This window comes from Protopterus annectens, chromosome 7.part1 (assembly GCF_019279795.1).
Source record: "Protopterus annectens isolate FY-2018-M chromosome 7.part1, PAN1.0, whole genome shotgun sequence".
Lineage (NCBI taxonomy): Eukaryota > Metazoa > Chordata > Ceratodontiformes > Protopteridae > Protopterus > Protopterus annectens.
In genome coordinates, this window is record NC_056740.1 from 200,710,905 (window position 1) to 200,782,993 (window position 72,089).

Consider the following 72,089-nt stretch of genomic DNA (forward strand, 5'->3'; position numbering starts at 1 on the left):
GTTCCTGATGCTTGGAGAACAGGCACTGTGACTCCCCTATACAAGGGTGGACCTTCTACATATCAAGACAATTATAGATCTATCAGCCTCATCAGCCTTATATGCAAAGCCATGGAGCATATCACAGCAAAACTCATTTATGCAGACGTAGGCAGCCTAACTGGTCTAGATCCTATTCAGTTTGGCTTTGTGAAGGGAAGTTCTTGTCTCCAGAAACTAGTAAGCTTCTTTGAAAAATGTACATGATCTGTGAACAGTGGCCATTCTGTGTACAATGCTTATTTCAACCTCACCAAAGCTTTTGAAACTACCCCCATGCTGATATTACCGAAAAAGTAGACAAGCTTTGGATTTCAAACTGGCTATTCAGCAGATCCCAAGATGAGAAAGTCGTTGGTTCCCTCTCTGAATGTAAAATTGTAACTAGTGAAGTGCACCAGGGGTCAGTTCTGGTCCCTGTCCTTTTTGGCATTTATTTTGCAGATATCCAACCCAATATCCCAGAAGTGTAGCTGACCAAGTTTGTGGATGACTGCAAATTGGGCACTGGTATCCACTCATCCACCGATATAAAATTGCTCCATCAAGGGCAAGAACATGGATATATATGGTGCATCAAAAACAGTCTCAAATTAAATGAAAAAAAAAATAATGCAGCATAGGAGTATTTCACAGAAAAGTGGCTCCCTCCTCACATGTTATAAATGGTACTCTCTTTTTACAGATATGGCAATAAGAGCCCTAAGTACATGTGTGGATAACTCTCTCTCCTTCAATCATCATGTTTCTGCCATAGGATCATAGGAAGTTACTAGGCTAATGGCCATAGGGCCCTTACAAGCCTAACCAGGTTCTGCCCTTGTTTGCATGATCAGCACCTATTGCCCCTTTCCAAGAGAGACACAGGTGGAACTTCCAGGGTGAATTTACAGTTACTCATCCAGTTATCCAGATTGCCCTTGAAGAGGGACAAATAGGTGCTCTGCTTGACATGAATTGGGAGTCTGTTTGACTGGTGCAGTAACCTGTGGGAGATGAACCTTTTCCTCCAGCAGGTTCTATTAACGTCACATACCAGGTTAAGGTCTTTAGAGCAAGTAACCCATGAGCCAATGGACTTATGAATATGCAGCATTTCCAATAAAGCAGAGTCAGAGATTGCCTTATACACAAGGCAGAGATCTCCTCTAAGTATTTTGTATGAAACTGAGTAAAGTGACAGTGATTTCAGCCCCTCTACACAGGACAGATGCTGAATACCTTGAATTCTCCTTGTGAGGAACTTTTGTGGTCTCTCCAATTGCTGCAGGTGCCTGGAAAGGTACATACCAAAAGAGGCACTGTACTCAATTATTGGCCTGATGAGGGAAGAGTACAGAGAGGTTATAACTTCTTTTTTCTGGAGGCAGTGCCTTTACTTATGAGATGAGCAATATAGAATGCCCTTCTTACCACTGTGGAGACATGGTGATCAAAGGTAAGGTTGCTGTCAACCTGTGTGCCAAGGTCTCTCACCACTAGGTGCATGCTTAGGCTGTTTCTACTGGTGTGGTAGTTAGCAGGAACATCGCTCTTACTGAAAGGGATGATAATACATTTTTTTTGTATTGGGTTTAAGGCCATGACTTTGGCACCAATCATTTGTTTGTGTAAGATCCTCTTGTAGGATTTTGATATGGTTTGGGGATTCTATGACCTCTCCCAGTTTGCAGTCATCAGCAAACTTTGTCAGCCATAGACCTTAAGTTTTTGCTTGTACTTCAGAGAAATAGATTCCAAACAGTAGAGGTCCCAGGACTGATCCCTGTGGTACACCATTGGTTACAGGTCTGCTGTTGTAGGTGGATTCCCCTAATTTGACTGTATGGCGTCTATTGGTGAGCCAGTTAGTGATCCACCTAAAATATAAGGGTTGATACCTAGCTGGGTGAGTTTGTCAATAATGCCTGAGTGAGGAGTAGTGTCAAAAGCCTTGGCCAAGTCCAGGCAGGCTGTCTGCACAGTTTTCCCTCATCCAGGGTTCTGGTGACCATCTCTAAGAAGTCCACCAGGTTTAACAGGCATGATCTCCCTTTGACAAATCCAAACTTAGTAGGGTCACGGAGATTACCTATATCTTGTTGATAAGGTCCATGATGATTCACTCCACGGCCTTGCAGATAGGGCTAGTCAGGCTAAAAGATCTATAGTTCCTGGGGTAAGTGGAAGCACCACCCTTGTGCAAGGAGATAACGGTGTCCATTTTCCATTCAGCTGGGATGAAGCCAGTGCTTAGACTATGATTGAAAAGAGTATCCAATGGTGTTGCTAATTCTTGTTGGAGCCCATGTAGGACACAGCCTGGGATGCTACCAGGTCCATAGATGTTGTGTTTTTGGCCTTAGAGAGGGCATTTACGACCTGGTCTCTAGAGATACAAGATGGGGGACAGGTGGAAGGAATGTCATAGGCTAAGTGTGGTGGGGACAGAGGAGTGAAGTTTTCACAGTGCCTGTCAGCTAACAAATTTGCTATGTCCACAGGCTCAGTGTATGTAGTATCAATAACTACCAGTTCACCACAAATCTGGGTCTCACCTTTTAGGCCAGAGATGAAACTAAAGAATACCTTATGGTCGTCCTTAGCTGAGGACGCTAATTCAGATTCATAGTTTGCTTTGGAGGACTACACAATAAGTCTTATTTGCTTGTTTAAGCTGAAAAGGGCATGTTTCCAGTTTGGGGCATGCTCTCTCTTATGTTTGGACAACAATTTCTTCCTCTTATTGTAAAGCCTGCTAATAGCAGCTGTCCACCAAGCAGATTTGCTCTTCCTTGAAGAGCTTGTTTTGGTCCTATCAGGTATGGCCATGTCAATGCAGTTATACAGGTGTTTGTAAAAAGCATTGGTGTAGGTGTCAGCATAGTTGCCAGTTACATCTGAGGGGGGAGGTGCAGTGAAACTATGTATACCATCCCTTAGAAGGATATAATCTGCTTTGGAGAAGTTTTTTAGTTTAGTTGCTGCTGGGAAAGGGGTTCTGGTGTGATAGTTACTTTGAATAAGACTGATTTGTGGTCAGATCTGACAAGGTTGTACACCAGCTGGTCCAGGGTGTTGGAGATAATGAACTTGAGGAACTTTAGGGTAAGTGAGTTTGAGCTAGAGTAATTTGTCCAGTCAATTGATGGGTAATTAAAATCACCCAGAACCATGGTGTTTGGATGTATCTTGATGGATTCCAGTAGATTCAAGTAGGCAGAGTGGGTGTCTTGATTCATGGAGGGGGTCCTGTAGCTGGCAATGACTTGGATAGGTGTATACCTAGCCCAGTTAATTTCCAAGAGAATATCTTCAAGATCCAAATAAATTATCCTATCAATGTATTTTCCCTTCTTAGACCCATCATTGAATACATTTCCCCTTTTGGAATGTACAAATCTAAGCATATTGCTCAGTTGGAAAGGCCCCAGTGATTTATAACTAAGAAAATTAAAGGTGTAAAATCTTTCAACTACCCACAGAATAGCTTGAGTCTCCTTATACTGAGTGGCCTACAGGTTGCTGTGAGCTGGTCTGTGTCTTGCTTTTTGATCCAGGAAAGACACCACCCTGTATTTCTTTGCAAAACCAGTGATTCTACAAACACCCGCACCAAGGACCTAAATCTACACCAACAAATAAACAAGGTACACTAGAGGGGTATTTCTAGCTTATGGAATGTCTCAACATATTCCTAGCTCATGGAATGTCTCAACATCTTCCTAGCTTATGCAATGTTACTACTGCAGGTTAAACAAAGTGCTACTTTGGCTACCTTTAAAGCTAGTCTTAATGACTGGATGGGCAGAAATAAATTTACACCAGGGTTATCATGTACAGCCCTGTTCGATTTGGGAGGTAATAACTATTAAGTGCATCAAAAAGGGTCTACCAAAGGTGTAAATGGCTAGGCACCTTACGGTCTCTGTGATCGCTTGCCTAGTATCTTCCTATGTGCAATTTCGGCACTAATGTCCATGCACTCAACAATAGATTCCTGAGTTGTCTGGAACCCCAGACAGAAATGTCAGGAACTCCTCTGCATCGGTCTGTGGAGAATCTGTCAGTGAATTCCCAACTGTGCACCTCCATTCCTGTGCCAGGTGGGTTGCCTTACTGTGTGAGTGTGTAATCATGTTAGTCTCCATTTTCTGAAGTAGCTCATAAGTCTGATTTTGGCCATTTACAGCACTGGTGACCTCTATAAATGAAGGCCCAGCTAGATCGCTCATGCTGGAGCATCTGCCATCCATGGTTAGAGAAGGTTTGCAGCAGAATGTCATTCTCAGCCTTGAAAAATTTACTTGTGTGATGCTAATTACCTTTGGGTATGACAACTTGGAATTGTGAAATAATATATGTGTAAGCTGCTGTCAGGTCATTCACAACATACTCACTTGTTGCAACACATGAAACTGCTCATTGTTGACAAGACCGCTGTTATGTTACAAAACTGATGGGGGATTACTCTTGTCTAAGACTGCCACCTGTATGCCCCCCCCCAGCACCACATTACTTATGAGTACTAACCTCACCCCTACCCCAAGCCTAACCCCATCCATTACATTATTAAAAACCCTTTCCCTAACAACACAACTACACACCACAAAAGGACATTACACTACACTTGATCTTAGCCAAAAGGCCAAGAAGCGACACAAAACACACAACACCAAACATCCAGCACAGTAAACCTATCCCTTTACCTAACCCTTACCCTAATCCTAAAACACATGAACACACACATACACACCAACCACTTTAACTTTTTCAGTAATTCATTTTCCTGAACAGTCCTGCTTACATACAGTATACAAAAGTGAGTATTCAGTTATTTGTGCATTCAGTCAAATGTGCCTAAGATATTTTGTGCTTTTGTGGTTTTTCACCTCTAAAAACATCTCAATCAAATGAGCATTTTGAGCTGTAACTATATATATATATATATATATATATATATATATATATATATATATGTTTCTCTCTTTCTCTCCCTCTCTCTCTCTCTCCATAAATATATATATATATATATATATATATATATATATATATATATATATATATATATATAAACACAAATATGTACATTACCCAAGCAGTAGCTGTAGTTTACTTTTAATATACAAAACACACCCCATGGAACAAAGAAACACAAACCAGGTTTCTCTTCTCAAAGAGGAGCTTCTTCAGTGTTAAATTCCATTCTAGAACATCATCAATTTATATAACTTTTCTGGTGGGAAATTTGAATTTTTTCAAATAAAATTCAGTTCATATATAGCAAAAAGTATTAGAATCAATGGATGATTGCTAAATATACTACCAACAGATATAAAATAATAAAAAAGAAGATATTTATACACAAATACAAAAAACTGTTCTTAGATACAGTGGCACAAAGTGGCAAGACAGAATATTGCATAGAAATGAAACATGAAAGACAATTCATACATGCATAGCGACATCAAGTGGCAAAAACAAAATTACTTGCCATTTTTTGCTGAAACTTTTTTGTATGAAAAACAATATAATTCCTATATATAACACCACTAATATATTCATTTTAGAACTTAATAATAGGAATTCAGTCATAAAGCCTAAATTTAATACATAAAATCTAAAATTTCAATACAATGTACTGAAATGTCATACTGATTCAGTTAAAGCTATACCCTAAATGGCACCCAAATTTATAATCCACCTTTTTTCTTTAGGATGCAAAATTGCAGCTTGTCATTTTTGTTAGGTGAACTAGAATTAACCTTGTCAATTCCTATAAAAATAAAAGTAGCCTCCCTGTGGAATTTTGTTGTCGCACTAGTACATTCCCTGTGACATGTCAAATCACTCAAATGAATGGATAATGTCATTCAAACATTCCAGTTGCTTCCCCAACATAAAAATCCCCACATTTACATGTAGCTAAATAATTAACCATGTACTAAATTCATGACTATCAAAAACTTTATGTGTATTAGTAGAGGAGAATGACTTGTCTTTTGTAACATATTTACAGAAAACACAATTGTCTCAAGGGTAACAACCAGAAGATTTCACACCCCCAAAAATCTGTCTAGAAATTTCAACATAGGGATTTTTAACAACTGACAGATGACTGGCAATGTTTTCTCCCCCTTTATATGAGCAGCAGCATCTTTGTGGTACTATATTACTATAAAACTTATTTCTTAATATGGGGCAATATCTATCAATAACATCCTTAATTTTAAATTAATTATTAATATAAGCGATAAAAAACCTTAATCATTCAGAACCATCAGTTTTCTTTTGTCCCATATACTGCAACATGCTTTGTCTTGTTTGGGTGGCTGCCTTGCACAGCACAATTATATCCCCTCTTGCAAAATCTGCTGCAGAAATCAGATGCGTGTTCATTCCATTCTTGATCATTACTACAAATATGTCTAACTCTTAACATCTGTGAATAAGGTATATTTTTAGTAATAAAAGGGGAGGGGGTGAGAGCTAGATGCATGCAGTAAAGAATTTTTACTAAAAGACGTTGATATAAAGTGGTGTCAATAGTAGCAGCCAACAATTTTGAATCAATATGAAACAAATTACACTTGGCTGTAAGTTTAAGTAAAATATCATTATCATTAAGATAGTGTTGAAATGACATGAACTTATCCACATAACTGCCCCCCCCCAAAAAAAAAAAAAAAAAAACATAATCCAAAAAATGTCTCCACATAACCGTGAACCAAAAAAAATCACGATCCATATCATAAGTAAACAATACTACAAAAATACCAACATATATAGGTGCAAATGTACTCCACTTCACAGTACTCCTTAACTGTAAAAAGCATTTACTATCAAAATGTATAATGTTGATTTCTAATACAAAAGAAATGATTCAGCAGAAATTCATTAAATTGTGAATGATATAATTCCATTGTGTGCAACCAATAGTTCATAGCCTCAATACCCCTAAAATGGGGTACAGATGTATAAAGGTTTCAATATCTAAAGTGCATAACCATGTCATACTGGATACCTGAATGTCATCCATCAATAACAAAAACTCAGTAGTATCACGTAATCTGGCCCTGACATATATCAAAAAGGTTTTAAATAAAAATAGGGTGAAGAGTAGAACCAAGACTATTATTTATTATTTATTTATTTTTATTTTACATTTGTTTAATGGGAAAGTCCAACTGGACACAAGTGCTTTTTTCAGTGGAGGCCTGGGAAGAAAAGCTTCACAAAAGACATTCACTGTTTTGTAAACGCCCTGAGTACACATTGGCAATATATATTTACATTATATCATACAGAAAAGCATTTGATACCACAGGGAAATGTATACAAAAACAATATAGTAAGATTTTTACAGATGCAAAACAGGGAGAAAAGCTCCACTGAATATATAACATTTCATTTTAGAGTAAGCACACCGAGTTAAACATTCAAATTATACATATGCATTATATATCACAGAAAAATGGATAAAGAGAATATCAGGAGCAAAAAAAAATGTATACATCTAAAGAAAGAGAATATTTAATCAGGAGCAGTGCACAAACATAGCCATGTTTTAGTCAGGTGAGTTTTTAATATCTTTTTAAAGTGAGATAAGCCAGTAACTGATGTTATGTTAGAAGGCAGCGTGTTTCAGATTTTAGCTATATAATTAGAGAAGAGGGGGGACTCCAGCAACATTATTAGCGCTGGTTAGCTCTTTATTAGGGATTTATGGCTAGAGTGCAGAGTCCACGTACTGGAGTATGGCTCAAGTAAATTTTGAGGGCAGGGTTTTTTTCTGTTTCATTGCAGATTTTATGGGCCATAGTTAGTTTGTTGTAAAGTAGGAGTTGAGGAAATTCTAACTAGTTAAGTTGATTGAGTGCAGTACAGTGATGTGATTTAAAGGGGGAGTTTATGCAAATCTGGCAATTTTGTTATAACAGGATCAGATTTTGTTAGGATAGTAAGACATGGTGAGACGTAGAGATGAGTTGAGATAACATGTGTTTGGGCAATAGTTGCTTTTGTATCCTTTGTAAGACAGTGCTTGTTTTTATATAGTGTACCGAGTGTTTTAATGGTCTGGGAAATGTGAATTTCAAATCTTATACTGTCGTCTATCACAGCACCTAGAAGTTTGGTGTGAGCTACAGGTGAGATTATAGTATTGTTAAATGAGAGGAGGGTAATGTAGGTCTAGTGGGATGGAACAGCATGAGCTTGGTTTTGCTGGGATTCAGGATTAGCTGGAAGTTGGTTAGCCATGTTTCAACTGCAGAGAAAGAGTCTTGTGTTAGTGATTGTAGTTCTTGTATAGAAGGGGCAGCACATATTAGCATGGAGTCTTCAGCATACTAAACCATGGAAGCTTATAGGATAACAGTGTGGAAATTATTAGTAAATAGTGAGAGATAATAGTAAATAGGAGTAATAGTTAATAAAGTAAATAGGCCATATTAACATTTTATATAATAAAAGTTAATTAAGTACTTTATTTAAACATTAAAGGATTTCAAGCAATGTTGTTTCATTCATCTTTATGTTTTTTAGATATATTAATTACTAGCATTTTAGGAAGCAGTGCAAATGCATTATTGTTATATAACAAGTTGTTTTGCAATACTGCTTGGGTGCATATAGTACAAGATTTACTGAATGACAAATTTTCTATTAAATCTAAATTGTATTTAAGAAAAGAATAATAAGATGAGACTAAACTATACGGCATATTATTATGTGCTGAAATATTTTATCATCTCAGTGGTGTTTTAGATGCTTTTTTCTTTGAATGATTTTTAAGTTTTAGTCAACTTACATAAAAATGGCATATGTGTACTTGAACATGTAGACCTCTAGCTTCAAATTATAAGCCAGTATTCATTAACCCAGTACTTCTTATTTTGTTTTGAGCACACAGAATAGTTAGATATTTTAATGATTTTACAACAAGCACTCAAGTCCCATGAGCTCAATGACCACTGTCTTGAAACAAGGATATCAAGTGTCTTGTAGCTCGTACAGGCTGCCTCTCAAGCTCGAACTTCAAAATAAGTTCAGGCAAACAACTGCTCATTATTTGAGTTTGAACAAGGTATGTACAGCAGCCTTAGGGAGGAAGTTTGAGTAGGATTTTAGGGCTAGAGAGCAAGGGGTGGTTAGGGTTAGGGAGCAGGAGAAAGATTTTGGGGTAAGGGAGCAAGAAAGAAGTTTTAGGGTTATGGAGGGGAAAATGATTTTAGGATTAGGAAACAGGAAAGGAGTTTTAGGGTTAAGGAGTAGGAGGGAAGTTTTAAGTTTAAGTTTAGGAACTGGGAAGGGAGTTTGGGATTAGCAAACATCGGGAAATGTAGGTTTAGGGAGGGGTTGTTGGCATTTTATGCTTAGGGGCAATCAGGGATTTTATGTTTAGGGAAGGGAATTGGAGTCTTAGGGTTATGGAACAAGGAACTGGATTTGGAACTAGGTGTACATTTTAGGGTTAGAATTGGGGTTCATGTAGGGCTACACAGTTTAATGGGGCCAGGTGTTCAGAGGTAAGATTAAGCTGGTGGATATAGAGCACATGCCTTTTTGAGTAAATGGAAGCAAGTGTGTTATGAGCTAATAGCACACAAGCACTTGTAGTAGACCCTACTTTAATATATGAACAGACCATAACATTATAACATTTAAACATAACATTTCGGGGTTGGGAGGGTGGCCTAATGGTTAAGGTGTTTGTCTTACAAACACAAGGTACAGGGTTTGTCTCACAAGGGATAATTGGCTAGGCTTAAAATGGCTCACAAGGGCAATTAGCCTAGTACTAATCTATGAACCTATGAACCTATAAAGAATATACGCCAATTTATCGAAATGCACAAGCATCGACACTCAAGTGATCAAAGTCAGCATTTCAAAAGTCAAAATAACAACAAAAAAGCACAAATACAAAACAAAATCACAAAAGTAAACAAGCAGCTTCCTTTTGTGGTCTCATCACCAAATATCTACCACACAATCACATTTAATCTAGCTGAATAGTGGTCATTTACAGAAAGGGTTGTTCTAAGGTAAGGTGCAGGTTAGGGCTAGGACAGGGGCAGGTTCATTGTTGGCATGCATTAGTAAGGTGGGCACAGATGCACAATACTAAATCTATCCCACTGCTTAGTCCTTGCAGTAACCCTAACCTGCATACACTTGCACAAATGTTCCCACACCCTAACATTGGAGCCTTCAGTATACCTGAAAGTCTCAACATTAGTATCCTAAGCCCACACTTACTATATATGCATTATTGTGATGTTCCAGCCACCCTACATATCTTCAAGTTCAATGAATGGAACACTCAACAACATTTCAGTACCATTCATTCAGTTGACAAGCAACCAATTCGATAAAGTAAATGATACTCCATTTAAAATATTCTTCCTCCATCCAAGTATTAAGTACTCAACATTATATTAGACTCAGTCACATTATATAACATAAAATTACGTCTAACTAGTAAATAAAGAATATATATTACATAAATAAATAAACATGTAAAGTACAATTATGGCGCTAAACTATTAAAAAAGTTGTTTCAGCTAATAACATTGCACAATACATAGATTACTCATTTTTTAAGTTCTCATTCTTGCTTTGTTTGGTTCAAATCAGTTGTATTCCCTGCCATTCTTAAAATATCTGCTTCAGGGTTTTTTTTCAACATGAGATTGATGACAACTGTTAAGAGTGTAAAATAGCATAGCATTTAATAGGGTAATGAAATATTCCTGATTATAACTTGCTACCAGTTTTATAACTAACTATATTCAAATTTAATTTTTTCCTAATTTATATTCAATTTAAAGCAAAGAGGGGTAACACTTTCTTTTAAAATTCACAAAATGTGCTTTAACTATAATTCCTAAAGTAAAGCGGTCATCTGTAACACATCTATAAAAAAATCAAATGTTCGTATGAATACCAATATTAACTTTTCCTCAAACAGGGGATATTTAGATTCACAGTGTTGAACACAGCAGAACACTCCACTGAAGTACTACTGACCTATTTGTAAAGTTGTCCAGCAAAATAGGATCTACTATGTTCCAAAATGAGGAGAACTGCACTGCGACACAAATCAGACTTCTCTCACTATGATAGTATTCTCTCAGCATAAACAAATAATGAGGACACTTCTCTGTGTGGAAGATCTAAGATTCCCTGGAGTTCCTTAGAGTTCAGGCACCTCACCCATTTTAACTACTAATTCAAGTGAATGCCAGCAAAAATGCATCAGTAAAACAGCAAAAATCAGCAAAAATCATGCATCAGTATCTAATAAAATCAAATATGTACTGTCATCCACTATTGCTGTCAACAGTGATCACAACAGATCCATTTTATCTAATAAAATACTCATTTTTCATTAACAAATGGCAGAAAAAGCAATCCACAAAAATTAGCAGCTGAGTCAATAATGTAATTATCCTCTGAGACAGCAGGGAGCATGGGAGGTTTTGAAATATTGTTATTATTATTAGCACCAGTATCTAAGTACTTCTGCACAATTATAGTTATTCTTGTTTATATATTTCTAGTGCTAGCCTCTAATATACATATTAAAAAACAATTATTTTATTAATGAGTTATTGCATTATATGAGTTGTAACTCTCTCATAAAACAGTTATCTTTAAGCATTTCCTGCATAGTAAGTAAACTCTGCGAATACTGTCAACTGTTCATGGCGTCACTATAGGAGGCAAAAGTGACCAAACAGCATAGGATGGATTAAAATAACATTTTAAATTCATAACAAATACAGAGCTTCCTTCATCTGTCGTATAGATTACAAGCTTGTCATTGCAAAATTACTTAAAACTATATTTTTTGCAGATTAACAAACTACATCTAGGACATTTGTTTACTATTCCTTCTAATATATATATATATAGCCTAAGTCTTAACAAAAAAAAACTGACACTAAGGAAATCAAGCACAACAAATATCAGACAATATTTTGAAAGTTTCATTTTGTTGCTGACATTGAAACATAATACCATATTTTGGCAAATATAAATACATCAAAAATACAATATTAAATATTAACACATGTAGAAAGAATAAAATTCTACCCACTTTTTAAAACATTTTGCTGTGTATCAGTTAATGACATGTTAACAAATTAATGATCATACATTCTTGAACAATTTTTGTCCTGGCTACTTGTAGGTTATCTTGCATTTGGGGTTCTATCACTGTTTACCTTTATTTCATGTGGTTGACTCTGCAATTTCACTCTCCACAACTCCTTGCCTGTCTGATTTAATAAAACTTATTTTACTACCAGCATCATTTGTAGCTGAGGTCCATGCATTTTCAGAGTTAGCTGACCCACTATTATTTCTTAGCTGATTGGATTTCTTATTTTATTACCATCACTTTCATCAACCTCCGAGTCAAAATTATGAATGTATCAATTATTTTATACTTTTTATATGGCTACATATTACTTGATTTGTTCTATTTAAAAATATTGCTTTTTATCTTTCCTTTTATATGGATATATTTTACCTGATTTGCTCTACTTAAATACATTACCTTTGGGATAGGAGCTATAAAACTGGAACAGAATAGCTGGCTTAATTGACAGCTCTAAATAGAGGGAGCTTAAAATTGGGGGTGTTTAGCACAGTATCTTGTGATTTCATTAAAAAGGTGAATTAGTTGTTAGTCTCTTGTGATATGTTTAGCGATGTGAGGGGCAATTTGTAAAGCTCTGTGAAAGGGAAATTGGAACCTATATTAAAGAAGTTGTAAGGTCTGGTTATTGACAAAAAACGATGTGTGAGTGGAAGGTAAGAGCTCTCAACAAATCAGGGACAAACTTAGTAATAATTGGAAACAATCGGGGCACTTCTCAAATATTAGTAGTGTTAACTTCAGATGCTGACTGAAGTAAAGATGTCTATAACTCTAATTATTGCCATTAGTTATTTAATGTAATTCACCACCTTCTTCACAAAGGTCACCAGGTTTGGGAAAGATTAAGAGGGACGGAATTAAAATTTGAGACCAAATCAGTGACATTCATGAAATAGCAGGGACAGTCGAGAGATATGTAAGCTGTACAGACAGAGGTGGTAGTGATGCCCGTAGAAAGAAAGACAAAGAAGATGAATGTCAAAGTGAAATGCATGAAAAGGAGGTTGGTTAAATAAACAATGTCCTGGAAAGTATGCAGGAACGTTTAGATGACTTAGAAATATATTTGAGAAAGGGACATTTTAGAATAAGAGGCTAGAAGGGGGAAAGGATGGCACAGATGATATATTTCATCAAATGTTGGATTGATAAGCTAATTGCTAAGAGCCAGCCTCATTTAAGCTACCAAGTAGGCAAAGCCGAAGGATCCAGGAGGGTGAGAGTGGACATGGACAGACCCATGTCATTTTGTACTCAAAGTTATCTGTTACAGAACAAGAGAATTGCTTGTTTGTCAAGCAGCTATATTAAAAAGCATTTTATTTATTTATTAGTTTGTTTGTTTCTTTATTTATTTATTTTGTTTTTATTAGTCGGGATAGTCCAACTGGACATGAGAGTTGCTTTTTAGCAGAGGCCTGGGAGAAAAGCTCCACAATACGGTTCCAGATGTATAACAGACATTAACGTGGTACAATCATGTAGAAGCAGTGCATGTGTATTAACATTAGATAGTCATTTGTATAACACAAAACACTACTACATTACAGGGTTATATTACAATTTAAGGAGTGCAGGTCATAGTGGATAGGAAAACAATTTTAATGTAAGTAGATACTCTATAAATTAACTTAATGTTCATTTTCTACACACATAAGATAAGATGATGTATATTTATGAGTAAACCCCTGCATGTGGAATAGAGAGAGGTTGATTATATCCATGTGAATATGTTAGTTGGGTTATAATATAGATCTGAAGAGAGATAGGTATAATAACAGATGGCAGTAGCAGCAGATCTGTGAGGAGGAGAATAGTCTGTTAGTAGGAAAAGAGATTAGATTGTACAAAAGTAGTCAGTGAAAAGGAAGAGTGGAACAGTGAGAGGTAAAAAGAATACACATTTAGTGAAAGGGAAATTATTATGAAAGGAAAATAAATTAGTGAGGCTGATAGAGATAGGAAGAGAAATTAGTGGAGTTAGTTGGGGGTTTAGGATAAACAGATCTAACAGGATAATGTTGCCTGGAAAAAAGATCAAATTAGTGGAGGATTTGGCAACTAGGCTTCTCCAGATATGTGGACAGCTATTTCTAGTGGTTGGCGATATGAGAAAGGAAGTGGATCCTGAAAAGTGGAAGTAAGTCTGCCTTGTGGAAGGGCAGTAGTTATATGTGCAGAATCCTTGGGGACTCAAATGTCACCAAAATTTGGTCCTATGGAATATAAAATTCTTTTAAGTGATTAAAATATTACTAGGGGGATAGCAGGTCAAGAAATATGCCCCTAGGACTGAGTGAAAAGAACTGAACCAGTGCTTGATATCATAGGTATAACATGTCACTCAAGCAGTTAATTACTGATGACAAGAATGTTCTAGGGTATGAATGAGATTACCTGTTTTGGACCCCCCCCCCTTTCAAAACCATAACTAGGCTGGGGTGAAAAGAGCAGTTACCCCAGATGGAAGCAGTTAGGGTAAGTGATCTGCAGGTGCCAATGAGGCATATGTGCAGTACTGGTACTCATTCATGAAGCTGCAAGGATATTATAAATTCATAAATGAATGTCATCACTGCATTGGTGATTGGAGCATGACACTTCTCAATGTTAGCAATTGTAGCAAAGTGCCTGTTACACATGTAACAAGCAACTTGCTTGAGTTACAGAAAATCTTTTTTTTGTTTGTTTTTGTCATCAACATTGGAGAGTGTTTTTTCCTTATTTGTGTATTTATTTTATTTATTGACATTTGATTACCATGAAAGTACAATTGGATAGGAGCCCATTTTCAGTGGAGGCCCGGGGAGAAAAGCTTCAAAGTATTACAAAACATTTTAAGAATAATAATTGTACAATCTTTAAAAATAATACAAAAAATAGTACAGTTTAAGTAATTATACCAAATTAGATATAATATGAAAACATTGGTTCAGAATAGATACAAGTTATATGACAGTAATTTAATATTTTGAGAAATGTTAGCCAGTTTTTAGAGGTCAATTAAAGGTAAGTTAGTCTAATACAAAATGGAACTGCAATATGAAGCGAGAGAAAAGCAGGCTTGTGGTATATTTAGAGAGAAAGCCAGGGAAGAAAAAAGGATATAAGTAAGGAAGTGAGTGAAGAAGGGAGAGTAAGGAGATGTAAGGTATGAACAGGTATTTGTCCACATTAGGGATAGAGTTTATCCTGATGTTGAGCAAGAACATATCCAGCTTTTGGCTAGGAAGTTATTCAGAATGGTTTTAAAGGATGGGAGGGGAGATACTGACCTGGTGGATACAGGTAAGGAGTTCCAGGCCTTAGCAACATGGAACTACAGACAATGCCCAGCAGATTTGATAGGTTTGTGGACAGACAGGAGTTTTGGCAACTGAATCATAGTGACTGACTGGGAACAAAGTTGTATAGAATGTTATTTAGTGCTGAACAAGCAGGTGTATTCTGGATAATTTTATAGGTGGTAAGAAGCTGTGTATGTGTTAGTTGATGGGGTAGTTCTAACCAATTTGGGCTTTTTAGTGCAATGCAGTGGTGGGTTCTGAAAGGGGTATTTGCTGCAGATTTAGCAGCTCTGTTATAGCATTGTTCAAGTTCTGATTTTTTGAAGCCTAAATGTTAGTAAGGATAGGAACACCATAAAGAAGTGTGTGGAAGAGAGAAGTAGTGGCAAGTGCAGTTTTAGTTGCTTTGTTGAGAAAGTTTTTGACTCTATAAAGCAACCCTAGTTTTTTATGAGTTTTTCTTATGCAATTTTGTATATACATGTCGAATTTAAGATTATCATCCACTATCATCCCTAATAATTTCCTATGAGAAGTGACTTCAATGGTCATATTATCAAGACAGAGGACTTTAAAATTTGCTTTTACATGCGAGAGGAATTTGGGGGGATAGTAGTTTGATTTTATTAGGGTTGAGCATGAGTTGTGGGTTAAAAAGCCATGTTTCAGTGACTGTTAAAACTTCCACAGTAATATTTTGGAGGTGTGCCATGTTGTCAGATATGCAAATGAGTGTGGAGTCATCTGCATACTGTATTAGGGAGGCCTGTTATGTCAAGGGTATTAGTAAAAAAGTTAAAGGGGAGCCTTATGGTACACAGGTCGTGACTGGGAGGTATGGAGAGAGGGTGGAGTACCATTTTTACTGACTGATACCTACTGGACAGGTAGCATTTGGACCATAGAAGAGTGGGCTGAAAGAGACCTAATGAGGACATTTGAAGTAGAAGTTTGCTGTGCAAAGTTTGTTGAATGCTTTAGATAAACCTAGAAATAAGGAGGAGACTAGTTTTCCTTAATCTCTAATTTTATTGACATATAGGTTAGAAGTGCAGTGCTAGTACTACGGGAAGGATGGAAGCCATGTTGTGTGGGGGATATGAGTTCTCCCTGCAGGAGGTAGTTTAGCAATTGTTTTTGAATACATTTTTCAAGCATTTCAGTGAGGTGAGATAAGGTTGCTATAGGCCTAAAGTTAGTAATGTCTGTTGAATTTCCTTCTTTGTGCAGAGGGATAATGTGTGACTGTTTCCAGAGACAGGGAATCTGGGATCTTTGGACTGATCTATTTATAAGGACTGAGACAGGATAAGCAATGTTATTAGCTGCTATTTTAAGTTACTCACTTGGAAGGTCATTGGCTGAAGTAAAGCATGGTTTGAGTTTGTTTAAGAGTAGTTTTATATAGGATGTGGGCACAGGTTTGAATTGGAAAGTGGACATGGTGATACATGGCTGTTGGGCAGGGTTAAGACTAGATTTTGGGGAGTCCCTGATTAGAGATGCTATATTATCTATGAAATAAAAGTTGAACTGGGTTGTAGTTTCGAGTAGGGAATTATTGGAGGAGGGGTTAGGGCTGGTTTTTTAAACACCTTTATTAAATTATTATTTAAGACATAGGCAAACATACATTAACAGGAAAGAAAACAAACTATTTTAACATTTTTCTACCGAAATACAATATACATCACATATATTTTCTTTGCCACTGTCATCAGTCCAACATTACAAAAAAATTGCTGAATTCCCACCTTTCCTTAAACCTCACTCCTCCTCCTCTTGAGCATTATTGTGCATATATTGTTCCCACAATTTCCATTTACTTATATATAATTTGCTTCTTCCTTTTTCTAAAGATCCCTCTTCCAATTATTTTATATATTTTATAATATTAAATATGTCAAATACAGTTAGTGTAGACTTTGATTTCCATTTTCAGTATTTGTTTTTTGGCAGCAAACAGAATTAAACTTATTAAGGCCTTACTATGTCTAGGCAATTCAGATCCTGTATCCCAGCTCAAAATAATAATTTCCTTTTTCCTTACTTACAGCCATTTGATCACCCAATATTTCCGACACGAGTACTCTGTATGGAATTTTTAAAATCTATCAACTTATTACATTCTCTAAACATATGTTGCCGGTTACCTCTTTCTTCTCCATCACACCTCCAACATTTGCTATCTGCCCGTGAAAATATTCTTTGAAGTCTGCTTGAGGTATAAAAATATTTATCTTAACTGTTAGTTGTTGAGCCTCGACTACCTCTAACCTTGGCATAATTAAGTCTCCCATAAATATTTCCATTTGTACTTTATTGATTTCCACATTACCCTGCTTAATACAAATTTACATAAAATTTCTGGAATATCTCTAAAACCTCCACAGGATCTCTGATTATTTTTTTTTTGTTATATGTTACCTGTGTTTGGTAACAACCCTTTTAATGTTCTGTTCTGTAAGCGTTGTGCTAACGTTTTTATGCTCTGGAGTTGTTATCAAAAAATAGTTACTTAACTGCAATTTTTCTAAACTCATGCATATTATCCAGCTGCTCCCTCGTTTTCTCTTTAGCACACTGCATTTGTTCCTCTGCTTGTTCTGTGATATTCCCCTTTACTTGCAATACTTTAACCTTTGCCAGCCCCTCTAAGTAATATCTCATTATCTTTTATTTCAACCCTGTTTTAAACACCATTTTCATTTTATCCCGGTCACTAGCTATGACTTCTGAAAGTATTTCTATCTTTCCTAATAACTTTTAAATTCCTCTATTTTTAACAGGTAGGTGGGAAAGTGCCAGTGTCTTATTTTTACTTCATTATCCAGTATTTTTATCTTAGTTTTTATTGGTGCATGATCAGAAAAAGATATTGGATGTATGTCAAAGCTTTCAATTAAATGCACACTTTCTTGTGAAATATAATTTTATCCAGTCTAGTTGAGTTATTATACTTTGGGGAATAATATGTAAATTCTATCCAAGTTCCTGCTAGTGAATTCACACCTTCCATACCAAATATTTTCATAAATTTCCTCAGAAATCTACTTTCTTTCTGTTATATTGTCCCTTCTAGGTCCCCTTGATACATCCTCACTATTGCAAGCCAAATTCCAATCCTCACCTGTAAATAATTTTCCCTGCTGATTGTGGTGCTAAGGTTAAATTTTTGGCTAGGATGCAAGCTTTCTTTAATGGTTGTCCAGAATTTTTTAGGGTTTACTATTATTCTGCAAGTTCCACGGTGGTGCAGCGGTAGCGTTGTTTCCTCACAGCAAGAGGTTCTCCCATTCGATTCTCGGCTGGAGTGCAGGGAGCGTCTTCTGTGTGGAGTCTGCATGTCCTCCCCACAGTTGGGTGGGCATTCGAAAGACATGCGTAAATGGGCATGCCTTCGTTGAAGGTTGAACATCGAGCTGGCACATCGGCATTCGTGAAAATCTACTGCCAATCATTAGCGGACCAGAGTTTTGCTGTGGTGATCCCTAACCAGGAAAAGCTGAAAGACAACAACAACAACTATTATTCTGCAAGTTATTACAGTATACTTTTTGTCTTCATTTATTTACTTTTTAGCACTATTGCAAAGCATTCTGAAATTTCAAGATACTGAGGTGTTTTATATTTTTGCCACTCTTTCCATTGTTTTTCGCTATCCTGCATTAGCATTCTACTCTTTTTGGACAGCCAAATTGCATTTCTTCAATGAGCTGCAAGGCTATTTAGGATATTCAGGAAAGTTGTATTGAAGTCATTTACAGCATCATCTGGGGGGGGGGGTTTAAGAAGTTCCATTTAACAGATGAGAGGGCAGTAATGAACATTTCTGAGTTAAACTTGGAATGTTTGCATGTTGTTTTATAAACATTGTTTAAGTGGAAGCATGAGCTGTCTGGTTTCATTTCTCTACATCTTTTGGGTTTCTAATACCATGAGGGAAAATAGACCCCATTCCTAAGTCAAAGTATGATTAAAGTTCATGAAATTAGTATTGTTTCAATCATTGATTTTAGCTAAAATTGCTCTTCACAACACCCACAATGTGCCCTGAACTGATTCCTTCTGCAATTCGTATGGAGTTACATTTATCAGTAACATAACTAAATGTAACTATTAATTATTTTTTTATGAGACCCATTTCTCCTATTTCTGTTGGAACTGTTTGGGTATCTTTCTTCCACATTGTCCTCATTTCTGCCTGCAAATCCTGGTATTGTAGGACTTTGTGTCTACATCTCTGTATGTAAGACACTGTAATCATTGGGTGTTGAAATTTCAATGTCTTTTTTTTATGAACTGCTATATCTGTTTCTCCTGCATCTATTTTTTGGAACTGTTGGTAATGGGTGATCCCATGTTATATAAACTTCATCATTCTCTATAATACTTTAGGGCTCACGTTTCCAGTACTTCTCAGCTAGTTCAATATTGTAATGTTTGCACAATCTTCAATGCAACAGTCTTGCCACATTTTTATGCCTTTCAGTATACAGATCCTCTGCCATTAGTGTATTGCACCCAGCACCAAGATGTGCAACTGTTTCCAGTTCTGTTTTACAGAATCTGCATTTGTCGGTTTCTCCCACATGTTCAATGTACTTTTTAAACCAATGTGTACATAGTCCACTATCCTGGGCTGCCAATATTAACCTTTCATTTTTTTGGTTTAAATTCACCTCTCCTTAACCAGTCCTGTGTTAGATCCTGATCTACATGAGGTTGTTCCAAGAGTTTTCTGTATTTGCAAATATGTTTATGCCCTTTCCACGTTTCTTGCTCTCATTTAATCCTTCTTTCTTTTGTTTTTTGGCACATTCAGTTGCTGCCTGATTTTTGTCTACTTCTGGTTTGATTCATATTCCCGCTTGCACCAATATGCTTCTGCTAAACTAAGCAGGGAAGTCATCTTAGACTGATTCTCGTCATGTTTTAAAACTTTCACTATGTCTGGATCTGGTGAAGTCAACAGATATGTATGCAATCAGTTTTGAGGAGTCCAATACCTCCTTCAGAATGAGGAAAATATAGTCTTGGTATACACTTATTTTTATATATCATTTGATAAGCGTGAAGCATTTTTCTTGTTTTCCTGTCCAACTGATGCAATGCCTTTTGGGGTCAGTCAATTACCCCAAAACTGTAAGTTAGAACAGGAAAAGCAAATTGTTTTATAGCTTGAGCTTTGTTTCTAGAGGCCAGGGCTTTTTCAGTTTTAATTTTAGTCTTCTAAAATATTCCATACTGAGTTGTGTGCACATCTGTTCATGTTTTATTGTCAATCCTTCATCAATTCACAAATATTTATACACTATCTCCTGCTCAAGTTCCTTTATATCACATTCCTGTCCCAGACTGATGTTTTCTTGGTGCTGCAGTTTTCCTGTTTTAAAGGTTGCTTTTGCACATTTATCAAGGCCAAGTGACATTCTTATATCATCTGAGAAAGTTTTGACCACTTGCAGTTGTGCTTTCAGTTCCTCATCTGATGAACTATACAGTTTTAAATCATCCAAAAAAAGAAGATGAGAAGTCTTTGCACTTTATTTGTTTTCTAGGAGCCAAATTAAAAACATGACCTAATCTGTTAAGAAGACAGTTTAATGAGTTAAGGGGAAGACAAAAGAGTATCAGTGATAAAGAGTCACCCTTGAATATCCCCCTTTGAATTTTTATCCTTGGGATAATAATTTGTCCTTTATCATGGTTTAGCTGCAAAGTGTTTGCCATTGTTTCATGGTGACTGAAATGTAATTGATCAATGCATGGTGTATCTTATACATTTGTAATCACTACTTTATCCATGTATGTGGGATGCTGTCATATTTTTTTTGTAATCTATCCATGCCATACTTAGAAGATTCACCTCTTTTTATAATTCTCCATTATGACTTTATTAATAACTAATGATCCTTTGTTCCATATAACTTTCTTTTATTACCATGATCGAGTTTTCTTCTAAATGACTATAAACTCTGTTGGCATCAATTCCTATATATAGTTTATACATTGCCGAAAGTCAAGTTATCGGTCTATAGTTTTTAGAATAGTTTGCAGGTTCACTCTTAAGGAGGATTATCATTTTTCCTGTTGTTAACCAGGTTTGTGTCTGTTTGGGATATACATACAAGTAGTTCTTACTCAGGGCTAAATCTTTTTTGTAAATATGTTAATACTTTTAGCCAAAAGTTATGTACTGTATCTAAGCCTGGGGTTTTCCATTTAGGAACTTTTCTTAATTTTGTTTCAGTTTCTCTGGCCATTACTTCATCCCATTTCATATGCTGTATATTGAACTACTTACTGTTTCTTTTACTTCCTCGTTCCATTTAGCATCTTTGGTATATTCTACAGGGAATTCACAGATATTTCTCCAAAATGTGTCTTCTTTTTTGGTGGTGTTTCTATGGTTTTTGCTTTGTTTCCCAATTCTCTATAAATTTTTTGGGTCATCAATGAATAGCTTATTTTGTACTTTTCATTTACATTTATCTGCATATCTTCTGAGTTTTTCTGCCAGTGCTATCTCTAGTTTATTACTTGCAATAGTGTCTGATGTCATCTGCTCTGTTCTAATACTGCATGCTGCTTTTGCCACATCTATCTTTCTAAGTATTTTTGTTGATCTGTTCCTTCTTCTACAGTCTTCTAACAGTGGCACTTCTTGTCTTAATTACTTGACAGTTTTCCTTATTTGATGTTTCCATGGTGACATTTGATTTCTTCCCTTCTTTTCCCTTATTGCTCTGTGTTTTTGTGGTAAGACATTATCTGTTATTAATTTAGCTGCCAAGTCTTATATCCTATTTATTTCTGTTATATCACATGAATTTCTTTTAATAGTCTTGATTACTGTGATCATTTGTTTTATTGTACTTCTAACATTTTAGGCCTTATTGATTTCTGTAGTCTATTTCTTTCATTGCCCTTAATATGTCTATCCATCTCTATTAAATCAAGCAACTCTTCCCTTAAATCATTTTCTTCTAAACTAAGGGAGCATTCTTTGCTCTCTGTTTACTGTTGGAATTCTACAGAAAGTACCAGAACATCTTCCTGAGACATATTCTCTTTAACTGCATCATACATCATCCATTGCTTTTTCATATGGGAACTCACTGGCATATCACTCCACAACACTGACTGCATCGGAGTTGCCACTGTTTCCTGCTCCTTCCCTTGCTGTGGAACTCCAGATAAACTTTTGTAATGGTTTCCTGTTGAAGGCTCCACAGTATCTTCATATGGCAAATGATCAGATGTTTTTCATTCCACCTGTTTACTCCTTAATCTGTAGACTCATCGTTCCACCATGTTGTGATGTTAGCAGAGTTGGATTTCCTACACTAAATCCTTTACTTTGCAGGTAATCCATAACTTCAGTTTCTATTTCTTTAACTTCGCCATTACTAATCCTCTTTTCTAGTTTCTCTCTTTGATTTATTTTTTTGTATTGTGAAATTTTCCATATCTGAATGCCTTTGCCTTGCCCTTTGCATAAATATTTCACCATATTAAATCTCTTTTTCTTCTTCAGATGTCTCCCACTCCACCTGTTTCTCCTTACTTTGGAGACTGATTGTTCTGTCAGGCTGTGACATACCTGTGTTAGATTTTCTACACTAAATCTTTCATTTTGCAAGCATTCTATAACTTCAGCTTATATTTGTTTAACTTCTGCTTTACTAATTTTCTGTTCTATGCCCCCCCCTTGTGATCTTATTTTTTTTATATTGTGAAATTTTCCACATCTAGGTGCCTTTGTCTGTATTTCTCTTCAAATATATTTGGAGTTGAAGACCAGATGGCTTAGTGGTTAAGGTCTTCACCTCCCATGCATTAGTGGTTAAGGTCTTCGCCTCCCATGCATAAGGTGCATGGTTCAATCCTGACCTCCAACCAATGCCTGTTTAGAGTTTGCGTGTTCTCCCTGTGTCTCTGTGGGGTTTCTCCCATGTCTGAAAAACATGCTGAGTGCTTCCATCTCAAACTCACCAATAAATGGAGCTGTAGGCAGCAGCACAGACTCTACATGGTGCCCTATAGGGGGAAGAGTAGTACAGACCAACCGCTTGGGCATCTACTATGGTAAGCAGTATCCTCAAGATAGGAGAGCATGAATTACAGACTGTGTGCCATGGCAGGGCTAGACACTCGATAGTGTAAAATATGGCTCTAGGTGATTCGGTCATGTTGACTAATGTTGCCAAAAATGGACATGGGTAGTTACTGGTGATAAGTGGGTTGAGGACCCGGCCTACTCTGACCCACGCCAGGGACCTGTATTAATGTGGGAGGGCAGTATATGTGCCCCTATTGGCCAGTGTGCCTGGGTCAATAAGCTACTGGTTCACTGACAGTACACAGATTGGAAGTGGATAACATGATGATATGGAGGCTGGACATCCTATGTATCCAGGAGACAAGATGGAAGGGCAGTGCAACAAAGCCATTGACTTGGAATCTAGAGTCTACTACTCAGGTGGAGGGCAGGCTAGAAATCATCAGAATTAATGACAGACTCATGGAGTCAGACTCCAGTGTAATGATAGTCTCAGCTATGCCCCACAGAAGGGTTGTGATAGTGAGTGCATTCAGGACAACATAAATTGGTAATAGGTGACTTGAATGCACATATTAGACAGAACAGGATATGAGGACTGCCCATGGGTGGGGCAACAGGAATAAAGAAGGAGAATCCATTCTAGACTTCTGTCTGGCAAATGGCTTGATAGTAGCCAACACATGGTTCAGAAAGAGAGACAGTCACAAGATCACATCACATACAAGAGTAAGAGTAGTCAACATGCAACTCAAGTAGACTTCCTCCTAGGCACTGGGGCAGAATTCATGATTGCAAAGTCATCCTCAACCCACAATCAGCTGCAAGCAGTGGTCAGAGCTCTACGGTCAAAAGACCAGCCTGAAGACCTGGAAGTTAACTGGAGAGAAAGTACAACAGTTCAAGGAGGGCTCTAGCACCCCAAGAAGAGGAGGAAATAGGTGGAGTTGAAGAAGAATGGCAATGCCTAAAACAGCATGTGTTAGGACTACAGAAAAGATATGTGGCCGAGCCAGGTATGGAAATAAGGTACATAAGGAAAGCTGGTGATGGAAGGTACATAAGGAAAGCTGGTGGTGGAATGCAGAAGTCCAGGAAGTCCTCCAAAGAAAAAAAGAGTGCAGGAAGTAGTGGGAGACAGAAAAGACTGACCAGGCTAGGAAGGACTACTGGTTGGCTAACAAAGAAGCTAAGAAAGACATTGCAATAACAAAGAAGCATCGGAGGCACTCTACCAACTTCTGGAAAGTGACTCAGTAAGGGCCACAAAGAAACTATGTCAGTTTGCAAGGGAAAGATAAAGAAGATAGTCAGACACCCTTCATAAGGGATGCCAGCAACAACCTGCTCACCAGGTCACAGGGCATCAAAGGCAGATGGAAGGAGTATTTCCAGCAGCTTCTGAATGAAGACAACCCCACAGAAGCTGTACTGCCCCAGAAACAGTCTATGATAAGAGAAGATGAGGAGCCCATCCTAGAAGAAGTAAGAACGGCACTAAAGAAAATGAAGTCAGGGAAAGCAACAGGGTCAGATGAGGTCAGAGCAGATATGATAAATATAGTGGATGAGATAGGGGAGAAATGTACTAATAGCAGTGTGGAGAGAAAGGTGTATCCCAGGTGACTGGAGAATAAGCATACTTGTGCCAGTGTACAAGAACAAAGGGGACATCCACAACTGTCGGCAGTACAGAGGCAGCAAACTCCTATCACATTGCACGATAGTTCTGGAGAGGGTGATTGATAAATGGACATGCAGAGTAGTAGACTGTAAGATGGGAGATGAGCAGTTTGGATTCAGATCAGGATGCAGCACAATTCCCGGTGTTTGCATTTACTTGAGAAGAAGCTAGAGATGAGGAGAGAGTCCAACTGGGCATTCTTAGACTTGGAAAAAGCATATGACAAGGTCCCAAGAAAGCTGATCTGGGCAGTACTGCAGTGGTTTGAAGCCCCAGAAACATTGGTAGAATTAGTGCAGGTTATGTACAAGGACCCAATGACTCAAGTACGAACAGTGTACAACCTCACAGAGGGGTTCCCAGTATGTGTGGGTGTACATCAGGGTTCAGCTCTGCACCCACTGCTGTTCATACTGGTGACGGACTACATTAGCAAACAGGTTGGAGGGTATGAATCAGCAAAGCTGCTGTATGCAGACGATGTGGCAGTACAGGCAGACTAGAACTTCAGCAAAGAATAAGAGAATTGAATGCAAATCTGAAGGCACATGGGATGAAACTAAGCACAGATAAGATGGTGGTAATGGCAGCAAATTGAGGAAATCAGGAGATGCTGAGAATAGAGATAGAAGGGAAGATGGTGGAACAGGTAAACAGCTTCAAGTACCTGGGAGGAGTAGTTGAGGAGAAAGATAGTCTGAATGAGGAGGTCAAAGCTAGAATCAGAGGGGCTGCAACCAACTGGCATAAAGTATCAGGTGTAATCTATGACAGAAGAATGCCAAAGAAACTAAAAAGTAAGGTGTACAAGACAGTGGTGCGACCAGTATTACTGTATGGTACAGAAACCTGGCAGTAAAGGCAGAATAGTTGAAGAAGCTAGAGGTGAGGGAAATGAAGTGCCTGAGAAAGGTGGTAGGATGGGACAGAAGAAGAAATGATGACATAAGAGTAGAAGCCAAAGTAGCTCAAATTGCAGAAAAGATCAAAGAGAACAGAGTACGGTAGTTTGGGCACATGTGTAGAAAAGCAGAAGACAATCTGGTGAGGGAGATTTGGGATAGACAGGAAGAAGGTAAGAGGAAGGGAGGGCGTCCAGCAAAGAGGTGGATGGACTGTGTGAAAGAAGATCTATGACAGTCAGGCATGAGTGTTGAAGAAGGCAGGAGTGTGGCACTGAATCGAGAGAGTTTGCGACAGTTAACACGATACCCTAACCCCATGTAGAAAAATGGGAAAAAGGGGGGCTAATGATGATATTTGGAGTTGCTTTTTGTACTGATTAGTTTGGCTTTCTCCTTGGCATAAATGGTGCACCATATTACATCTATCTTTCCTTCTCATGGCCATGTTTCCTTTTCACAACTTTCAAATATCTCTAGGTTTTGTTCTTTACATTGTCACACTTCCTCTGCTGCCTCTTTTTTCCAAATGGCCCATTTCTTTCTTCTAATTTCTCTCTTAATCTTTTTGAATATCTTCCATCTGGAAATTCTTGACATTTTGCACAATAGTAACAATACATCATTTATTCTTTGCCCTTAATATTCCACGCTATCATCGTTATGGCCTTTTTTGGCCTGTCAGTTTTTCTGTGTTTTTTGTGGACTATTACTTCCTTCTACAAAAAGGGGGGGGGGTCTTCCTTCTGAGCCTGGCCAAGATCCATTGTAGGAATGTTTCCCTGTCTTGAGGATTCTACACTGTCATTTTTTCTAGTCCTGGCACCAGTGCTCATACCAGGATACGGCATTTTTTTTTATCAGGGACTTCTGTACCCAGCTGGCTTTTTCATTTTTTTAACCTACATCTGTCCATAATATGTACTATATAAAGTACAGACTATGTATCAAAGTCACCCTGGTGAGATTTTGGAAAAACAGGGTCCACCTCGTGAAGGTGCTCACCAAGACTTCAGCATCAGTTCAGTTATAGCAATACTACACTTCTTTGCTTGCTGATTTTATCATCTCTCCATTCAGACCCCAGAGAATGTCTGGTTGTATAGACTGGAATGTAATCACTGACAGAGTTTAATATTCTAACTGTCTTGGGGTATTTGCTAGGGTCTGATTTTAGGATCCAGTCTAATAGGGAATTAGGTATCTTGCTATAATGTGTGGTGCTATTAATTGGTTGTGTGAAACCAAATAAGTTCACTCTAGATTTAGGGGAGTTAAAGTTTATGTCCAACCAACTGCCATTCAGGTCTATATTATATCATCGAACGCTTAAAAAAGTGAATGCTGATTGATCGACCTTATGTAACCGAAAGCTTACAATCTCGATCTGTCAGATCAGCAATTTTTTTCCTAGGGAAAAAAATCGCTGATCCAAAACACATACACACAACACAAGCACACCAAACAAACAGAAATCCACACACATACACCTAAAATCTGACACCTAACCCTACACTAAACTATGCACACACCACTAACTATCCACTTACCTTAACCCAAACCCTAACCCTAAGGTCCGTCACTATCGCACACTCACCTCACCCGCTCCCTAACCCTAACTCACCTAAATCCGCCCTAACCCTCATGTCCACACAATCGCACACATACCTAACCTGAGCCCTAACCCTAACTCACCTAAACCACCCTAGCACTCACATCCACAGAATCGCACACTTACCTGAATCCGACCCGTAACTTTCCACCACAGCACTGAAAATACCAAAGCAACAGAAACGGACAACCAAATTCTTTCCCTAGGAAAAAATTTGGGTTTCTGCTGCTTCGATATTTTTCACTTTCGCTAAAATAAGGTCGATCAATCAGCGTTCGCTTGTTTAAGCATTCGCTGATCTAATATAGACCCCTGCCATTCATATCATCTAGTAGTACTTTTTATTGTGGAAATGTTATGGATATCCATTGTAGGATATCTTCCAGTATAGCTGTATTGTCACCAGGAGGGATGTAAAGGACAATAATATATATTTTTTATAATTGTTTAATTTTAGGAAAGTAATAAACTCTGTTGAACTGAATTTTGCTATTTGTTTGTTGTAGGGGGAATGTGGTAGTTGTTGGCAAATATTAAAGCTTGGCTAGAGAGGTACCCCATACTGGGGAACACCCCAGTGTGTCAAATGGACTAGCTACATTTCCTCCCCTTTTTAACCTCATCTCTTCGGCCTCAACATTTTTTTTTGTTTTGTTTTCTTTCTTCCTTTCTTTCTTGCTTCATCTGCACAAAATGATGCCTCAGGTGAAGACTAGGTGATGGAGAAGAAGACAGAATGAAGGGGAGATTTATGAAGAAGTGCATGAAGCAGGGCTGGTGAGGACATGATATGAGCTGGTTGGAAATGCAGTTTGCCTTATTATGTACTGAAGACTGTTTCATGTATATAGGCTGCATGGGGAGATACTGCTACATTCTGGATTATTATGGCAAACAGTACATGGCCAGCTGTAATGACAGCATAAGAGGAGGCGATATGATCCCTGGCCAGGTGTCATCCCTGTATATTGAAAGAGATTACCTACATGGACAATACCTATTGTGAGATATCTTATGGACACTACCTCAGAGTGTGCATGACCGAAGGTTATACAGACTTTTGTATGATAACTTGATGTGCTTCTTAAGGTTGGGTTATTTTTATGGGTTATATAATTTTTATGAGCTATATTTGAAGTTGTTTGTTCACTGTTTCAATGCTTTGCTTAAGAATGCTATCATATTATGTAGACCCAGTGCTTTGTATTATATGTAAGTGAGGGCCATCCAAATCATAACAGTGATTTTATAATGATGTATATTTTTTGGAGGGATGAACAAGTTTTACTGGTTTTATGTTTACTTCAAAGTTGAGAGTATCACATGAAAAGTCTCTTAAAGTACTTGTGCATGGAAAGTGTGTAGTAGTTGGTGGTAAGGTGGATGAGAGGCAGTAATATAGGAGAATGGTGCTTGAAGGAATAGGGTGGTACATAAAAGTAAGAAATCTGGAGGTTTAAAAGGTTTAGAAGAGAGATGAGGAGAGATGTTGGAAGGACTTTTGTTGGGGTAGGTTTGCCATGTTAGAAAATGGGCTGAGGACACAAGAAGGATGATATAAAGGCATAGTAGAATGACACGTAAATAGAATCGGTATGATTTTGGTGGATGGTGTGTTAGGAGGGGAGACAGAAGCAGTGTATATATTAAAGAGGGCAGTCGTCACTGAGCATAATATGGCAGTAGGAGAGTACAGGGTGGACAGAAGTAGCTTGGAGCAGAAGGATATGAGAAGAAACATTTGGATCTCACGGATATAGGATAATGAAGAAAATAAGTGATGTAAAACTGAAGAAATAAGTGAAGTGTTCGTGACATTCCACTGATTTATACTCCAAAAAGAAGCAGTACAGAGCAGGTTGCTTAGGGCATGGGAGGGGCCAAATTTAGGTTTTACGAGTTTAGAGGCGTTGAACAAAGACATGGGATTTAGACAAGTAATATCAGCTATTAGGCACATAAAAGGAGAAGCAGGGGAACCAGTTGGTTTTCCCACTGACTGCTCAGGAAGATGACAGTAGTGTTTAACAGCATAATGCAGAAAAGAGTGCTACCTGAGTCCAATACTGAAGCTATAGCAGTTCTCCTTCTAGAGAAAGGGGATCCTGAAAACCTTGTAAAAGTCTAAATAAGTTTAAAAACTAGGCAGGAAAATGTCCCATAATGGTAACAATTAGAAGTCTCAAAGCCAGGTCCAGTCATCAGGCTATAGAATTAAGGACAATCAAAATTCTAACACAAAGAAGGCTCTGGGTATTGTTAATTCTAGGCTGCAGCAAGCAGTCCTAGGTGATGCTCACTATTTATGAAGTATGAGAACTAAGGATATCAGCAATACTCACGGTTTATGTAGTCAGTTTAGGATGTCAGGCAGTAAATGAAGTCTGAGACACTAATTACTAGATTTAAATAATAAGCCAATTAAACAATCCAGTGACTCTTGATTAAAACAACAATAGAGCCTGAACAGGTGTCTGATGAATTTAAACTGGGAAATAGACTTTAAAATTCAGACAAAAGTTTTGCATGTGCATATATTGAACAGAGTTAACAGACTAAGTCCTGGACTTCAAGTAGAGTGGTATTACTGGTCAGATACAGGTATTAGGATAGATAAGGGTTCTGACACAAAGGTGGCTTCTGCATTAGCATCTCTCTGCAAATGATCAGTATGCTGAGCTATACACTGCAGTAAGCAGTGAGAGCATTTAGTACTGTGCAACAAACATGAGTAGAACCATTGGAGAGTAGCTGTATTGCTGTAAAGCTTTGTCATCAGAAGCAGAGCTGATGATATTCCAGGTGTTTAGAATGCAACAGAGAGCAGACACACAGTAGTAATTCTCTGACATCATAAAAAAGGCCTTTAAAAGAACTTAGAAGAGAAGCCTAACATCAGCAATCAAGAAATATATCCCATAGAAGCAACAGCTAGTGGCAATGAGTTTGAACTAATTCCACCGTCTTCAGAATGCAGAATGAACCATATTCTGATGCAAGAAAGGCTTCTTGGTTGCAAACTGTGTCCAAACCACAGCTTACATATATAGGAGATGATCCCTATTTAAGAGATGGGAGAATTTAGGATGTCAGCAGTCTTAAACAATACATACACCCATTACCATTGTTCTGAGAATAACAGTATGCATAGAACTACACTTGCAGACCTTTCAGCATGAGCATATTACAGTAACTGCTTTCTGTGGTGATGCACATATGCACTACATTACTTTAAGAAGCTTGTTGCAGTCTATTTGATTTGTTATGTTATTGAGGGGAGCTGGTGTCTCCCTTACTCTCCCACTTCTATTAACTTTTGAAAGGGTGGGGGAGGGATAAAACAGGCAACACCTTCACGTACTAAAGGAATAAATGATAGATTGCATAACATACTTTAAGTAGCTGAGCATGCATAAAGGAAGCTTTTCTTTTGTTTCACAAAGCAATGGAAGCATCAAGAGAATTTTTGTTAAAATGTAGTACTTTCATAATTTCTGCTGGGAATACTATGTTTTGAAGTGACTTCATTTTAAGTTTCTTTTTTTTTCTTTTTTTGCAGTTTTGTGTTTTTATGTACCTTAGCTGTCAAGAAAAAGTAGGGCTTGCTACAGATGCACAGTTTAATTAGTTTTTTTGTCACAGTTGTCGATATATAGGAGTTAAGAGGGGATATGTCAGAAAACATCTAATAAAAATGCAGTAAGTATACTTTTCTATACATTATCAAATGTGATTCTTGGGGTGGAGACAACAATGAAACATATTTAATGGCATTTCTGGGTAAAGTATGAACATCAGTGTTCAGCACTTGCCATGTTCAACTATTTTCATGGAATTTTTATATCTTTATGAAGAAATTATTATCTCTAGGACTTTCATAGTAGGAATCTCTAAAAGAGAGTATCTAGTGATACTTAAAGGCCATGTCACTGTCAGTTTGCTCAAATACATGACAAATGTGTGGCCCACACATTAATTTAATTCAGATATATATTTAAAGTCTCATAATCCTTTACAGTTGCTATCAAAGTGCCAGTTTTTCCAATCACCAGTGTACTTTTTGACCCACCAGTCCTTAAAATTGAACTACAGGAGACAAAACAAACAGTACTAAGTCCAATATGGTGCCGTGAAGCACACCACAAGAAACAGCGGCCCATGATTGTTGAATGTCCCAGCGTTGAATTCTTCTCATTATTATTTGCTATCCATTTTGCAGTACACTTTACTGTAAAGTGAATGACACAAAGGTCTTATGAAATTCTGAATAAGTAGCATGAGACAGTGTCATGTATCTTAGTTAAATATGGGAAAATACCACAACAGGTAACCTCAGTTTAGAAAAATCAGTTTGGGTGGAGTAGATCTACCTATATGAAACCTTGCTGACATATCACATATTACAATTTCAACCAGACAGTACTTAAGCCATTTACCCAATATACTAGTTAAACTAACGGGACTGTATTTTTGTACAGGATCTTTTGATTATTGTGTAGAATTTCATGAAAACTAAGTTTGCGGTTGTTAAATTCGATATGCCATTGGGAAAAGACTGAAACAATTATTGCACTGCATTATAACAATTTAAGTGGCACCTTACATTCATCCAGTCCCTTACAGATTGTTTAATACAGTGCAGTAAATGTCTTCTTTATGATTAATGCCAGAACATAATGAAAATACTTCAACAGCCATGATGCTTCTCTTATCAGATGGCAATATTACTGAGTGCTTTTAAAATAAAAAATATTCCAATCACCATAACTGTGTGATTAGTCAGTAAAAGACTGTAAATTCTGGACATCATTCAGGTTGAAAAAGCAATGACTTAAACCAATATACAGAAATCATGTTAAGGGGATGGTTTAAACAGAGCTGTGTGTTAACCAGAGCAATTGTATAGATATGCACGCATAAGTCACCATAATATCACTTCAAAATATTGCTCTGTTCAGCCATTTAGCAGTCATTGGTACAATTACATAAGGTGTCACTGAAATTGAGGATCCACCATTAAAATTCCAGTGCTGCCTTTTACCAAAAAACGTTTTAATAGGTGCATTTATAGAGGCTGAATTTCAAATGGAAGCTCCTCCCTTATAATATATATTTATTCAATTAAAAAGAAGAATAGAGAACAGTATTAGCAAACTCACAGTACTGCAACTAGGGTCTATATTATGAGAGCGAAAAGACATTTGCTCGAATACGTAAAAGTTGAACCATATAGCACAAAGTGGACTTAAGAGTGAAAGTCGAATACCACGAAAATGGAAATATCGAATTTCGATGGTTGGCCCATCTGGATTAGCTGCATAAGGTAAGTGTTGGATAGTTAAGGAGTTTAGGATATGGTGCGGGTTAAGGTAAGTGATTCAATAAGTAATGTATGTTAGATTTAGTGTAGTGCTGGAGGTAGGATTTTGTTAAATGTATGTATGTGGATTATTTGTTTTGTTTGGGTGTATGTCTGTATGGGACGTGTGCGGTAGTTATGGACCTTAGGGTTAGGGAGGGGTTAAGGAAACTGCATAGTTAGTTGTGTATGTGGAGTTTAGTGTCAGGTTAGAAGTAGGGTTTTGTGCTTTACTTTATGTTAGAAGTAGGGTTTGGTTAGTGTATGTATGTGCTTTATTTATTTTATTTGGGTATGTAGTATATAGGTAGTGGTGGGGTTGGCCGACTATGACAGTTCGATTTTTTTTTTTCGCTGTTTAGTGTGTTCGGGATTTTCATATTTCGTGGTATAGGGGTCAATATTTTGGTATTCGCTCATAGGGTTTTTCGCTTTCATAATATACACCCCTGCAACTACACAAATTAGTTCTTCCAAATAATGTTCTGCTTACTATATGTGACAGTCATTGATGAGGCAAGTATCTTTCTTAGGAATATCTACTCTTAAAACATAAGTATCAGCCCTATACCAGAAACCTGCCAATTGTATCTGTAGTTACAGTGATGGGAGGGTTGTAAATAACCTCTCCTCTGACAGTATATCTGTCATTCGGTGAAGCAGGGCAGATATTACAAGTCTTAGGTTAAAGAAGGCCATGGATGAGCTGTCATTATTACATACAAGAAACATCACCAGTAGAGTATAACTATTCATAAGTGCATTTCAGCAGCAGGATTTGTTTCTGGTGTGCCTTCTAAAGCCAGACAACTTGAAACAAAAATAATCTGCACACACTTTAAACATGAGTATAAAAACTTTGGCAATAGAGTGAGGGTTAAGACTCTAGTCATACGCATGGCAGGCAGCTGTGGGACTCTGTGTTTGTCAGAGATGGCTGACAAGAAGATTATACTTGGGGTATTGTCATCCTACAAATGTACAGCACTGGGGGGGGCATGCTTCTTGTAGTATCAAGTCTCCCGCTCCTTAAATTTTACTGATTCTTGTGTGAAATCGATTGGTACATTGCAATTCTGCCACAAACAAATGCAGTATTTTTATCTCACGGAAACATGTGTATACGTCTCATCATGTTTCACATTATCTGTTTTTACATGTGATTATTGGAAATTTTTATGCTTGCAGTCTGAAATACAACAACATACAGAGATATTGACTCTGATCCATAGTGTACTGTATGTAAAACAGTACTGAATGTGCTAGTTTCTTCAAAAAATCTAATGTTAATATTCAGCTAACATTTCAAGCATTTTTTTCTGGAACTGAATGACATTATAGGTTGTCAGAAAAAAAATAGGTTGCTAGAAGGTAATACGCTCAGCTGTGAAATATGTTTTCTATATTTAGTACCCATGTTCCTCCTGTTTACCTTCAGGATAAGTAATATTCCAGTTTTGGAACAAAGTACTGAAACCATTAAATAGTAAATGTCACCTTCTTTCTTGAATTTAAAATACAGAAGTTTTTTTCTCATGTCAAGCTTTGTGTGACTGCTTATTGTTGATTAAGTTGAAACTATGCTCTAGCAATCCATTTTGTGAGAAGTGACATTAAAGCACAATATGCACACTCACATACACACATATATAATACAGATATATGTATAGTATGTATATATATATATATATATATATATATATATATATATATATATATATATAGAGAGAGAGATCATTAACAATGAGCAGAATGTATCCATTTTGCTTTCCTAGTCTTTCTCTGTACAAATGCATTCACACAGTTTTTCCATATAAAGTTATATGGCTCAATCATTTATGAAACCGCAGTGTATTTTTTTAGGAGAGATCTCTATAAGATAAAACAGAAAGCAACAGCCTATCATTAGTTTAATTAGTTGTACTAGTTCAATATATAAACCTATTCCTTCATATTGAATAAGGGTATTTTATTAATGCACACAGAGTTTTTGGATCCTGCCTTCCCCTGTAATGTGGGTTACTACAAGATGGCAGTTAACTGTATCACCAGCTGGGAAGTATAAGGGGTTATACAACAGAGGATAAGGAGGGACCCCAGATCTACGGCCTACCGCAATCCTGGCTTGAATGCGGTAGTCCCGCTAAAACCCATTCTTAAAGGAAGACGTCTTACCATTGAATGAGAATGGAGGCTCACCAGTTTCTCTGTCATCTGAATGGCTGTAAGCTTATTGATTGAAAAGGAGGCGTTAGCCCAAAAGAACATCATTGACTGGTTGATTTCTATTTAATTCATGAAAAAGAGAGCCATAAAGATAAATGATCTGATGAAGGCTACAGCAGAAAGCACTTATCACTGAGAAAAAAGGCTTTTTACTATTTTATCATTTTGTATCCATTAAAACATTTTGCTTTAATTTTAACTGAGTTCTAGAGGTTTATACCATGATGGTCCACTTCAGACTTTGCTGTGTTTTTAATAATAATGTATGGTTTGACCTTTGAAGAATCAGTCTGTACCATAATGCACTACCAATTTTGAACAGCTGGTAGATGGGTGAGAGGAGCTCCATCTTTATTTATGCTGTGCTGGCATGCTGATTATAATAAAAAGTACCTGGTTGCTGAAATGAATGTGGAATATTGGCATTACTGACTTGAGACCAACAAAGTAAATAATGTGGTAAGATGTAGCAACTTCTGACATGGTGTCAGATCCTGGAGTTTTTCAAAGAAGAAAAACTGAAAAATGGCTTCACAAATTATAAAACTGTGCCACACCATGCCGAGTGATCTAAAACACTGCAAACTTTAATGCCTTCACTAGAAAACTATTGTTTACCTCACAACATTAACTTTTTACCAAATGTAAACAATTTAGTGTAAAAATACCAAATTTCTACTGCTGTAATGAAGTTTATCTCACCAAAGCCTCTTGACTTCTCAAACTCATTTTTGTTGTTCTGCTTGGGAAGCAGAGAGAGATTTGTGCAGTTTTATGCAGCAATGAAATTAGATAAAGAATCAAAAGTCCAGATAAATATGCTTTTTTATGCTATGGGGTGACAGATTGAGGCCATATACTGCTATTTTGAATTCTCAGAGAGCTATACTGTGATATATGCATCAGTAATTAGCAAGCTCAATGAATATTTTGTGCCAAATATAAATTTAATACATAAGAGAGTATGGTTTCACACATGTACAAGAAAAGGGTGAATGTGCTGATACATTTGTAAGATGATTATATGGACTGGCAGAAAATTGTGGCTTTGATGGCACTAAGGATGAAGAAGTAACCGAGGTAATAATAAATGGACTGGCTGATGTAGAAGTCTCAGGAGATATAGCTTGAATTTAATCTGGCAGGAGAAGGTCATACAAATTGCTTGAGAAGCAGAAAGCACTCAACTGCTGATTTTCTCAAAGAATTTGCCAGTCTTCCCATACAGCAGAACATTACATCCTCTTCCACATGGATTCACCCATATCCCCCAAAATGCATCCCACCCTTCTACTCCTCCAAAATTACAAGAAAACAAATTGCACCTCTACTAAAAGAAACACTCCCTCTCATCTTGATAGCTTCTGTCTTTGGCTTCTTAACCACTGAAGAGATTTCATGGTCACCCCACCAAAACACATCTACAACCTTAGTCTCACAAACCATACCATACCATGCCCTCTATCTGGAAATCAGCCTTTATCAGACCTGCACCAAAAAATAATAAAAACCTATTCAATCTCCCAGTTGTGTCCAATCTTAATACTTCCTACCCTTGGTAAAATCCTTGAGAAAATCATTTACAAGCAACTTGTGACTTACTATGACAAATACCACATGCTTCCTTGGATGCAATTTGGCTATGGGGCACATAGAAGTAGTATGCCTGCTTTCTGGACACTCACTGATAACATCCTCAATAACATGGATAAAGGTAACCTCACTGGGGAAGTATTCATTGAACTTATTTGGGCCTTTGACCTGGTTGACCACTACATACTATTATCCCTTAATATTCTTGCATCTGTAAATATGTTTATGATATATACATAGACACACACACACACACACACACATATATATATATATATATATATATATATATATATATATATGAGAAAAAAACTAAATGAAAACTCCAGCCAAGCTAGAACTTTCAAAGAGTGACCTCCCAAACCTCCTGTAACAGAGGCCTATGGGATATATGCAAATGACCCTTATGAACATCAGGTGTTTCAGCTATATGGCGATTCTGAATGCCCATGACTTTTATATTTGAAGTCATTTTAATGGACAATTTCAGGCCAATAAAGCCAAACCCCACTAGCTATGGATATGCATATTTTGGCCTTCTTATGACCTCTTCAGCATAGCATAAGCAGAGTGTTTGACTAAGCTTAAGAAACACGAGGTAGTTAAACCTGGCTGATGTCCATTTTCATTAGGGTAATTGCAAAATATCCCAAATAACAAATTAAAACACATAAAAACAAAGAGTTAAAAGGTCACACTGAAAAACTAAATGAAAACTCCAGCCAAGCTAGAACTTTCAAAGAGTGACCTCCCAAACCTCCTGTAACAGAGGCCTATGGGATATATGCAAATGACCCTTATGAACATCAGGTGTTTCAGCTATATGGCGATTCTGAATGCCCATGACTTTTATGTTTGAAGTCATTTTAATGGACAATTTCAGGCCAATAAAGCCAAACCCCACTAGCTATGGATATGCATATTTATACACACACACACACACACACACACACACACACACACACACACACGTATTTATTTTATTTTTAGCATATTCTATCTGTAAATATCTTTTGCTCATTTTTTATGTGATCCTATTAACCTGGGCTGTGCCTGCAAAAGGTTCACTGAGATCAATGCACTACCCCAGTAAACAAATATAAATAAATAATTAAATAAAAATAAATCTCACTTTCAATATATTGGAATAAGCTCAAAATCTTCTCAATGGTTTAAAAATATACTGACCAACCAAACTTTTACAGTTAAAATGGGATCTGCCTTATCAGATACAGCCTTCATTCTTTCAGGGGATCCTCAGGGATTCATTTTTGCACCCATACTATTGTCCATTTTTATAAATAAACCACCTCTTGGCCTACCTCATCTAGAACTCCTCTTTTACACTGATGACATGGTTATCTATAGATCCAGCCCACCTCATGCCTTCATCCAAAATCAACTTCAAGTTGACTTTCTACAACTAAACAATTGGCTTAGTTATAAAAAAAGCTACTTCTCATTTCCTCCCAAAAAGGTCTGGCACAAAGAAAAGACTCATTAAAGCCATTATCCCTCTACAGATGAAACACATACATAACAACTTAATTGAATCTACATCATTTAGAGGGTCTATGTTATATAAATGAAGGCTTAACTTGCCGAATAGCACATTATTGACACATATTAAGCAAAAGCTTGAATTAACAAAAGCAAAAAATGTTGAAACTCAAATAATCGAATTGTTTTGTTTGGCCAACACCATTCCCCTAGTGCCATAGTGAATATTCATATTAAACAAAAAGTGATAACGTAACACACATGCTGGTAACACTTCCTGTACACAAGTTACAGCCATTTTAATTACCCAAATATACAAAATAACTTTAACTATGAATAACTAACTGCATAACCACACTAAATAAAATCCACCCAAGTGAGACGTGTTGGTGAAACACACACCCACTGCATTATACTTTCAGTAGCATACCAACAGCCCGTAAAAAGTCATCTGTAGTGTACGTAGTTTTATTTTTCAAGACATTTTGCAATCTATCATATCTCTCTCTAATTTTCCTTTTGTTTAGGTGAAGGTGGAAGTCTAGACATTAATTGTAACTGAGTCTCATTCACTTTGTTTTGTTCTCTGATCAGAATAGATAACACAGATTGAATATCGCAAATATGTCTTCCTAAAATACAGCGAATTCTCCTGTGCCACCCTTCCACATGATTATGAGTATGAGGTAAAGTCAAGATAACTTATTCAACTCAGAAACATTCCAGAAATTGACAGGAAACATTGGAGGAAACCTTGAGCAAGAAGAGAGTCTTGTCTGTTCTTTTCGAGTACTCCCTAAAACATAGACGTCTGAAAAATAAGCCAGTAATTCTTTCCCTGCACTAGAAAAAGTCTTTGATAACTGCATGAACGCTGGTTAAACCTCAACTTCATTTAGAAAGGACAGAGCAATTAATTTCTTTACAGAAAGTTGAAAACACACTGATTTTCCATACAGACTAGCTAAGCCTAAGGATTGCAATTTGCTCCAGCTTGCGCAAAGTGAAACAAACATCCTTTACGTACTACATCAGAGAAATTGTTCTTAACACTTTTTATTGATGCAATTTCAAAGTCAGAATAAATCTTACACTGACATGCAGATTATCTTCAGACAACAGATCAGACATTCCCACATAAAGTTATAGCATTTGTACGATTTTTTCGACATAAGGCAAAACACTAGAGGAACATACTTGGTATTCTCTGCCACTGATACTAATGTATGTATGCTATATAAATGTCTGCAAAGACAACCTTTAGTAAGAAACACACCATCCATAAGCCAAATCTGCGACTCATTTAAGTCATGTAAATTCTCTGCAGTTGAGAAGACTTAACATATGAATGTTATTGTCTATGTCCACCATGCACTTTTGAACAAAAGTACCCTCTTTCAAACTACAACTACTTGGATTCACATTTTCTAAACTTGTTGAGACCGTACTGTAATTTAAAATATGTTTACGTCTCATTCTATTAACTTGTTGTAGCATGGATCGCCTAGATGGTAAAGAAAGTGTAGTTTCTGTGGATGTGCTTGCAACCACATCATCCACAACTAAAGCAGGTGTATCTCTACAAATACGTGTACTCTGCTTTGAATTATGACATCATACCTACTTCTCTACTTCTGTAGCATCTGGTGCATGATGATGAGGTGAACATTTCAATAATAATTCTCCATGGACGTCTTTTTTAGTTATTGCCCTACTTTTACATTTTTCTTTCAATTTAAATCTGCAGCACAAGTACCGCTTCTCTTTCATGCTTTTCTCTAAATTATAGAGGTACCCGTCAATATGTAGCATATCCCTGCCTTTCTGTGACTGTACTGTTTCATAATATTCTCCCATGACTCCAGGGGAAAACAGTGTTGCATTCGCCATTGCTGAATACAGCACTTGTGCATCATACGACTAACTTGCAGACTGGCTTAATGTATTTATTAAACGATTGCAATGGAACAGTTAACTGAATAAAACGTAGTTACCTTTAGTATCCTTAAACTATAACATAACCTAACTACATATGTTTTATTATACTTACATTATAATTTATTTCATTATGTTTATTTTTGTTACGTTAAATAAAGATGAACACATTTTCTGTAGACATGCCGCGGTGGTACGGCGATAGAGTTGTTACCTCACAGCAAGAGGTTCTCCCGTTCGATTCTCAGCTTGGCTTGGGAGTGCCTTCTGTGTGGAGTCTGCATGTCCTCCCCACGGTTGGGTAGCGTTCGAAAGACATATGGGCGTGCCTTCGTTAAAGGTTGGGAGTCGAGCTGGCACCTCGGCATTTCGTGAAAATCTACTGCCAATCATTAGCGGACCGGAGTTCCGCTATGGTGACCCCTTACCAGGAAAAGACAAACAACAACATTTTCTGTAGACATCTTTACGTCACTCCCTGATTTACGGGTGTTGGCCAACTATGATTTTTTTTGAACTGCACTATTTAGACCTTTAGTGCTTTTGGTTATTAAAACATTCACTTACTTAGTGTCAATAACATATTACTTGACAAGTTAAGCGTTCATTCATATAATGCAGATCCCATTTAGATGCCTTGTCATTTAGCTTGACCAATCCCTCCTGCTTGCACAACTAGAGTATGGCCTACCCTTATTCATCAAAATCTATTCTTTCATCGTCAGTTCCCCTTGGTGTGCAACTCCTTGGAAAAGGCATACTGGCTTCCCATTCAAGGCAGAGCCAATGTCTTCTTGGTTCCATTCTCTTCAAACTCCTACACCAAGATACTCCATGCCCCCTAAGTATGAGGCTGACTACATTCAGCCCATTCTACCACATGAAGCCAATCCACTGACGGTTCTAGGTTACATCCAGCCCATTCTACAGCATAAGAAGCCAATTCACTGATGGCTCTAGCTAACTACATCCAGCCCATTCTACAACATAAGAAGCCAATCCACTGATGGCTCTAGGTTACATCCAGCCCATTCTACAGCATAAGAAGCCAATCCACTGATGGCTCTGCTCTCATAACTCTATCCACTAAATTTCATCCCACAGGTCACAACTTCTCTGTTCTTTCCCCTAAACTGTGGCAGCCTTTGCCACCTGATCTTACTGAAATCAGAGACTATAAACAGTTCAGACACCAATTCAAACAATTCCTAACTGAACAATGTAAGTGCATATGTCACAACACAAGCCATGTCACCTAGCTCCCATGGTTGCATTAGTTCATTAATCTCAGAAATCCTTGGTTGCTTAATTTCCTTAGTTCTTCATCTTATAAATACATACCCACTGCCTCCCCATTGGCCCTATCCATACTCTACTATATATCTAATATCCACTTCTCCTGTTATTAACTATATTATTGCAGCTTTTGTTATTCTATAATTTCTGCTGTCTTCACTTCTAAAATTTCCACTCCATACTTGTGTTTACCTCACCTATGACACCTGTATTATACATTGCACACTCCTGATCCTACTTATTTTAACCTTCTTGTAAATAGATGCATATTTTTTACATTTATGTTATGTTACATCACTATACTGTATAATTTAGCTACAGCTTTAATGTTACTTTATTGTTTTTACTACGCAAGTAACCTGGACTGAGTCAGCAAATGGTCACTTTTGATCAGTGCTCTACCCCAGCAAGCAAAACTAAATAAATACAATAAAATAAGAGGAGAAATACAAAACATTGCATATTATGTGTGTGAGGTAATCTACAAAGTTAATGGCAAATTCTATAAAGGGCATAATTCCAGTAAGACAAGGATTGGATTCCAAAAGACTTGCTCTCGGTGTAAGTGATTTACTTTAATGTAAGGTGTATTTATAAAGCAGGCTTACACCAGACTGTGTAACGTACACTGACAGTAAGCTTTTTAGAACCAGGCCATAAGAGAAATTTCAAGAAGCAGAATGAACCTGACAAATGCATGAGGTATGACCATTACAATCATGAGTCAGAGCAGTGTGCTGCATGTGGCAAAATGTGTAAGAAGTGTAAGAGACTGGGTCATTTTTCAGTCATTTGCATAACAAAGTAGATTAAAGAAAAAAGGGCAGAAAATGAGAATAAGACTAAAAATAATGTGCAAAAGCATTTCCCTGCGTTAAGTCACTACTGTGGTAGATGTAAAAGCTGACTCGCAAATTAAAATTCCAATAGATGGAACAGTTGTGGGTTGTAAAATTGACACATTAGTTGATGTTGCTGTAATATCACATGCCACATAAAAAGATTTCCAGAAGCGTCCACATCTGCATGAACCAGAGTTAGAAATCCATAATCCTGCAGGTAAATTTAAGTGCACTGCTAGATTTTTAGCCATGTGGAAGTGGAAGGGGCAAAAGTCTGTGTTATGGCTTTATGTACTAGATCTGTACATAAATAATCTTCTCAGCAGAGCTGTTATATGCAAGATAGTCTTAATTACAAGAATAAATGGAGTCAATGAATATGTGTTTGGTGAATATGACCTGCTTAATAGTGAACCAATAAAGATTAAATTAGAAAATAATGGCATTCTATATGTTTTAACCTCTTCCAGGACGGTACAATTTCCTATACTGTCCAAAGTAGAAGAACTCAAACAAATGCAAAGCCTAGACATTATAGGCCACATAACTGAACCAAGTGAGTGATGTTCTCCTATGGTACTAGGAATTAAAATGAAGGGTCATGTGACATTATGTGCTGACTTAAAAAGGCTCACTTACATAGTAGCACCTGAAAGGTTCATATTATCAAATTTATAAGACATAACAACTAAGCTTTTTAATGTAAAATTTTGTCTATATTAGATGTTTTACTAGTTTCTGACCAATACCAGTAGACAAAGACAGTCAAATGCTGAAAACTTTTATTACCCCTGATGGAAGGTTCTGCTTAAAAGGTTGACATATGGTATATCCTTAGCACCTGAAATTTTCCAACAAAATGATTGATTTTCTCAATGGTCTGGATGGTGTTGTTGCTTCTATGCATGACTTAGTAGCATTTGGCCCAGACAAACAAATGCATGAACCAAGATTAGAGGCAGTACTGCAGACAATCATAAACCCAGGTCTAAAGCAATTCTGCTACAGTATGACAAAGTTCTAGTACTTTGGCCACAGTATATGTGTTAGTGGTATCAAACCAGATGCAAACAAAGTCTGAGCAATAGCTGAACTGCAAAATCCATCTTGTGTAACAGAACTGAGCATGGTTAACTATTTGGGCAAGTTTGTACCTGACGTTTTTGCAAGGCTTTGTCCATTAACATTTTTGTTAAAGAAAAAATGTTTCATGGTCTTGGGGACATGCTCAAGCCCACATGTTCAATAAAGTTAAAGAAATGCATACTACAGCCCCAGGTCTGGCATATTATGATGTCACTAGCAGACAAATTGAGTGTTTTGGCCTAGGGGTAGTGCAATTCTAGCTTGATGAACAAGTTCTATGCCCTACACCTTATTGTTCTGTACAGATGACAGCTGGAGAATGGAGATTTTGTTAAACTGAAAAAGAATGTCTTGTAAATGTGTGGGCGTGTGAAAAGTACTCCAAATACCTATTACAGCTTGACAGCTTTTAGCTCCAGAATGAACATAAACCACTAGTCCTATTCATTAACTTATACAGTTTAAACAAAGTGCATCTCGGGTGCTAGAGACTGTTAATGAAGCTGAAAAAGTTCAATGGCAAAGCAGTACATGTACAGAGGCAAACAACGTATCGTTGCTAATATACTGTTTAGAAATCCTTCCTATGCTGATGATCAACTTATCATGACCAAATATCCAAAAACTAGAGGTTCAGATTGGTAGTTTAATTCCAACTGGAGTTTGAATAGTCATTGTGTATCCCAGAGTGGAAAGCCCACCCAGTTTCCCCAGCAATGTCAACTGTAAGGCTAGTCACTGTGACAGTAAAGTACTGTATACTTCGTAAAAATATGTATACTGTCAAACTGATTATATTCACTGCTTCTGTTTTCCATGGGTGTAGTCCAGAGTGTTAAATGTATGATGCAAATAAGTGGCTTCCAATACCTTGTATTTGTATTGGGAAAATATAGCATTTTCCTTGTAAAAGGGAAGATATGGAAAAAAAGTAAACTAAATTTGATAAATGCATCAGCCGTTGTCCTTTTTAATAATTGCAAACTATAAATCCAAAGAAACAAAAACCAGCGAAGCAGCCAGGCACAAGGAATCCAAAGAGCTCAGTAATCCGAAAGAATGTGGTGTCTTTTTAATAATTGTGTATGCCGTTGCCCTTTTAAAAGTCATCTGTACCACAATCTACTCCAAATATTGAACAGTTGGCAGTGTAAAATGAGATGGTGAAGTGTTATCGTTTATTCAGGTCTATATTATCTTGTCAAAAGACAAGTTCAGTGAGCACATCTTCATTGACAAGTAAACAGTGAACCCTGTAATCGCTGAACAGCCAAATCCGCGACTTTTTTCCCTGGGGAGATGGTGAAGTGTTCATGCAGCTGTTCCCTTAAAACCCACATTAATGATCCAGAACCATAACTAGGGTAGGACAGAGGGGGGAGCTGCCCTAGACACATTATAATACGTGGCATAATCGGTAGATGCCAGTGATGTGGGAATGCAATAATGGTACTGCATTATGAAGTCACATGTATATTAGTGTAGATTCATAAATTAATGCCAGTACTGCATTTGCAGTCCTGGTTGAAGTGAGGAAGCTCTCAGTGTGTGGTAATTTAAAATGTAACAAGCTACTTGTTACTTTTATAGCAAGTGTAGCTAATTTGTAGTAAGCAACTTGTAACAGTTTCGGAGCAGCGTTTTTTTTTTTTATTTTGTATTGTCTTGTTTTTTTCGGGTCACCAACTCTTCATTATTGAGAACACTTTTTTATTTCCTTTTCTGATCCCAAACTTTGAATTGAGGAGGCAACAATCTAGAGAACTGCACAGGGTACTAGATGACCTAACTGTGATTCTGTTCTCAGCACAATTACATTCTCCTCAGAAACTTTAACCTAAACTAAATTGAAACCAAGCTTCATCTTTTCCAGATCAAACACAAATAGTCCAGCACCTGTCAAACTTAATCTGCAAACAAGTAGCTGCTCACTATCAAACCTAATTCTTATAAACTGATCCCAATGGTGTATCTCCATATCTATCATACCAAACTCCGTAAGTGATCACTGCTCGTTTATCTCCAGCTGGTCCTTCTAAACTCCAAGGAACTTTCACCTGACCCCATTATCATAACCTGTTTTTCTTTGCCTCAAAAAAAAAAGAATAAACACTATATAACCATCTTGTCCTCATAAACTAGGCCCAGCTTTATTTAAAAACCCACTCAATGTATCCATTAAACTACTTTACTGCCATTCTACTGTATATTCAAAAATCAGCTATACCCTGTCCATAAATACCCTGTTTACAACAACCTCTTGGCTAACACCAAAAAAAAAAAACAGAAAATAAAATAGAAAATGCAAGAAAATGGCAAACCAAGGCAACTGTACATAACAACAAATAACTATCCACATTGTGAGATATTCCAAAAACTCAAAACTGAAATTAGACCCCTGGTAAAAAAAAAAATTAAATCTATATATCGTAAAAGATATCAAATTCAATACTGTTAACAACCTAATGAATTCTAGACTTATCTAAACTGTAAAATTCTGTAATACTATATCCGACTATTCCAAAATTAATGCAGCACGTTTTACTAAATTTCTGCCTCATTGCTCCTAAGTTAGCCCCACCACCATCCCGTTCAGCTCCAACTATGCCCCTGCATTCTCTAATACTGTATGAAACCATGTTGCTCAAAAGTGTCTTCCGTTTAATCACATTACCCCTAATTCTGTCTACAAACTGCTACTAGAAATTTCTAAAATCCTCCCCGATAATGCACTTTACCCTAAATTGCATGAAACGGCAGGCTCATATAGCACAACCTTACTCATTCAACTACAACCTTATCCTACAAACTAGCCTTACACCAGAGGACTGGAACAGCATTCATAACGTGTACAAAAAGTCGACAATCCCACCTCCCTAATCAATATCATTACAATTCCAATGTGCTGTCACTTAGCACAGCACGAAAAAATACACTCAGTTGTTATCATACATATAAGTCAAGAGTACTTACAAACTTCCAACAGAGCTCTGCCCTTACTTTAACATTTTAACAGTACTGACTACATTTACAATAATTTTCATAATGGTACAGTTACAGTTGCAGTTTTCATTGCCTTATATGTAGCTTTCAGAATCATCGAACATGATCTGCCACTATCAAAATAATAAAAACATGGATTTTAAAATACTATCAGCTGTGCAGAATGTACTTGTGTGTGTATTTATTTTGAACAGGAGCTAATGTGCTTGGATATGCAACATTGCCCATCAATAAATTATTTTTCAATCTAAAAATCATAAATTGAATGGTCACCAGCACCCCATCACTCTACCAGTATTGTACAACTCATCTACACCTCCTCCTAATTCTGTTTTATCTGAGTATGATGAACCATCCACTGACTACACCACACCACAACATTAGCCCAGATGTTATGCAAAAAAATTATCCTTACTCCCTAGCATTAAGTAGTCTGTCCTGTGCACTTCTTACTGAAAAAAATATTCACAACAAGCCTGATTAAATGAGTGCCTTTTCTTTCTTCAAAGTCCCTGATCTACTTGCCATTACAGAATCTTGTCTCAGAAATGGCCACCACAACTTCAACAATTTCTTCAAAGACTATAATTATCACATTGATTCCTTCATACACGAAGAGGAGTTATGCTCCTTCACAGATCAAATCTCAGCCTGTCTGCTAACCCCGACAATGACCATGAACCTAACTAGATTCTTACTAACTTCCACACAAAGGCTACCATCTTCTTTATGCTGCTGCTGCCTATCTCTCTCCCCTTGCCTCTCTGTTAAAATTCACAGCTCTGTCAGATGACATCCTGACCAACATTCCTCTAGACAAACACATAATTATCCGGACTTCAACTTAAATGTCTTAGGCCTACAGCACCTCGACATCTCAGAGCTCCTCAGCAGTTTCAGACTCCTACAGATGGTGACTATAATTATCAGACCTAATTTTAAAAGTATCTACCACTCACTTCCTGACTTCATAATTACCTCCCATCCCAGCAATATCTCCAGTATCATAAATCACCTAAGCACCGTCAGTGACCAGTGGCCTTTAACATACCACTCACTTCCTGACTTCATAATTACCTCCCATCCCAACAGTATCTCCAGTATCATAAATCACCTAAGCACCGTCAGTGACCACTGGCCTTTAACATTCACATACAAAATCTGCAAATAAAATATTCCCCTAGAACTATCTCCTGCAAACCAAAAACTGCCCAAAATAACCACACTGACAGCCCATCTTGCAACAATTTACTTATCCCCAGTTCTAAACTCTGCTACCAACTTATTCTCATAATTTTTCTAGACCTTCAGACATACACTTTCCCATAATCTCTAGACTACTTACACCGAGTGGCTAGCCAACTGGCAAACAGACATGACCCAGGAAGTTAGAATTGGCGGAGTCCACTTCTACAAAGAGGCCAGTCACAAGTGGAGCTCCTCAGGGATCAGTTTTTGGACCACTCCTTTTTGGCATTTACTTCTCTGAAGTCAAGGACAATGAATGGTCTCTGGCTGACTAAATTTGCAGACATTTGCAAATTAGGAGCTGTCACTGAATCTCACACTGACACATTCTCTCCAGGAGGGGCTGACACAAATAACTGGTGTCAGAGCCATGGACTAAAATTAAATGCCAAGAAATGCATAATAGCATCCTTCTGGAAGTCATCAACCCCTGGTAACTATCATACTGACAACACACCCCTTAGAGATGACCCGGTAGTCAGGGACTTGTGAACACACATAGACAGTAAGCTAGCCTTTAACCATCACATGTCTACAGCAGTAAGGAAGTCATTCTATGTTGTTCAACTTATAAACAAAGGTATGACATCTAGGTCCAAGAAGTCATTGTTCCACTGTATTTGGCATTCATCACACCTGTCACTGAGTACAATCCCCTCTTTGGCATGTACCTAACCAGGCATATACAACAATTGGAATGTCCACAGAGGTTCCTCTTTAAAAGAATACAGGACATAAGTAAATTGTCCTATGCAGACCACCCCAAGGCTATATCCCTGTATTCTGTCTCCTACAAGCTGTTGAAGGAAGATCTATGCCTGGCATACAGGGCATTGTCAGACCCCACTCTGATGGACTTCCTGCATATCCACAAAATAAACAGCACCAGAATTACCCATTCTAATGACTTAAACCTTCCCTGTGATATAAATAGGACCTGCAGAAGAGACAGGTATGTATCCCAGAAACTACACTGTCTCTAGAACAGGCTCCCCATCCATGTGAAGCACATTTCCTCCTTAACCCAATTCAAGTGCATCTTGGACAGTTGGATGGGGAACTGGAAATTCATCCCTGGTTTGGCATCTATGGCTTTAATGGACACAGGAAACCTGTAAATGTTTCATCTCCCAGGCCCCTGCTTGTAAATGTTTCATCTCCGAAGCCCCTGCTTACACTTATCAAGGATACCAAAACTTGTCAGAGATTTGGGATGCATGGCAGGGCTTAAAAATGCCCTTGTGTTTGTTAGCCTCATAAACACCTATGAACCTATAACAAGAATGACTGGCTCACAGATAAGTTTAAATCTCTAATGGATTTACATGATGAAGCTTGGAAATTCTGGAAAACTCGCCCCATTCCTAACTCAAGGGAGCAATACACTAAATTATGGAATATTACTAAACAAACCATGTACAGGCAACTGTGAGACTGTTCCTGGGATTCGGTGTATGTGAGGAAGTCATCCAGTTATGGGTAAATGTGAGTCCCCTTCATTCCAGGGCCCATGAATACACAGGTGGCAGTAGAAAACTCAAATGGCAAGAATTCAAACTTAAAAATGTTCTGTCCTGTCTATAAATCAGAAGCACCATCTGTGTCATTTATAAATATGTATGTGAAGACAAACATCCTGCATGGTCATAGTTATCAACAGAATGCCCTGAAGAAGCAGTCACTACAAGGTTCACATCTTGAACTTCTTTGCTCTTGGGAATTTGTTTAAGCATGAGAAATTCAGGAAATATCTCCAAGAACCATTCTTTTTAGATACTTGGAAGCACCTTGAATATAGTCATGTCCTTTTTCTGATAAAGGGGTCCATTTTATGGCTTCACATTCATCAGTTGCTTCAACATGGGCATCACTAGAGAAACCTAACTTTAGGCGGGGAAAACATTCCTATAAAGGAGGAAAGGTTTTCTTTTAAACTCTGCCTTATAGTCAGATGCAGTAATATCTGTAACCTAGAGATTCGGAGACAGGTTAAACCATATCCCTTTAAAAAAGAAATAGCTTTCCTCCTAGGAGATGGAGAAGGAGTTAGAGACATGAGAGAGGTTGCATAGTCAATACTGGGTGGGACCTTATAGCTATTGCCCCAGTCTATGCAATCCTGACACTGAATCCTTTCAAATGACCTCTTTGTTTGAAATGTTCTGCAATGGTATGCTTACTGTCAAAGGCCTGTTGTTTAATAGGGTATTTCCTAGTGTATTTAGCAATGGGAGCATCACATAACTGTTTGATACCTTTTCTTAGTTAGTTTTTTAAATGTGTCTTGTGAAAGGAGGTTTGAATGGTTGGTGTTCTTTAGGGGCAACCTTTAAAAGTTACCATTTAATGTCTTTGAATAATGGCTAAATTCGAAGGCTGGCATGTCTCCTTATCACTATCTCTGTAGCTGCTGCCCAGGCAGGCTTGTCTCTGTACAACTGTGTCTGTAGTTGCTGCTTGGCCAGACATATCTCCTTATCACCATTCCCACAACTGTTATCTTGGCAGGCATACCTCCTTATCACTGCACTGTGTTTGCTGCCCAGGCAGGCATGTCTCATTATCACTGTCACTATGCCTGCTGCTCTGCTTGGCAGGTTCCCTTATTATTGTGTATTTATACGATTCATATGTTTGCACTAGGCTAATGGCCCTGGAGCCTTTACAAGCCTAGCCCATAGGATTACCCTGGTATCGTGCCACCCGACATTAGTTCCCAGTGCCTCTGTCAAGCAGAGCCACTGGAGTGATCCCAGGGTTGAATTTTCTATTTCCCATCCACTCATCAAGATTTCCCTTGAAGAGAGCCAGTGAGGTGCTCTGTTTGACATGTATGGGAAGTCTATTCCATAGCAAGGGCAGTCTCTGGGTTATGAATCTATTCCCCCAGCTTGTTCTGTTGATTGTGGTAATCAGGTTGAGGTTTCTGGAGTGTGTGGTCTGGAGGGATTGGGATTTCTTTCGATGTAGCATTTCTAACAGAGCTGGGTCAGACATGGCTTTGTAATTCAAGAAGAGATCGCCTCTAAGTAGGCGATATGTGACAGAGAATAGTTGGAGTTTTTTGAGTCTGTCCATATAGGACAAGTGTTTAAGGCCTAGGATCCTCTTTGTGAGGTACTTTTGTGGCTTCTCCAGTTGTTGCAGGTGTCTAGTGAGGTACATGCCAAATGGGGCATTGTTCATAGGTAGGTACTAGGCTATCAGCCCTGGGGCCTATACAAGCCCAGCCAAAAAGGTACCCTGGCTTTTGCCACCCAAGAAAATTATTTTCCTGGCCACTGTCGAGCAGTGCCACAGTGGTGATCCCTGGGGTGAATTTCCTATTTCCCATCCAATCATCAAGATTTTTCTTGAAGAGTGCTAATGAGGAGCTTTGTTTGATATAGATAGGTAGTTTATTCCAGAGTATGGGAAGTCTCTGGGACAGGAATCTATCCCTGCAGCATGTTCTGTTTATTGTGGTGACAAGGTTTAGGTCCCTGAAGCATGTAGCTCAGAGGGACTGGGATTTCTTTAAGTGGAGCATGTCCAACAGCTCTGGGTTTGACATAGCTTTGTATGTTATGGGGAATGTTTATACGTTTTACTATGCTCATTAGAGTGATAGATTTAACTAACATGCCCTTTTATAAATCATACTGATGGTTTTATTATTTAGATTGTTACTGTATCTACATTTATTAAGATTTTTTGTGTGGATTACGTATGCGAGTTTACTGAACTTTCTTTTTATTTGTGCATTCTTTTATACATACACATTATGCACCATTTTATTATATTTATTATATTTTTTGATGTATTATTTACACTCGATGTATATGTTAAAACTTGTAAATACAGGAAATTAGTTTAGTACGTTTACGTACTTGTTATTGGGTATTTAAAGCGCTGTCTCGCGCTATTTTATATCTCTGATGAAGCTTCCTGATACAGGACGCGAAAACGCTGGATGTATTTGTGCTTTTAATAAATTTGAGCGTTAAGAAAACGAGTGGCTATACTTCTCCATTTGTTTCGAACTCTTTGTTGGTGACTAGCTTTGTATGTTAGGCAGAGATCACCTCTGAGTAGGCAATATGCGATGTATAAAGCTGGAGTTTTTTGATTAGGTCTGCGTAGGGCATCTGTTTGAGGCCAGTAATCTCCTTTGTGAGGTATTTCTGCGGCCTTTCCAGTTGTTGTAGATGTCTTGTGAGGTACATACCAAAAGGGGCGTTGTACTCTATAATGGGTCTAATGAGTGATGAGTAGAGGGGAACAATTATCTCTTTTTTTCTGGATGAGAAACCTTTTGTGATGAGGTGTGCCACATAGAAGGATTTCCTTACTACTGTGACAATGTGAATGTCAAAGGAGAGACTACTGTCCAACTGTGTCCCAAGGTCTCTAATCACACTTTCGGTGTTAAGTATACTACTGCCTATGTTGTAGTTCATGGGTACAGAGTTTTTATAAAAGGGGATGACAGTGCACTTTTTGGCATTGAGCTTGAGGCCATGGCTTTGACACCAGGCATCTGTCTCAGTGAGACTCTTTTGTAGGATGTCCACATCGTTAGGAGTTTCGATTATGGCTCCTACTTTGCAGTCATCTGCGAACTTCATTAGCCAAAGACCTTCTGTGTTAGCCTGTATTTCAGAGAAGTAGATATCAAACAGGAGAGGACCCAGGACTGAACCCTGTGGTAGTCCACGTGTCACTGGTCTGAAGTCGGATTTGGAGTCTGCTACTTTCACAGTGTGGGTTCTGTCAGTGAGCCAGTTGGCAACCCATCTTGTGACATAGGGATTTATACCTAGTTTAGTGAGTTTATCCGTAATTCCAGAGTGGAGGATGGTGTCGAAAGCCTTGGCAAGAAGATAGGCTGTGTGAACCACCTTACCCTTGTCTACAGCTTTGGTGACTGCTTCAAAGAAGTCTATCAGGTTTAGAAGACATGATCTGCCTTTTGCAAACCCAAACTGTGTAGGGTCCAGAGTTTGGATATTACCAATGTCTTTGTTTATAAGTTCCATGATGATATGTTCCATGGCCTTGCATACCAGGCTCATCAGGCTAATGGGGTGGTAGTTCCCGGGGTCCATGGTGGCTCCCCCTTTGTGGAGTGGGATAATCATCGCTGTGCATCATTCAGCAGGCACAAAGCCTGAGGTGAGGCTATGATTGAACATGGTACTTAGGTGGGGTGTCAGTCCGTTCTGTAGTTCATGTAGAATGCAGCCTGGGATGTTGTCTGGTCCCATGGATGCTGTGTTCTTGGCTTTGGAGAGTGTGGTTTTTACCTGTGCAGCCGTGATTACAGGAACTTTGCATTCTTCCGGTAAAGAGATGGGCTCCTTAGGGGGTGAGAGGGGGGTAAAGTTAGCACTGAACCTATCTGCCAGGATGTTGGCAACATCAGTTGGGTCTGTATATTTAGTGCCATTGTGCTGTAACTCAGAGCAGATCTGAGTGTTGCCATTGAGATTCTTGACATAGCTATAGAATGCTTTGTGGTTGTCTTTAAAATCAGTGGCAATTTTGTTTTCGTATCAGCTTTGGAGGATTTTATCAGAGATTGCAGCTTCTTACTGAGGCTGACTAGGGAGCTCTTCCACTCATGGGATTTTACTCTCTTTTGCAACAGTTTCTTCCTTCTGTTGTACAGTTTGTTTATGGCAGGGGACCACCAGATTGGCTTCCTTTTTTTGGAGGATAGCGTCTTGGTTCTGTTTGGGATAGCATGATCCATGCACTCATGTAAGTGCTTATAATGTGCAATTGAGTAGGATTCAGTAGTTGTAACGGTATTGTCCATCTGCACTGGTGTCATGAAGTTCACCACTTCTGTCTTAAGAAGCATGAAGTTGGCTTTGGAGAAATTTTTTACCATGGTTTCCTTAATGGGGTGGGGGCAGGATGTGGATATCTAGGGTAATTAGCTTATGGTCGCATCGGACCAATGAGGCGTTGACTTCAGGTGTGGAACACCGGTCACTCATGTTGGTAATGACTAGATCTAGGATATTGTTGCCCCTGGTGGGGGGTGTGGATAAGTTGATCCAGGGCATTGGAGTTTATGAATTCCAGAAAACGTTGAGCGAAGGAGTTGGTACATGAGTAGTTTTCCCAGTTAATGGTGGGGTAGTTGAAATCGCCCATTATTAGGGTGTTTGGTTGAACCCTAATATTTTCCAGTACATTAAGAAAAGAGGAGTGGGAATCCTGGGGCATGGTGGGTGATCTGTAGCAAGCTACAATTTGGATTGCAATTTTGCCCAGAGTAAGTTGCACTTGGATAACCTCAGCTGCATTATGCTGAGCAACTAGCCTGGGAGTGTGGATATCCTTAATGAATATGGACACACCTCTGCCTTTGGTGTACCGGTCCAGGTTACATGGCCAAAAAGTGTGGTGTGAGTTATAGCCTGGTAGTGCAGGGGTGCTCTCTGGAGCCTTGAACCAGGTCTCAGTCACTGCACAGATATCAATGTTCTCCATTTCAAGGAGTGCCTCACGTGAGTGCATTTTAAGATTTAGACTTCTAGCATTGAGTAGCATCACCCTCAGTTTTTGCTTGCCTATTCCTGTTATGGTGGTGAATTTGTCATTTGAACCTTGCCTAAAAAAGGCACTATAGGGGCGGCAAGAACCTTAGCCAGTATCCAGAATCCCAGGGGTGACAGGTGCAGGCCATGTCTGGCAAAGCATCGTGGTCTGTCGACCATGTCATCCCAGGCAGACAGATACTGGATCCCTTTAGAATGGCACCAGAAGATTAGCCAATTGTCGAAGTCAATCATTTTGTCCTTGTACTGCGGCATCATTCTGGGTGATGGCAGAATGCTACTCAGGACTAGGGTCATACCTGCCTTGGCTACAAGATCGGAGAGCTCTTCCATGTCTCTTTTCATGTAGTCCAGGGAGGTATGTCTCAGGTTGTTCACACCAACATGGACAAAAACAGAGTCATAGTTGTACTTGTTGTGGAGTGACCTGAGTGCGTGGGTTATGTGGCGGATCCTGGCACCCGACAGGCAGCTGACAGTAACCTTCTCCTTGTTTAGCCTGGCGAGTGGGACATCAGTGTGCCTGACTATAGAGTCACCTATGACTAGTGTGTTGGGTACGTTGTTTTGCCTTATTGGCTGTGGTTGAGTGGCACACTGAGTCTGCTAGCTATGTGTCATTTGGGTTGTGTTGGGGGGTGGAGGTTGCTTGCATTTCTGCTTTGGAGGTCTCTGTTGCTTGAGTAGATTATTATTGAGAGCCTCCGCGAATGTTTTTCTGTTTCTATGTGTGGATTTTGGTGGTGTAGATTTAGTGAGACTATGTGATGAGTGTGGTGTGGTGCAAGTGTTAAACTACTCCTCTTGACTGTCAAGTTCAGTCTTGATTGGAGAGAGCTTTACTTCCAGTTTGGCTAGATAAGTGCATCTCTCACAGGTTGTACTGTTGGGTGGTAGGAGGAGAGGGTTGTCTGTATACATAATGCAATTTCTACATTGTCTCAAGATGCTCAGATTCATCAGATAGACAGGAGAGAACACTGGGATCTGACCCTGGGACATGCCTAAATAAAAAACTATTTTCCTCTAGATAAATGAGGAAAGTGAATACAAGAGCTGTTTTTCTCTAAGCAAGTGAGGAAAGTAAGTACCAAAACCGTTTTCCTCTAGGTAATGAGGAAGGTTGAGTGCTGTAGTAATTAGTAGTTTATTTAGTGCTTACAAGTTCTGAACAAGTGATGATCACGAATAAGCAAATTCAAGTGCAAAAACTAAGAATCTGTATCTGGACTAAACTAGTTACAGGAAAGGGGGGAAACAAGTGCAAATGCGGGCTTTTAAATCAGAAAGTTGAAAGAGATGGAAAAACTGCCCAAACGGCCAATAACTACAATTTCTGGGCCAGAACCACTCCTTATGTGGTAGATAGGTTACCTAGAGCTTACCACTCCCACTGATAAGCTAGAAGGCTTCCCTCCAACACAGAAAGCTTGGGGGGGCTCAGAAGCTTACATACAGTCCTGGATGCAGCAAATCTGAATCTGGACTACACTAGTTACAGGAAAGGTGTATATATATATATATATATATATATATATATATATATATATATATATATAGATATAAAAGTAGCTAAAACAGCAGTAAAACAACTCAAATACAGTGCAAGCTAGCACACTTGAGTATGTAGCAATGTTAGACCAAACAGTTTAAAAAATGCAATTAAATTAAAAATGACTAAAAACAAGTATTTGTTGCAGTGGCAAACATGTCTCCTTATCACTTTGTCAGTGGCTGCTGTCCTGCCTGGCATGTTTTCTTATAACTGCATCTGTGGCTGCTACCATGCTAAGCATGTCTCTTTATCACTATGCCTCTGTCTGCTACCCTGATAAACATGTCTCTTTATCACAACACCTCTGTCTGCTACCCTGATAAGCATGTCTCTTTATCACCATGCCTCTGTCTGCTACCTTTATAAGCAAGTCTCTTTATCACCATGCCTCTGTCTGCTACCCTGATAAGCATGTCTCTTTATCATCATGCCTCTGTCTGCTACCCTTATAAGCATGTCTCTTTATCACCATGCCTCTCTCTGTGCTACCCTGCTAGGAATGTATCCTTATGTCTGTATCTGCATCTGGTGCCCTGGCAGACATGTCTCATTTTTACTGTGCTTCTAGTGACTGCTCTGCCTGGCATGTCTGCTTATTACTGTGGCTGTGTCTGCTGCCCTACCTGGCATATCTCCTTATCACTGTATCTGTGACAGCTGCCCTGCCTGGCATGTCTCCTTATTGCTGTGTCTGTGTCAGCTGCCCTGCTTGGCATGCCTCTTTATCACTGTATTTGTGGCAGCTGCCCTGCCTGACATGTCTCCTCATTGCTGTGTCTGAGATTGCTACCCTGCCTGCCTTGACTTGCATGTCTCCTTAGCAAGCATAGCTCTTTATCACTTCCCCATGGCTGCTGCCATGGCAGGTATGGTTCCTTATCATTGTGACTGCAGTTGCTGGCCAGGCAGTCATGCTTTCTTATAACTATGACCATGACTGTTGAATTGACAGGCATGTCTCATTATCACTGTGCCTGTGGCTGTGTCCTGCCTGGCATGTCACCTTATCATTGTGTCTATAGCTGATGCCCTAACAGACATGCCTCCTTATTACTGTGTCCACATAACTGGGCCTACACTTTATTGTATGTCTGCCAAATCTGATAACAATTTGGAACAGCCTATGTAATCTCTCTTTTAATGTCTATTATCAGGTCCATCTGCCTTCATGACCTCCACCTTTATAAGAACGTCAGCCTACTTTTTTATTGCCTGAAGATGTGAAAATAATTTTCCTAAATTAATCTAGAATTCTGCTCCAAGCACTGATACAGCTACTTGGCTTTTTCCTAAGCCCTGTAATGTCTGTTCATGCAAGTGCAATGCAAAAAGTGGATCACAGCAAGTGAGTTAGTCACTAAGAAGGCAATAAGCAGGCCACTATGTGTTAGGATCAACAGCCAGATAATGGTTCAAAGGGCAGCACAGGTGTGTATGCAGTGGATGAAAAATTAGATGACAGCAACAAACGTTTGGTGAGCTTGGAACTCTCATGTGGCACTTGACAAATGGCATGTCAGAAGTGAACTGCAAGAAGGTGACTAAGAAAAAATTATCACCTTTAGGTATACAGCTCATTAACTATATCGGGGAGAGAGTTGTTGATTGCATAAGTTACTCATGATGGAGGAATACAATAACCAAGAAAGGATTTTGGAGTTGTTTCCAGACTAATATCCCGGTGATGCTGAGTTGTGAAAGGTTGAAGACACTGTAGAATGTAAGTCCATTCACAATCTACATGCCATATTCCCTAGTTAACAAACCAAGGAAACCAGGCTGAAAGAGGTACTGTGAATAATGCTGCACCTATACTCCAAGATGAATCTGACACATTTAAACAGATAAAGAGCAAAATAGTGCTGAAAGAGAAAGCCATGCCCAAATTCCAAAAGGCATGTCCCATTCCACAAGAGATCCACAAGTAGATGAATTAGAAGCTGAGTGTGTAAAAAAACAGCTGGAATTCTATCTAGGATTGACTGGAGGTCATGTGTGACACATGCTGTTCCTACAGTATAGTAAAATGAAACTGCAGAGTTGCGGTAACCTGAAGGTGACTGCTAACCTAGTGATGTTTTTCATGTTTCACTGTTGCAGTCATTACATTTGGGTTATCTGCTTGCAAGTAGTCCTCAGTCAGCCTGATTAACAAAGTCTTGGGTCCTGCGTCGGTTGCTGTCCCTTCTTCCATGACATCAGATCATCAGGGGTATAAAACATGCAGCTGACACCATTGCATCAGTCTTTCTTGCCGCGCGGTGCCCAAAGCAAAAGCAGTTCGCAAGTGCCGGCCAGCCAACTCCTGAAATTTTTGTTTTCGAGTTTCAGAGCCTAAGCCTTCAACTAAAGCTAAGTACCCCTTTGGGGAAACTTTTTCTTGCTCCTTACCGATGTCAGTAAAAGTTAATAATTGCATTACTTGTGGAAAGCAAATACCTCATAAAGATTTTCATTCATACTGTATTCCTTGCCTAGGCCCTTACCACGACATACCTTGCTGTCAGTTTTGTGCTTTGTTTAATCAGCGCACTATCTGTCATCGGTATATTTTCGCCTCTAAATATTTTGGTTCTCAGTTTAATTATCCAGAAATGTCATCGGTTAGCCATCCGACTACCGGGATTCAGAAAAAATTTAAAGATAAAGACAGAAACAGGCCGCCGAGGTCCAAAACTGCCAACAATGCTTCTCCTAAGCCAGTCGCCAGTTCGCCGGTACTCAGTGAGGCGCTTTCACAGCCCCTGATACCTGCTACTTCTGATTCACAGGCCTCTACTGAGACCCATTTGGAGTCCAGTATGCCGCGAGATGCTTCAACTATGGAACCCGTGGATGTCTCTACCTTGGATGGGTCCGGAGCCGCTGTGCAGGCACCGGCTTCTGAGGGTGTATTCAGGCCTACAGACTTGCATTTTAAACCAAGGCCTCCTTCTTCACTTAGGCCTAAATCTCGATCCATGCCTAAAAAACCGACGCCCAGGCCACATGCTTAAAAAACAAATGATAAGAATGGCTGAAGATCTAATAACTCTAATCAGGGGTAGCCAACCCCCCCCCCCCTTCTAAGAGGCCTTGGACAGAAGTTGAATATGAATCTTCTGATCAGGATTCTGTTGTTTGTGATTCTTCTGATTATCTGGATTTGCCCTTATCTACTTATGAAGATTCTGATGCATTCCCTCTGCTTCCCCTCCTGAGGATTTTTCTTTTGGGGAAACCTTACATACTCTACGGGAGCATTTCCACTAGGAAAGCATGGATTTTTCTGATTCAAAAAAGAGGCTTAGGGATTTCTTATTCCTACCTCAGCATAGGCCTTTAGCTATTCCTCCTGTACTGGACATTGTTGATGATGCTTTTTCAGAATCTAGTTTGGCCCCTGATTCCCTGCCTCCTGCTCCCAGAAAACCTGACAGATACTACAGGGTCCCTGAGTCCCACAAGTTCCTTTTTTAAAAATCCTATTGCAGATCCAGAGGCTATTTCACAGGGGCCCAAGGGCATTAAGGCTTCTACTGCTAAAAATCCTACCCCTTCTGATAGAGATTCCAGGGCACTGGATAGATGGGGTAAGATTTACACTTCTGCAACCTTGGCCATTAGGCCTTTAAACTGCCAGTTTCATATGTTAAAGTATCAGCAACATGTTATTGGACTGCTTAAACAGAAAATGATATTGATTCCTGACTGTGTGGAAAATAAAGAATTACAGGATTTAATGCATTCTGCTGAACAAGTTGGAAAACATACTTTGCAATGTGGTTTTGATTCATAAGAGGCCTCTTGCAGGGCAGCTGTTACTGGGTCTGTGCACAGAAGGCATGATTGGCTTAAGGTGCAATCTTTGCCTGATCATGTTAAAGCTAAATTCTTGGATGCTCCTTTAAATCAGGACCGCCTGTTTGGCAACATGGCTGAGGAAGTTCTTAAAAAGATGGAAGATAAAGTTAAATCTATGCAAATTGTTAAAGATTTTTTTACAAGTTCAGCCTCCTAGATTTAGTAGGCACTGGCCCTCTAAGAATTGGTCCTTTCCAGCCCCTTCCAGGTCTTCTCAAGCCAAACCCAGACATAGCAAAAACCCCAGGTTTCAGTCCCAGGAAACACACAGAACTAAGCAGTAGGGGGCCTCCACTTCCAAATCTGGGAATAAGACCCCCCTCTGGTAAACTGTCTCATTGACTTATTTTTAAAATTTCCAAGCACTTATCAACTGACTGCCCCTTTGGGGGGAAGATTGCTCTCCATGCAAAGAATTGGGAACTCATTACCCAGGACAAATGGGTTTTAAATACTGTGCCCCAGGGATACAGATTTCACTTCCACACGTTGCCAACACCAAGTGGGTGGCTGGACCTACCCCCAAATCAGTGGGCAGAGGCCCAAAAACAAGTACTTTCTCTCTTAAGCATGGGGGCTATTCAACTGGTACCAAAAGTGGAAAAGGGACAAGGTTTCTACTCGAGACTTTTCCTCGTACCCAGAAAAGACAATTCATGGCATCCTATCCTGGACCTGTCTACTCTAAACACCTTTTTGGAGATTCCAAAATTCAAGATGCTGACTCTTCACCAATTAATTCCTATGCTAGGCAAGGATGCCTGGTTGACAACATAGATTTAAAAGAAGTATACCTGCAGATCCCAATCAGGGAATCTTGCAGAAGATACCTACGCTTCAAAGCAAGCTACACGCACTATCAGTTCTCTGCTCTGGCCTTTGGCTTATCTACTGCGCCCAAGGTTTTCACAAAGTGCCTAGCTCTAGTTATTGCATTTTGCAGGCAAAGAAATATTCAAATATACCCATACCTGCATGATTGTCTAATTCAGGCAGAAAGCCAGGGCATACTTTTGAATCATCTGGCCTTTGTACAAAGGGTTCTAACTTGTCTGGGGTACTCCATAAATGAAAAGAAATCACACCTGGTACCCTGTCAACAAATTATATTCCTGGGAGCAAGCTTGAATACAATTTCCCAGTTGGCTTACCTCACACCAGAGAAACAAATTCATTTGACAACCTACTTCAAACAAGTGGCCACAAAAACCCTGCTATCTGCAAGACAAATACTGCAAGCCTTTGGGTTCATGGCCTCCTGCATTCTTCTAATTCCGTATGCAAGACTGAATATGAGGAAACTACAGTGGTATCTAAAAAGCCTATGGTGTCAACATTCTCAAGACCTAGAAACAATGATTCCTATCATACCTTGCCTACGCCTAGAGTTCCTTTGGTGGGCAGAGGCCTGCCACCAAAACAAGGGACTACCTTTCACACCACCCCCTGCCGCCCAAACCCTAACAATAGATGCATCAGACTATGCATGGGGGCTCACCTGGCAGGGAAGTGCATTCAGGGCAAATGGAACCCAAGTCAAATGCACCTGCAAATCAATCAAAAAGAAATGTTAGCTGAACAGAATGCTCTGACAGCCTTCAAGGACCACATTCTTCCAGGACAACTAATGGTAAAGATGGACAACACCACTGTTATGTGGTACATAAACAAGCAGGGGGTACACATTCTTACCCCCTCTGCAGACTAGCCGTGGCATTGTGGAACATAGCCTTGAGCTACCAAGTGCACCTACAAGCTCAATTCCTGCCAGGAAATTTAAATACACTGGCAGATGGACTAAGCAGAAACTTCATGGACCCACACAAGTGGAAAATGGAAGCAAGGATTTTCAACATGTTGACAAGCAAATGAGGAAGCACAGATATAGACCTGCTTGCCTCTCCCCAGAACTACCAATTGGACAAATTTTGCACAAGGACTCCCCACAAACAAGCCTGGAAAGTGGATGCTCTGTTCTTCAGCTGGAAAAACTATCAGTCTATGCCTTCCCCCTTTTGCCTCTGCTCTCCAAAGTACTACTAAAAATCAAACAGGACAAACCAAGGATGATTTTGATTGCTCTAGACTGGCCGTGCCAACACTGGTATCCCCTCCTGAGCAGTGTGTCATGGTTATCTCCATGGCACCTGCCTCAGATTCCTTCCCTGCTGTCTCAGCAGGAGAACCAGATTCTGCACCTTCAGCTTCTAACACTGAACCTTGCAGCCTGGCTAATTACTTAATATCTCCTTTACCATTCCTCAGCAAACCTGTGATGGATATAATTTTAGAGGCAAGGAGGCCTAGTACTAGAAAATCTTATGCTGAAAAATGGAAAAGATTCTGTGCCTGGAACCAATCTCAAGGGATGAGCACAGCAGTGCCCAGCTTAAGTCAGATTTTACAATACTTAACTGAGATGCTTCACAAGGGCCTGTCTTTTTCCTCCATTAAAATCCACTCCTCAGCCATTTCGGCTCATTATCACACAGAAACTCCCCTCTTCTCTCATCCACTGCTCAAGCAGTTCCTCAGAGGGGCCAAAAATTTGTGACCACCCAGGAGAGCTCCAACCCCAGCCTGGGACTTAACTTTGTCTTGGAGAAACTAACTCTACCTCCTTTTGAGCCAGCTGCTACTGCAGACTTAAAATTTCTTTCTTGGAAAACAGCTTTCCTTTTAGCAATCACTTCAGCTAGAAGGGTATCTGAATTACAGGCCCTTATGGCAGTGGAGCCTTTCATCATCTTTTATGTGGACAGGGTGTCCCTCAGAACCAATCCATCCTTCATGCCCAAGATGGCATCCAGTGTGGCTCTTAATCAGTCCATTCATTTGCCAACCTTCTTTCCCAATCCACAGAATAAAGGGGAATGGATACAGCATTCCTTAGATGTGCACAAACAACTTAGATACTACTTGTACAGGACTAAACCTCAAAGGAAATCTGAACAACTGCTGGTGGCATTTGCTGCAGGGGCAGAGGAGAAGGCTATTTCAAAGCAAACCATTTCTAAATGGATAAGCCATTGCATTTATTTCTGCTATAAGCACCATGGAAAACCTATCCCCCAGGAGATCAGACCTCACTCCACCAGGGCTGCATCTACCTGTACAGCCTTTCTCAGAGGCGCCCCTACCAGGAACATCCTAGAAGCTGCTACCTGGAGTTCTGTACATACCTTCACCAAGCATTATCATTTGCCAATTTTCTCTAAATCCAGAGCTGGCTTTGTCACTGCAGTCTTGCAGGGCCTTATAGCTGGCCCTAATGCTATCTAAATTCCTCCTCCCAACCATAGCTTTGGGAATCTACTCAGATGTAATGACTGCAACAGTAAAACACGAAGAACATAGTACAGTTTTGTACACTTACCATAAATGTAGATGTTCGAGTGTATTCACTGTTGCAGTCATGGTTACCCTCCCTCCAGCCCCTAACTTCTTTTGACTATACCTCTACTTTCCTTTGCTATGTTTAAAAGCCTTTTTGGTGTATTTGCTTTTTTGTTGGAGGTATATCTTTGTACTTTTATATTTAATTGCTTCCCATTAGGGCGGCACCTGACATCTGGGGCAAGAAAAACTGATGTAATGGCATCGGCTGCATGTTTTATATCCCTGACAACCTGACGTCATGGAAGAAGGGACAGCAACTGAAGCAGGACCCAAAACTTTGTTAATCAGACTGACTGAGGGCTACCTGCAAGCAGATAACCCAAATGTAATGACTGCAACAGTGAATACACTCGAACATCTACATTTATGGTAAGTGTACACAACTGTACTTTACAGGCTGAGCAATATCTTATTGAAAACTAAAGACATATCAGCAAACAGTGTGGAAAGACAGCATAAGATGAATTTGTCAGAGACCAACTGGCAGATGGAAATGGATGAAGACTCTGAGGTTTTCCTCAAGAGTAATACTCACAAAAGATTGTACCAGTATATCTTGCTCTTTTTTTGAAGTGGTGTCAGCACAAGCATTTTGACAAAGAGATATGTTTCAAGTAATGCAGGGAGTAATGGCACAGGGTGGTACCTAGATGACATCACTGTGATAAGGGAAATGATGAGGTACATTTAAAAAAAAAAAACTTTAGGCTCTTTTATAGAGGTTAGTGCACTATAACCTCCAACCATAATGTGACCTACGTGATTTCTTCAAATCAAGCATCAAATACTATAGTTATAGCAGTGATATCCAAAGCTTGCACAAATGGATAGGGAAGTTCCAAAGAGAGACAGATGCCCACAGGTCATAAGATGTTGTAATTTTAGTTTGCTCATTTGAAGAGCACTTTATGAGATACAGCTCAGTGAAAGCTTCCCTAAACCTAAAGCTGGTAAACTCCCTGCTGACATACTGAAGTGCTATGTACGCAGACACCTGCTATGTTATTTCTGGGCCATGCACTGTGTCCCAGACAGGACTATCTTGTATTCATTATTAGGATATGTGTTCAAGGCCAACAGCTGCAGCATACAAGTGTGTCTCTTTAAAAGGAAGTATGACAGTTTTCCATGGGACAGACTTCTCTAGCCAGAAACTATGGGTAAGTGCAGGGTGTTACCATGGAAGATTATGGAAATACCTGACCCCTTTTCATATACCTCAAAGCTAGCCTTGGACCACAGCTGGAGTGGCCTCATGGATCAGTTAAGTGGGAGCCATGCATCCATTTCAAGAACTGGCATATAGAATGTGGGACACCTCTTCTTTGAATCTGGAGTTTCCATCAGCTACAGTAAGTGTTCCAAAAGTAACTGCCTACCTCTCCCACCATCTTTCCAGTCAAACAGCCGGACTACCCTAGCTAAGGGGGAAAGGTACTAACCAAGCTGAACACAAAGAGCTTTCAAAAAGTTGCACTAATAAGAAAAAGCATAGATATCCCCGTGAAAGAAAAAAAGTGTGATTATCTCTTACCAAGGAAGGAAATACAGTGTACTGAAGGCTCATCTACAAGTGATCAAGGTGAAATGTCTTGAGTATCATGAGTCCAAAAAGAAATAACTGAAAAACACAGTGTCAGTCACTGTTTTATGCAGGAAACCATTGCTGGTGTAATTTCTAAGTGTGCGTAATGATTCACTTCTTTTGGAAGATTTCTCCCTTCTTTCAGTTGCTGCAACATGAAGTTGGTATATATGTTTGGGGAGGGGGGTTGCCCTCCACATTGGGGGTGCAGGGAAGCTTAAAGTTCATTTTTTCACCCTTCAGTGTTTTGGGCATTATTTTTCAGTGTTTCAGCTGCTCGGCATTGTGGAGATTAGTATTTCACAGTAGAGCCATGTGCTATCATTTGTTCTGTCAGCTTAATAGGTATCTTGTTTAGGTTTATTCAATTGATTTAGGCTGCCAGGCTTTTTCCAGGCGGGATCTGCCCACATTACAAAGAGATGCAGTAGGAGGACTGGACACTGTCAATTGGCCATAGGTGTGAGTGTGCATGTGAGTATGTGGTATGAAAAAACAGCTTTGGTGGGGGCTAGGTAGCCAGAGGTGTGAACCATGGCTGTTTATTACTAAAATGCAGAAGAGAGAAAGTGAGAAGAAAACAGAAGAGAAGAGAAAGGAACAGAGAAGAACACCTGCACTAAGTACATCAGATGAAAATGTAAGGTGGCTTCTGGGTGTCATGACCTGCCCTCAGGCATACATTTTATGCAGATCTCTTTTGCTGTGCATGTATCACTCTCTTTTCTTAACTCCTATGTTACAAAGACAGGATAAAATGGCTATTTTTCTGAAGGAGAATATTTCTCACATCCAAGACTACATAACATTAAAGAAAACAACATAATAATATTTGATGGATGGCACGTCACTTTTAAAATGATCATATAAAACTGTGACACTACTTCTACTATCAAAGGTGGTGACAGTAGTTATCTGCCCCAGGGAAAGAGTATTCTAGGAATACAGGATAACAAATCAATAAGTGAAGCTGTAGCTGTGATAGAAACTCTGTGAAGTATTAAAATAAATGTAACTATTACAAGAGTGGCATCGAAAAGAATAAGGAAATACAAAATGAAAATATTACCCTTCCCATAGTAGGCATAATGTACAAAATGAAAATATAACCCTTCCCATATTAGGCATAATGTTAACATTCATTGTCCTTTGAAAAATTATCATCTCTACTTTCCTTGTGCTGTAACAGCCTGCATATAGTTTTTCCATCAACAACATACAGGGTTATAGAAATGAAAAGCAAAATTGATCATTTCAATTGTTTTTGGGAGTAGCCCTCTATTACTGAGAATTTCACAGTGTATGCAGATTCCACATAGACAATAACAGGCACTCAGGACTGAACCCAGAGCCTGGAGCTGTGAAGCAGAGACCTTAACCTCTCAACCCGCATAGTGCAGATATATATTACTGGATTAGTACTTGTAGCTGAAAAATAACAGAAAAATCAGGTGGTTTGTCTTCATTCATTTGGGAAATACAGTAGAAAATAACACAGAGGGGTGGCAGGACGTAAGAACAACGAGGGAGAAAGGGATGGAATGAAATCACGTATCTGGAAAAGAAGGGAGCATGAGAAGAGGAGAGAACCTGGTTAAAGAAAGAGAGAAGACAGGTTTTTAATCAAGATGGATGATTTCTGGGGAGAGATAAAAACTGGGATACAGGACAAAAATATATCTTTGAGGAAGCCAATAAATGGTAATAAAGGAGGGCTGGTAATTCTTAGAGAAAATACAGTTAAAAGAATCAGGAGTGAACCAAAGAAAAATTTAGATCTGTTGAGGAACCCAGAATGAATCTGCAGATTTGTTTACTGGGAGAAGAGTGATAGAAGCCTGAAATCCTGCAAATCTTACAAAATTGCTAAATGAATTATTCACACAAGTGATAAACTAGAGTCCTACAGAAAGGCAGAGCAGGTATGGATGGAGAAGAAATGAAGATCTGAAAAAGTGAATTGAGAAGAAGATAAGAAGGCATTTAGGAGTCTTGGAAGATACAGATGAGCTGTCTGTCTGGCTGCTGAAAGTATTGATAGGTATGTTTAGTCTACCATTTCTAACCTCAAAAGTAAAGTATTCCTAAGAGTCATCTAACGGTAAGTAAGAACACATCCAAAAAGGTTTCCCATCTGTCTTAAACAATTAGCGTGTAGATTTAAGAGTAGAGGGCACCCATGTAAGACATTACAAAGGGTCTATAACAAAGTGGCTGAAAAGAGGATAACTAGATTTGGTTGGGTGGCTTTGATAGCATCAGTAATGTCAATACACCAGCATTAAGTCAGAAATATTCTATGTATTGGAATGTAAAATCTAAAAATGAGCATCAAAAACTGAGATCCCGAAAGAAATGACACTAGTAAGAAACAATAAGATCTTGCCCACAAGACAAATTTATTCTGGAAAAAGTATTTATAGATACAAGAGGAGATGACTGGGGAAACCAACTTTTATACAAAGAATTATCCAGGCAACTTATGATAAATACAGGTACATTTCCTGGCTTAAATTCTTATATTCCTATAAGGAGTGTTTTAAGAATGAAACACGATATGATTACTGATGTTTATTGGCTGATTTTGATCATGTGATTTTTATGATGCATGCTTACATTTTCTTAGTTGGCACTTTTTTTTTTTAATTCCGAAGAAGTCCATTTTGTATTAGGACAAAACTGCTCAATTCCTAATAGATTTGTCTCAGTGGACAAATTATTATGTATTAGAATGATAGACTGTGGTGGTGGTGCTGCGGTAGCGTTGTCGCCTCACAGTTAGACGTTGCACATTTGATTCTCAGTTAGAGCGTCTTCTGTGTGTTGACATGCATGAATGGGCGTTCCTTCGTTGAAGGTTGTGCGTTAGGCCCAGCAAGCCAGCACATAAAAACCTACTGCCAATCATTAGCGGACCGGAGTTCCGCTGTGGCAACCCCTAACCGGAAAAAGCCGAAAGACAGAATGCTTTAACCATAGATACTAGAAAAATGTTGGGTGATGGGGCAGTCACAGTATTTAAGGAAAGGGTCATCACTAAAGGTATGTTATTATGCAGAGAGCCCCATTGCAAACAGATTAGTGGAACATTTAAAAGTGACATCTGTATGAGCTGTCATCTCATTGGCAATATCACTGATAGTTTTAGACATTCCAAGAGATGCAGAATGCTTTATTTCAACTGTTTCTGTGCATGCAACAAAACCAATGTAGTAACACAACCAATGTGGCAACACCACCAATGCAGTTTACATTGCTAAATACTGGTGATGATTCTTTATATTAGCAAGATTGAGAAGCCACTTAAGAAGATAATATTGGTAAACTGCCATGGTATTAAAAGGAAAAACTATTAATAATGTGTTGTTTGAATACATTTTATTGGAAGGAGTAATCCATTAAAATCTTTGGGAGTTATTGCTTTAAAGTTTGACATATGAGGTAGTGCATATGAGGTAGTGACATGCACAATGAGCGTTTACATTCAGAAGCCAGATGGCAAATATTTTAACAGCACATGTCCCACTGTTAATCCTTTTAGTTCTTTCTTCAGCATTTTAAATGGTGGACCAAAATGTTTTGCTCAGCTGTTTGACCATTTACTGTGGTACCTTAGTTGCTGTGCAACTGTGGTTTGCTTCCTATCTCACTGGTTGCACTTACTGGGATCGTGTCCAGAATTAATTCCTCCTAACTTTTCCCTGTGACACACAGGGTATCACTAAGTTCTTTTCAGGTTCTATTTTTATTCATGTATATACTACTATTAGGAAATGTATTCAAAGTAGAGATTTAAATTTCTAATTTTACACTGACAGCACACACAGGTTTATCTTTCCTTACCTCAGGATTCTATGACAGCCTTAAACTAACTTCCCTCAAATGCAAAATGTGTCCACAGTTAAATGACTGTTAATAAGTTGAAACTCAGTGCCATCAAGATCATCACTATGGCCATTCATACCACCCTCTGTATTAATCTGCTCCAGTTTTGTTACCCGAGTTCACAAACAGTGGTGACAATCTAGAATTTGCATACAAAGTGTACAATTTGGTATGATAATTAATGAGTGGCTCACCATTTAAGGCCATGTTTCTCTAGTCATCAAACCCTCTTCCTCTCATTTTAGGAATATTACCCTGATTAACCATCAAATCCGTTCAAATGACTTACCTGTGGTTGTGCATTCTCTGGTCTCCTCACAGCTAGATGGCTTATGTGCCTCATCTGGGGGTAACTGGTCAATGAGCTTGACTGATTACAACTGATAAACAGCTCTGGACCATAATTACTTACTGAGGTACCTAGATGACAACAACATATTATGCTGGTGTTGTGGAGTCTGCACTGGTTACTTCTTCAGTCTCATATCACCTACAAAGTCTTTATTCTAGTTTACATTGTCTCTCATAACATGGGTGTTGATTAGTTAGAGTACCCAGGAGAATGTTCCTTAGAATCTCTTTCAGGAATGGCCTAGGATGATTTCAGTGTTTCATGGTTTCAAGTGCAGCGTCAAAAGTGACCTATTATGACCTTGTTTATGAGGGTTAGCCACATCCCAATCCTTATGTTTTTATATTTAATGCCTTTTTTCCTATGAAATAAATTGACATTTGAATTTAGTTTGAATGATCATTTTTATTAATTCCCTTCTTAAAGAAAGCAAACAGGGCATTTAAACATGTGGCTGCTTTGAGTTGCACATTTAACCATGCCTGTGCACGTCTTTCTTTCTTTCCTTCTTTATCTTATTTTATTCACACTGAACACTGATCCAAATGGACTGCAGATTCAACATAACATATAATATAAGCTCTGTGGTGCATGCAATAACTATGTAACAGTATAGTAAAAATAACTAGATAGCCTGATGTTCTATTCCCAATTTACTCCTTCTTCTTTCAGGGGTCCAGGGAAGTAAATAGTGTGGGAAGAAATAGCCAGGGAATTGTTATGGCTAGGCATGTATAGGCCCTAGGGCCGACAGCCTAGTACCAACCTACGAACACAGGAGAAATCTGAATACATTTTGGAAATGTAACAAAAGATACTGAAGTGTGATAAAAATTATCAAATGAAGTTTACATCTAGCTTGTGCAATATTTGATTAGCAACACAATGAATGTTAATATCGTAAATATAAACAAAGTTGTTAGTATTTTGTATATTTGCAATATTTCCAAAAAGGAAGTTAGACAGAACCAGTGAAGGAAAGGAGAGAGTAGAAGGATCATTGTAAGGTTTGCTGACCCGGGCTGAAAATGGGATGTATAACAGGGAGAGAGGATAATATGGGGAAGGGACTGAGAGAGAGGGAAACATAGAAGATGACTGTATAGAAGATGTTTATGGAAGGGGAGTTATTGTCCAAAGGAGTGGAACGTATTACTTAATGGACTAGGGAGAGTGAAGCAGGAGAGGATGTAGTTACCTGTGAACATAAAAAAAATTAAATTAAGAAGTTTCTTGATGTGGGGGAGGAAGTATGAGTGGGTGGTATTGGCATCATTTTAAATGATTCCTTGGCTTGTAAAGGATTTACAGGTTTATTCTTTAAGCAGGACTTTTTGAGCCGGTGCCTGAAATTATGAAGGGAGGAGATAGATCTCCATTATTGAGAAGCTGTGGTTTGCTGCATGGGGAGCTTGTTTATACAGGTGGTTAGGGCAAGGGAAGGTTGTGATATAAGGTTATGCAGGTGAGCTGGTTGACAAATAAACTGATGGTTTCTAGATGTATTAGTTTATGGGTTAGGGATGCTAGAAGTGCTGAACATTTTTAATTTATGGAAAGCCACCTTGCTTTTGCTAGAAATGAGCAGTGATATTGTTTCTGTGAGGCCAGTATGATAAATCTCCATATGTGATTGAGTATTGTTTAAAATGACAATTTATTTTCTTGGATGCTTTAACAATAATGAGGAGTCTGTCTTCCAGTTTAATGAGTAGAACTCCTTTGCCAGTGGCTACTCTGCCCTCTGCAGAGAAGAAATTTGATAGTTTTTTTTTCTTTTTGGTCCAGAACAGAAGACTGTTCATTTTAGATGTTGTTGCATTAACACTGAATTGAAAATTGACAGACTGGTCTAATCAAATTCTGAGGCATTTAAATTGTGGTGCTGTTTCACTGAAGGACCTTAACTCGCTACCACCGTGACTCACAAATAACAAAAAAAAGTCATACTTAACGCCAACAAAGCAAAATCCATGAATTTTGGAACTAGGCAAAAGCACTCTTTAGTCCATAACATTGGGGCATATTCTCTAGTAATGTAATAACATTATCATTGTAAGGGGGAAAGATGAGAAGAGATTCCCTCATTGAACATTTACATGTTTCTGGATGGGGAAGCTTTTAAATCAAGGGAGGATTACGTTTGTATAGACATTTGAGTTTTGAGGATAGCCAGTCTTTATTGTTGCTTTTAAGTAGTCTCATGACTTTGCAGAATATTTATTCTGCGGTAACATAAGTTTACTTGTCACTGTATTTATTCTGCGGTAACATAAGTTTACTTGTCACTGTATTTATTCTGCGGTAACATAAGTTTACTTGTCACTGTATTTATTCTGCGGTAACATAAGTTTACTTGTCACTGTATTTATTCTGCGGTAACATAAGTTTACTTGTCACTGTATTTATTCTGCGGTAACATAAGTTTACCTGTCACTGTATTTATTCTGCGGTAACATAAGTTTACTTGTCACTGTATTTATTCTGCGGTAACATAAGTTTACTTGTCACTGTATTTATTCTGCAGTAACATAAGTTTACTTGTCACTGTATTTATTCTGCGGTAACATAAGTTCACTTGTCACTGTATTTATTCTGCAGTAACATAAGTTTCCTTGTCACTGTATTTATTCTGCGGTAACATAAGTTTCCTTGTCACTGTATTTATTCTGCGGTAACATAAGTTTACTTGTCGCTGTATTTATTCTGCGGTAACATAAGTTTACTTGTCGCTGTATTTATTCTGCGGTAACATAAGTTTACTTGTCACTGTATTTATCCTGTGGTAACATAAGTTTACTTGTCACTGCATTTATCCTGTGGTAACATAAGTTTACTTGTCACTGTATTTATCCTGTGGTAACATAAGTTTACTTGTCACTGTATTTATTCTGCGGTAACATAAGTTTCCTTGTCACTGTATTTATTCTGCGGTAACATAAGTTTACTTGTCACTGTATTTATTCTGCGGTAACATAAGTTTCCTTGTCACTGTATTTATTCTGCGGTAACATAAGTTTCCTTGTCACTGTATTTATTCTGTGGTAACATAAGTTTCCTTGTCACTGTATTTATTCTGTGGTAACATAAG